The sequence below is a fragment of the Anser anser genome (genome assembly GCF_964211835.1).
Source record: "Anser anser genome assembly, chromosome: 4".
In the NCBI taxonomy this organism is placed as follows: Eukaryota; Metazoa; Chordata; class Aves; order Anseriformes; family Anatidae; genus Anser; species Anser anser.
In genome coordinates this window covers 70,561,762-70,633,850 of record NC_139724.1, presented here as the reverse complement: position 1 = coordinate 70,633,850, position 72,089 = coordinate 70,561,762, and the positions used below count along the sequence as shown (strand labels likewise).

Genomic DNA, 72,089 nt, shown 5'->3' with positions numbered 1-72,089 from the left:
CAAAACTGACGTGTATCAGACCTGGCTTCCACTGGATAGCCTCAGATTGTATTTCCAGTAAATATAAATCAGCGCAGTCCCACTTAAATGAATGGTTTTCCACACCAGCTGGAAAGCCTGCCAAGATACCAGAGATGGCTTCATCCACCATCGCACAGTGCTTCTGCCTCTGGCTACCTCCCGTGGGCTTCAAACACCACTGGGGAAGGCAGGAACCCGCCTGACAGCCAGATACCCAAAGCACCAAATTAACAGAGCCCTCTGGGTCTTGGGTAAGAGTTAACTTCCAGGTTTCTTTCCCTTCAGAGGAGCTGTCATCATCTGGGCCACTTGAGAGGGAGCCGCCGGTCTCCTGTCTCTGCATCTTCACCGCGGTCACACTGGTGACTTGCTCTGGGTCTTTCTGACACAGACCACAGCTGCTTGCTTTTTAAAAAACTCAGCTGAACTCAAACTCCTCTGTGTCACTGAAAAATAAGCAGGTGGGCTAAGAGCTTGAAGTGATTTAGCAGTTCAGTAGCAAACGCTACTAACCCTCCATTAAAAATAGGTGAGTCGTGTACGGCAAGGAAGACCAACTCCTACCGAAGCAGGTTTTTATTAGAGGCAGACTTAAAGCATAAGTCTTTAATAAGGTTGGATACATAGCTAGGACTAATACAGTTCTGTCTCAGTGGAGCTGCTTCCCAGATGCTGACAAATCAGACAACTTCTTCTTTGGCTCAGAGATCCTATCAAGTAGTAAAACTGCTTCCACATGTTCATTATGTAGTGCACTATTGCTTTTGTGGTTATTAATGCACATACTGTGCAGAGTGGAGACCCTGGCCTGCTTAAAAAGCGGGTCTCCTCTCACTGCTAAGTGTCTGTCTAAAGCAGCATGTCCTCTGATGTGGAGAGAAAGAAAAGACCCAATTTTCTACCCCATGAAATGAGTAATAACTCAGATTCTTAAATCACTTCCAAACATTTTGTAATCTTTAGATTTAAGGCATACAATATTCCAAGTTAGCCAGAAAGGGTCTGCGAAGGTTAAAGACAATAAATCAGAAGACAGGAAGAAGGATAAAATATGAAAAAGAAATGTAATATAGGGCTTGAAGTAATCAGTTGACAGCACTGAGCAGAGAGGATTTGGTGACAGTTTGATGGAGAGAAGCTTTAAGTAAAAATGTGCATCTAAACCCACTTTTTTTTTCCCCCATCAGGTGTTGAATTTTGCCTTAAAAAATTCATTGTAACTCACAAGCAAATGCACCTCTAACAGTGGCAATAACTCAGTCCCAGTTTATGGCTGGGGAACCATGTTCAGGGTTTGTGATAAAAAGATATATAGATGGCTGCTGAAATGAAAGCCGACCTCAATTATTTGTACCTCTGATTGCAGCTTCCAACACCAGCCTTGGCAAGTCCTGTAACCTCTGTTCCTCAGTTTCCTCTTATGTTATGCACCTGTGTCAATAATTATTTTTTAATCCAGACTGAAGTGAAATATGAGCATGAGAGGTGGCAAAAGCATGGTCTGAGCCCACGAAGACTTCAACAATGCGTTAAAGGTGATTTTTGGGAGCCGCAGAGAAACATCTTGTTACCATCATGCAAAGCAAAGGTGCAGCCTCCAGAATAATAACCTTGATGCAGACTGCACCAAAATCAATGCAAAATCAATTCTCCCACTATATTCAGCAGCATTTGGCCTGGATGGTAAAAATGTCATGTTTACAGCACCCTTTTAGTTCTCCATCCACAGCAGTGCCCCGGCCAGGAGTAGAGTTCATCCTTCATGCACCACAGGATGAGAGAGGGAAGGTCATACATGGCTAAGCACAGGAATTGTTTAGGAGGCCAGGAAAATGTTGCTGGTTGCCTTAGGTGACCATATTTGCAACTTCAGGTCAGCCCAGTCAATGAATAGCTTTGGCTGGGGAAAAGAAATTTGAAAAATTGTTGTTCAGATATTTTTTAAAACAAAACAGCTAATTTGAAAAATATAATTTAGATGACTACCTGTATTTTTTATTATTATTTTATTTTAAAAGTTAAATATAGTGTCAGGAAATTAACATTTGGTTTGGGGTTGGATTTTGAATCGTTTGTCTTTGCTCTGAGCGAATTTCAACCAAATTGTTTTTTTTTTCTTATTATTATTTTTTTTCCATTTAATTTCAATCTGAAAACAAAAACAACAAAGCCAGTTCTGTTTCAGAACAACTGTAACTTACATTTTATATTTTGAGTTTTTAGTTCTGTGACCACACTAGAAAAGCAATTATTCAGATGATCTTAATTATAGCTGTAACCGGAGTCATTTCAGCATCAATAATAAGCAAATAATGTCTTGGGCTGTCTTGACTGTCAGTGCAGTATGAAAATTATTCTGTGTATTTCAGATTTAGTTAATATTTCCTTTGTAAATTAATTTCTCCCACTTCTCTGCTGTTTTTCCAAGCATGATTATTGTGCACTATAAGAGCAGAACAATGGTGCAAGGCAGGACAGTGGGAGTTTTGGAGACACAGCACACATGGCCCACTCCAGGCAAAAAGCAGAACCCAAAGAAACACTCACTGAGCAGATTTATACACACATCCTTATTTAAAGCCTCTTAATATCTAACTAAAGCTTCTAATTTCCCAGGCATCAGCTGCTTCCTTCAGGGTTTATATTAACATATTAATGCACACACAAATCCTAGCAGGAAAAAAAATGCCACTGACTTCCAGACCTTATATCCGTAGTCATTGTCAGTCTCCTAGACTGTGTTTAAAGGTGTTCTGGGCACAGTAGTCTGCAGCGTTGGTACACGCATTGGGCATCTCCATTCAGAGCTGTTTCATGTGTCCATGACGCTCCACGTGAAAGCAGAACCCCAGCAAATCCTTTAGGAATCCTGTCCATGAAGGGTCGGAGACATATGACATAGGTGGAATGGGTTTTCAGCTCTATTTTTTCCAAGTACAATAGTCATGCATGGTTTTTTTGTTTGTTTTTGTTTTGTTTTGTTTTGTTTTGTTTTGTTTTAAAAAAAGAAAGATAAGCCTGCTGACACAGAGAATGTAAGAGACTCTTGGTAACCACTGTTATTCATCTTCCCAGCAGGTGGGTGAGATGGAGGTGGGACAGGATGCTAACATAGGTCTGTGGTGTCGTGTGAGCTCCACCTCACCTGAAACGTGTTCACACCTAAGCTAGTCCTTGGGGCTCCTTCTGTTGGCAAGTGGTGAAAGAGTTCTTCCAGAAGTGGCTCAGCCTCACCTGAGTTGGATCCTAAAATAGGTAGTGAGTTGCTCCAAGCTGTTTGGCCAATGGGGACATTTCTGTCTGGTAACCCCAAGTTCAGTAAACCCAAGGGTTGTATGCATCTGCCTGATGTGAGTGGTGGGAGCTGTAGCCTGGAAGACCAGCAGGATCCCCATGGTGGTGCAGATCACTGCCCACAGCCACAGGCCAGTTTCAAGATACAGCACAAGAAGTATGGTCATGGGTTGTGCCACTGAGGTTCCCCTTCACACCCAAGGGTGGGCAGAAGAAGCCTGTCTCCTTGGGAACTCCAAGCCTATTAACACACAGTGAAGACTTCAGAACTGGGGTATTTAAGCAAAAACACTGCATATTTTGGCACTGCATCCCAAACCCAAGCCAAATTTTTCATTTGTTTTTAAAATAAAATAGATGTGGCAGAATAAAATCTTTTACCTTTCAGGTATATTTAAGCATTTTAGTACCGTGATTGCTAATCAGTTAAGGTGTTATAGAATGAGATATTTATTTGACTGTGAAACTACTGCCATGTGAAATCACTGACAGCAAGATCTATGCAGTGTTAAGTTTAAGTGTATTTATGTATGTCTATGTATATATTGGACGTGACTGTTCTCATCCATAACTGCTGGAGAATAAGGCCTGGATGCACAACGATTTTTGGAAGAGACATGAACCTTCATGATTCAAGGCTGTCTCCAGTTACTGAGTTGAGAATGATTTTTTTTTTTTTTTTCAAAGGCAGGTCAGTCCACAGTTACTTTCTTCAGGAGCAGTCAGTGCTGGCTGTTGTTGGACCTAACGGCCAAACAACCTGGTTTAGCAGAATCAGGTCTGATTGAGCCTGGCAATGCTTCCATTGTATACAGTCATGTCTTTTGGAGCAGAGTAACCCTTTTAATAAACATTTTTTTCTAAACATGTCATTGTAGGGATTTCTTGTAGGCAGCAAAAACACAAAGCCTGCCTTTCAATTGATTTTTCATACTTCATTAAGAATATAATTGGAATCTTCCTATACTGAAAAAAGTTTTGTGAGAGATTACTAATGTTGTGCAGACCAAGGATAAAGGTAAATTTAATCACTGTTTTTTTGTTATTTTATTTTCCTGAGCAGGGTAATTTTCCATCATCCTAAGTGGCTCGAACAGCCACAGGCTTGAAATAGTGATGATGGAATTTCCTGGGAACAAGTTAGTGTGGAAGCACTGGGATATTACAGTAATAGCGTACTGAAGGAATGTGCCTGTTGCTATATCCCTCATCGTATTGATGTATATTTTGGCTAATGCCAAATGTCACTTGCAAAATGTGTATACCGTGCTGTGGCCCATGTTTTCCTGGCCTTTCTCAAGCCGAAGTGGGGAGCACTGCCCTGTGTCAGCCACTTCTGATCTTGGTCCTGCAGCGCTTTCCCATGCAGGCAGGACTCCGACTGATTTCCAGGCGGGCATGTACAAGCAAGGGCTGCTGGATCTGTCCCTACCGTGGTAAAAATAGACAGTTACTTGCTTGTTTTCATTAAAAGGAGGAGAGGGAGAGCATTATATAACAGGAGGGCTTTTTGGGGGAGCACTGGTTTATTTAAAACCTCCAGTGATAGCTGCTTTGCCTGACAGGAATTGGCTCCACAGCAGGGCACGAAAGCTGGGCTCTTGCCATTGCTGGAGAGCTGTGCTCTTTTCTTTATTAGCAGACAATAAGCCACATTCAAGACATGCTAAAGAGCTGGGAGACAAGCAGCCAAAGCAGAGAAATTCAAAGTGAGGGCTGGTGCTTGGGAGCCTGGTGTTTGCATATGCCTGCAAGGGAGAGGCAGACACAACTGGAGATGCGGCAGCTCTTTGCCAGTGCTCTTGCTCTCTGTGCTGGTGGGAATCAGGAGGCAGAGACGGTTTAATTGCTACCTGTGCTAATTGCTTGTCTTTAGTAGGCAAAAGGCTGGAGCAACTGTCCTCATGACCCACATCCAGGTCTCACCTAATGAAAGGGTATGTCCACAGCTCATGGCGAGACCTGAGCTGTGGACAGCTGGTTTCTCGTTTTTGGCAGAGGCCAGGAGATGTCTGCAGAGAATGAGAGCAGGGCTTCTCTAGTGTGTTCCCACTCCTAGATGTTCTCCTGGCCGCTGTGGGGTCTCCTGGTCTGTGTCTCTTCAGGAGAGGCCCAGCTCACCAGTGGCCTGGGGAACGCTCCTCACCTGAGGCCTTGTACCAGAGCCCCCGTGCTGCAGAAAGAAGCAGGTCTGCAGGGCAGGGTAGGATGCCAGGGCTCTGATGGCAGCACTCTGAGTGTCCTCAGAAGCCCTCAGACCAAAGCATTTCACATTGTGCGTGCGTTGAGCCAAAGCCCAGTTTTCCTATTGTTTTCAGTGGCATTTGGTTTGGGCCACAAGGCCCTGAATCAACACAGTGCCGAGCCTGGTAAGTCAAAGACTAAAGCACCTGATTAGCACAAGACATTTACTTAAATTATTCCCTGTAAGACCCCTGGGGTCTTACATGAAGTGTAGGGTCAGGGTTAGGACAAAACACTGTCACTTCCACAGGACTGCAGCAAATCTTGGAGTGCTTCACTGAGTAGCTGGTTGTGGGCTCTAAAGGTAGTCCCTCTTCCAAATTATTTGCAGAATATTCTCACTGGGAATATTTTCACTGGTCTGTGTTCATTCCTTGAAACATTTTTTGTTGGGATAGTGGGGTTCACAACATGCAAAGGCATGGGAGGTGGCGGGGTCCTGGTTGAAAGCCATTTGAAAAACCTTATTTCATAACGGACAGCAGAAAAAAAAAATACAGCAACCTTACAAAAATGTGTTTCAGCACTGAGACATTAGTTGTCAACATTGAGCCAAGGGGCATTTCTCACATGTAGTTTCAAAAAAAAAAAAAACCAAAAAAAAAAAAACCACACTGGCACAGCCTTTGCTGCAGTGGTTCCAGGGGAGTGATTAAACAGGAGCCACTCGGAGCCAGCTCTGGGGAAAGCATATGCCTGCGATCTCAGAGGGGGAAGGACTGAGTGCTGGTACGTGTGCATGTGTGCAGACATTGTTTTCTGATTTTCTTAGTAATATTTGTGCATTATTTTCCTGGGTGTCCATGGCACCTTTATTCAACAAACAGTTTGGAAGGCATATGCTGTTGAGCAAAGGAGAGAAAAACTCTCCTGATTTTGTTCTTTTATTGCAGTGAACATGCAATGTTATTATGTCTTTCCTAGGGCATTTTGTGACTATCCTTTACACCACCTGGCTGGTTTAATTCATGAATTTTCTATTGATATTATAGGTGGCCCAAATGTTAAGGAGGCAAATACTTGAAGTTTGCTCCCTTGTTGTGTGACTGGTCTCTGTCCCAGATCTTGGCACTGTGGATGAGCCACTGAGACATTCATTTTTGCTCCTTCCTCAGATGTTCTGGATGAATAATAACCATCTTTTTATCACTTTCTCATATTTTCCTCAAATTTTCTAATCCTTCATCCAGTCTGTGTCTGCCATGCGTGCTTACAATGGAACCCACCAGGCAGGGGCTGTGTGTGCTGCTCACTGGTATTGGAGATACACGGACTTGGTATTGGAGAAGCTGGTTTGTTTCTGTTTGCCCAGCTGTGAGGCACGCCCAGTACAGCATAACCCAAGGAAAGAGGAGCAATGCCTGTTCTTAGAGAGCACAAGAACATTTGGGCTTTGAGGCTGACTCCAGCGGGTCCATTTTGAGTGGAAAAACACTGGCTTGGACCTGAAGCATGTAAAAGCACATGAAAGTGTGTAAAGTATCTCTACAACTATCGAACCATCTTGGGGACTTATTTTCCATTCTGTTTTGTGCAGGGAATGGAAAAAGGGTTCCAACGCCAAAACTGAAGTATTTAGGCACTGAATGATCATCACCACAGCATGGCTAAAAAGAGGATGATGGCCTCTGAGGTTGTCTCTGCGTGGATAGGTACTGATAGAGAGACTCACCGCAAGTGAACTTTAAACTCTTCCAGTGCTCAGAAAGCAGCAAAACCAAGGACAGGATGAAACCTCTGCTGTTCACTTCCATGCAAACTGCTTAGTAGTTTGCATCCCAGTGAAGCTGCCCGGATCCATCCCATGTAAGAGACAGGACATCAAGCCCAGATCCAGCCACGCTCTTGGCTCCGGGGCACAGTTCAGATCTGTGTCCAAGCTGCATATTGTGGGGCTGCTCCGGGCTGAGCACACTGCACTTCTCGCCCCAGACAAAGCCCCATATCCATGCTGGCTGCATCATATTTATCCCTATAAGACTGTCCCAGGAAGATTGTTTCATCTTTGGAAAACTCTCTTTAGCAAACCGGCATTGTGCTGGGCTCATCTCTCCTTTCACACTCCTTCCCAAGGCAGTTACTTGTCTGCTGTAATTTACTCTTTAGTGCAGCACTTTCCTATTCTGTGAGACAACAATCATGAAGCATTTAAATTCCAATTGAGTAGGGCTGGAGTGCAGAGGGGCTGCGGCTTGCACAGCGAGGATAATGGGAACCTGAGACAGGGGACACCAGTTCAAGGCCCCCCAGGAAGGAAGGCTACAAGCTTCTCCCTCACATTCCCATCTCCCTAGAGATGTAAATCAAGAAAATGAAGGGAGGGGAAGAGGAGGAGGGGGTGTTTATAGAAAGAAAAGGGAAAATGGATTGAGTTGTGCTGAATTCTAAGACAAGGATCAGCTACACAAGAGAACTATTGAATAGCTGTGAAATCTGGAATTGAGCCATCAAAAAAGCTGCTGAGCTGCATGTGAATCAGGTTGATTGTTTTTGAGAAGCACCTGATTTTTTTTTTTTGCTCCCCCCTACCCCCCCAGGCTGCGTGCTTAGCCTTGGAATTTGAACATGACTGCCGATGTGCTGAACTGCTTTTCCTTGAGATAGAGACATTTTAGGGAGAAGGAGAGGAAAGAGGGCGGGGGGGGGAGCATCTCTCTGAATGGGAAGGCCAGGGTTTTGACAGGTTCCCCACTGCCCCCAGCCCTCGCAGCGAGGAATTCACGCTGCTGGCAGAAAGCAAGCAGGAAGAGTACAGAGCTGTCAGGCCCTGGGATGAGGAGGAGAGGGCTGCCCAAAGGACTGCGAGCTGCTCCGGAGCTGGGTTGCAAGTGCGTTATGACCACTCATCACCAGCTTTGTGCTGGTAGGAACTCGTACGTCTTACCTGGTCTCCCAGGAGTGCCTATTGCTGGTGCCTATTTCCTGCTCTGGCCTGCCTGTTGGACATCATAAAATGAATTGCAAAGCCCCAGTTTCATACTACACTCATTGTCACAGAGTCTGTTTCTCCCATGTGCATTGGTGGAGTTATTCCCTGCTGCGTTCACTAGTGAGGGAAGCGAAGCAGAGGGATGTTAAGATGCTGCTTTCCCAAAGAGCACTGTGATTTCAGAGTGCCTTAAAAAGGCACGCTGAAAGAAAATAAAAAATAATAATAATAATAAAAAAGGAAAGCTGTTTTTAAAAATCCAGCAGTTTGCCTAGGGTTATGGAATGAGCTGGTATTGCAAGAGTGAAACCTTGCCTTTCCTCATTTGGTATGGCTGAGAACCATCTCTGTTCTAATTTATTATTGTTGTATTGCATTATTGTGTAATTTTATTGCATTAAAAATCATGTGAATAGCACCATGGTGCTCTACAAACAGAGAGCAACACAGAGCCACTGCTCCAAGGAGCCTTGTTAAACTGCCTCCAGATTTGACTCAAGAGACCTATACTCTATTACCTTATGCAGAAAGCATCCACATTGTTTTATTGTTGTTTGTTTATTGAGCACGGAGGGTAAGCAATGTCAGGCAAACTTGTGCAGTCAGGACAGATCTGTCAAATTTCACGTCTTCTACATAGGATATGCTCATGTGGCCTCTTCCTCCTCTCCTGTTGCAGTGCTATAACTTCAGCTCTCCAATGACCTCTCTGATGAGAGCCAGGTCCCCCCAGCCCTTGGAGGGGTGCCCAGGCCCCGTGCACCATCTCTGCCCATAGACCATCCTCTCTGCTCTCACACCAGCCATAGGCTGGTACCGGAGCATCTCTGGGGCACCTGAGGTTGCCACCGCCACCCAAGAGCCTCCAGCTCCTTCCACGCCCCTCTGTGCAGCACCCCCATACCAGGGCAGCATTAAGACAACCTTTAAAGACTTTTTAGGGCAAAGCTTTTTTTTTTTTTTTCCTTTTTTTTTTTTTTTTTTCTGACACTAGATATACCTGAATGAGACACAGAGGCCACGGCTTGGGGCTGAAGACAGGGGAGGCTGGGTGGCAGGAGGGAGCCCAGCGCATCCTGCTCCCACAGCCCAGAGCTTGGCAGGCACCAGGCTCCGTTCTCAGGGGGTTATTTCTTTCCTTTCAATGGAGAGGATGAAATACATTCACCGCAGGGGGCTGGGGAAGGAAATGCCCCGCTGACCTCTCTTAGCTCCTGATCTAATTTTTTGCCCATGGTCTCCGAACAGACCCCGGCCTCCCTGCGTGGCTGTGCAGCACCGGTTGTATATTAGGTGCCACCCTGAGAAAAACTGGCAGCAATTTCTGAGTAGCCATGCCACTGGGATGAGAGAGCTCTGGATGTGCTCAGCTCTGCAGGGAGGTCAGGATTGGGGCGGGCAGAGGGATTGCTACCCACTGCAAACTGCAGCTATTCACGCGAGGCCCCTTGAAGTTAATGAAAAAGCTCCTGGGGATGTCAGCGGGCTTTGGGTTGGGCCCTCAGTGTGCAAAAGCAGCTCTGTGTCCTCTCTAACAAAGCAAGCCCCGTAAGCTGCAGCAGCGCGGAGCCACCCAGGCTGAGTGGCTCTGGGATAGGTGCAGGAAGCATCTTCCTACAGCAGTTGCTAAAGCACCTTGGAGTTTGGCAAACATTATATGTATATATTTCTTTTTTTTTTAGGGGGAAAAAATAATTAACCTTCACCTCAGGTCGCAGCTCGCATAACCGCAGATCAGATTCAACTAATAATTTGCTTGTTTAAGTGACTCATAATAAACACCGCGCGTTTACTTTTGCTTTGAGAGCAGCTGATCTTTGGAACAAACCGCCCACAGGCGTAAAATTGTGTCACCCGTTTGCTGCTTTAACCCTCTGAGTGCACGCGCCGTCTCCAGGCCCTGCTGAATGGCCGTTTGTGGGAAAGCTCGGTGTCTGGCAAATTCGTCATCAAAACTGAAATAATATCCAGGGAGGGAGAGACCTCTTCTTCACCCATTTCAGGCTGGGACGCTTTGCTCAGGTCAGTGGCCCCAACACATGGGCACAGAGAAGCGGGAGAAGGCAGAGATCGATGGTCCCATCTGAAATCGCTGACCAGCTAGCTCTGCCTTTTCTGTGGTGACATATTTTTCTTATTACATGTTCTTCTGAGAATCCTTTTACCCATTAATTATAGATGAGCGCGCTCCGTCGTCATTCCCTTACATGCTTGCCTGAGCCTCAGCAGCTCTAAGACGGGGTTTGGAGGGTGCTGAGACCCAGCACCGGCGACCTCAGGCTGAGTGCAGGATCCTGGTGGGACACCACGAGCCACTGGTCTGGTGCCAGTCTCAGAAGAACACATGTTCACATATTCACATGCCTGTAAATAAAAGAGCCAGGACCTGTTTCACAGAGCTAAACTCTTTTCCCTTCCAAAGCATGGAGAGCCCTGGCTCCGTGCTTTGCCCGAGGTGCACAGACGGTGCTCAGCAGAGGCCCCACTGCAGTGCTGTGACCCCCGGTGCAAAGGGAGGAAAAACACACGCGCAGACCTGGGTTTGCAACTGCAACACCAGCCGTGACACCCTGGCACACCCCTTCTGCAAAACTCGAGGCAGGCACACCTTGTACCACAGCCACAGCACGGCTCGGCAGGCGGAGATAACCGAGTCTGCCCCGACTGAAGGGTTTCCCCAGGGTCACACGGGAGAGCCCTGCCCTGTAATGTAATTCAAGCATCAAAACCCAGCTCATGGGGCATGCTCCCTTCCTGTGCATGTGTTTTCCCCTGTGCATTCAGCGCTCGGTGCAAGGAAGGTTTCTAAGTGCAGCAAGTTGGCTGCAGGAGGCTGAACAGCAGCCTTCTGCGCAGTCATTAGACTAACCAGGTTTTGGAAGAGAATTTTATTTCTGTCCATCCCCAGCTTATGCTTTCAGCCAAGCAAAAACCTGCTTGACCTAATTTCTCCACCTTGCTGATCAAAGGTCATGTTTTACCAGGATTATTTCTGTCTTCATTGTAGGCACAGCTGGTAAACAACGTGCAGATTTTACAGTATTTAACTTTCTGATAGATTTATGGAGGCTCCCTGCCTGATTTCCTTTGCTTCTTTCAGAGCTTTTGCACTCACTCTCCAGATGATGCCATGTACTGTGCACCTTAAGGCCAAAACCCAAGCTGAGCCAGAGAAAAGAGCCGCGTGTCAAAGATTTGCCACCTGCCCTCCCCCCCGATCACCTGCTTTCAGCAATGGTTGCATGAGACCTGCTCAGGGGCAGAGATGGGCATCGCCAGGATGCCAGCAACAATCAAAACAGAGGCACTGATCCCTTTCCCTGGACTAGAGGAGCATGTAGACTGGTTCACAAGCTGGCATGGAGCTGTTCCTTCACACAGTGATGACTGGGGGTAGCTCTCCTATGGGCCTTTTGGCCTCCATATTAGTAGATCCAAGAAAAAGAAAGGGGTGTGGTGGGCAAGCAGCCATATAAAGAGATCTGCAACCTTGGCAGCTGTAGTACAGTGCCTGGGAGAGGACAGGAAGGGATCTCTGTCCAATACCAAGACTTCTTGCATCGCCTTGATGTCAGGAATGGTGCAGGCTGGATTTCCCAAGGGGCAAAATCTCCCTCCATTTGGAGTTCAGGGACAATTGCCACCTGGTCCCATTTAAGCAGCTATAGCAGAGATGACAGCAGAGGGCAACAGCCCAGGCCTAGGTCTTCAGCCCTGCACATGTTAGGGTGACATTTGGTGGCAGAAGAAGCAGAGGGTGCCCACTGGGAGCACCAGGTGAGCTCCACTTCCAATCTCCCAGATGAGGATGCTTGTTCCCTTCTGTCCCTCACGCAGCCCCTTCCCCAAACTAAAATCCCAGCCTGTCTAGCTTCTGCTACACCTTTTTCAAAGCAGATTTCACAACACAGAGCACGGTTTGAAAACTTCTGCTTTTGCCAGTGTGTTTGTGCCAGCAAAGAGATTATTCAAATCCTCTCTTCTAAGAGTCAACCAGGGGGAAGCTGCGCTACGTGCAACTTAGAGCCTCCGTACCTCGGTATTGATCCACAAGCAAAGTCAGTGACTCACAAGGAAATATTATTTCACCAACAAACAATAGTCTAAATATATGGTATTCAGCATATTTTATCTTCTTCCCATCAGCCTCCACTGGGTAACATATCTTATTCAAACACTATGAAGTCATACTTCCCTGGTACAACCATTTTCAATTATTTATTAAACAATGGAACTTGGAATCGGCTGAGTCCTGCAGCACTCAGACATTTCTTCTTTTTTTCTAATTGAGTCAGCAAAATGTGGCATAGATGTCCAGAAGTAACAACACATTTTCTGGTACTGGCTACTGCTTTGCAGAGGTTTCCAACCAGGGTCTCAGAATAATGCCATTGCCCCTTTTCACATGTGTTAATGCTACCTTTGCTAAAAGCAGCAGACATGAGGCTTTGCTTGCCCTCTTGCCCTGGGAAAAGATGCAGGCTTGTGCTTTCTCATATTGTTTGAATCTGACCTGTTTTATTTCCCCTCCACTCAGCATTGGTGAGGCTGCACCTGGAATACTGGGTCCAGTTCTGCCCCCCTCCAAGTACAGGAGAGCCATGGACATACTGGAAAGAACCCAGCGGAGGGCCGCCAAGATGCTGAAGAGCCTGGAGCACCTCTGCTGTGAGGAGAGGCTGAGAGAGCTGGGGCTGCTCTGTATGGAGCCCAAGGACCCAGAGGTCCCTGCCAGCCCCAGCCATCCTGTATACTCATTCATAACGTGAGGTGGTCAAAAAGGCCATGGGAGGGCACTGCCAATATCAGCCTATCTACTTGAGGCTTGCAGGAACCTCAGACCAAGCACGAAGCAAAGCCAAAACCCACCTACGAGTCTCATAACTCCAACTTTCCTCAAAGCATCCCCACATGTAAGGTGGGTATACCCCCAATGCAGACACCCACCCGTGTCCCCATCCATCCACCAGAACTAAGGAACAGCTGCACCAACAGGGCAGATGCAAGATGTGTACAAGGACCAGCTGCCCAACTTCAGAGAGAGAGCACAAATGAAGCAGAGGGGGAAAAAAAAATGATGTTTTTGAAAATTTCCCCCTTTGAAAATTCTGGTCACCCATGAAGATAACAGGTTTGTTACTAGAAAATGCTGAAGTTTTCTGAAGCGTGTAGCAGCCAAAAAGCATTGCCAATTACTGCAAGATAGTTGCAAAGTGTCTTAAAGCTAAGATATTTATAAATGTGGGTTAAATAATCTACTGATTGTGATAGTATGAATAGAGATGGGGCCTATTGGCTTTGAGAGACTGCCCTGATTTTCACCAGGAAATAGTGTGAATGAAGCTAAGCTGTAATTTGTGGATAATTGAGTGATCAGTGACAAATGTTCCTGTGACACACAACAAGCTGTCACGGAAAAAGTATGCTGCTACAGCTATATGTCACATGTGGTTTTAAACTGATTATTCCAAATCATCCAGTGTCTCAGCTCGGTGTTTGTTAAAAAAAGATCTCCCAAATTTGACCTTTGTGAAGTTTTAAAACAAAACAAAACAAAACAAAACAAAACAAAACAAAACAAAACAAAACAAAAAAAACAGTGGGAGGTAATTCAGAGAAGGTTTTGCTGTGGACTCGAGTGGACTCTGGCCAGTATGCTGAGAGGAGTACTTACGTGGGTAAAATGCGATACTCACCCTCTTCACTTAAAGAAATGTCATGCAAACAAACAGTTTTGGGTCAAAAATCCCAAATGTGCTGGTTTCCCAAGTGTAAGATAATAACCTGGTGTGAGAGCTGGTGTCGCAGCTCCTATTTGCACAGATAGGCTGAGGGTAGCCTAGAATCACAAACCTGAGCCTCCCCAAATATGCTTTGTTTAGAACATTGTGCCACAGAAAATTAATTGCATTCCAGCTCCGGGGAGCATTAGCACTTTTCTGAATTCAGGGCCAGCCTGAGGAATAGCTGTGCCCTAGGCAAAGAATTCAGCCCCCTCCGGCCTTTGCCCCTTCCTCCACAAGACTGAAAAGGAAAAATTATAATAAATCACAGCCTTCAGAGACACCTACTAACTGGAATATAAATGTATAAATAGGAAGAAAATGCATTCATCTCAGCACTGTGCCTTTTCTTCCCTTCTCACTTTCATTTCTTCTTCCCTTTCTTTCCCCTTTGTCTCACACATTCTCCCCTCTCCATCCCCTCCCCCTTGCCTTCCTCTGTTTTCCCCCTTTGTTGTCTTTGCCTTTCCAGCCCCTTTCCAAGACTCTCCTTTCTCACCCTTTCTATTTCACCATTCCCTATTGGCTGTTAGATGTTTTTCCCTCTTTCTCAGCACTTTTTTTTTACTCTCTTCTCTTCCCAAAGAATGTCGTGAAGATAAGAAAAGAGCCCTCTGCAGAATAATCCGTATCTTCCATAGATTGCACCCTTATCACTCTTTGCTTTACAAATAGCAGTTCCCATTTATGATACCTTATAAGTTTTCTCAGGACTGGCATTTAAGTATAAAAGAATCCACAATCACTGGTTTCCTTTAGAAAGTTTGGCATATATGCAGTGCTTGCCAGTAGAGGATATATTGCTTAGATGCAAACCTGTTATCCTTGTACGAGACTTCTGTGGTTGTGGAAGGTTTGAGCACGCAGGTAGTTAAAAACTGATTCATACCAGAAAAGACACTTAGTCCTCAGCAATTTATATTTTGTTATCCTTACAAGTCTGACTTACTGTGAGTCATGTAGAGTGCAAGGAGTAAAAAAAAACTAATTCAAGATCCTACTAGCTTCTCTATTCGTAAGTTTTATCACATTAACCATCTAAATCTCTCTAACATGATATAACACCCCCAGTGGGGATGAATTATGCCAGTATAAAGTTGCTTATACAGCTATAGTTACTCTGTCAGGGGAAGGGAATGAAATATGTACATAAGGTCCCTTTATGTTGGGATACCTGATTCTGCCTGAGCAGCTGCTGCTATGAAATCTGGTCAGTGGAGCTCAAGCAGTACAAAAACTGTCTGTACTAACCTGATAACAAGGAAGAAAAACTATTTTGTGAATAAACAGTTTGGCAGCAGAGAAGCTGTGCAGGTTTTCTTGAATCCTGTGGTATGCTGTTGACATCTGAAGCATCATATCCTCACTATATCAGTGGTTATGACACCTTTCAATGGGAAGCATTCAGCTTACTTTCTTTCCCGTGAACTCCCTCTCCTCTCTGTCCCTTTCTCACCCGCTGACTCCAGCTTGCTCCACGTCTCCTCAGCACTTGCCATGTGGAGGCACTGGTGGAAATAAAGAGGTAATTTCTGCTTGCAGTTCATGACAGCATCACAGCTGGGGTGGGAGGCTACAATGCGCTGCTCTTGCTCCCCTTTGCATGTTCAGAGGGGGGCTCCAAGGAGGTGTCTGTGGAGGTCTGGGAAACCTGACCTTGGTGTTTCCCCTTGGTCCATAACCACGTACACAAAATATTGACACTGTTGATTTTCCTGCTCCAACGCTCCACCAAACTCCCCAAGATGATGTCTGGAATGAGGGGAAGGTATGATCCTGTAGCCATGGATCCCATAGCCACGTGTCCCATAACCATGACTCCCAAATGGCTCAGGGATCAGGCCAGCATGCACCGTGGCTCCTGACAGCTCCATGGACAGACTGGAGCACAGTGGTGGGCATTAGTGCATGTCCATGTCTCATCCCACCAGACAGTACAACAAGTGTGGGTGTCCCTGGTCATGGAAGCTGAGAAGCTGTTCCAGGCTCCACCATGGGGACTCTTCAAAGGTCGCAGGAGAAGAAATAAGGGCTTCAGACTCAGGTGTTGGTCAGGGCTACGCTGTTGCTGTCATGGTAATGTGTAGAATTATCAGGGCTGGCCTTGTGTGTGTAGGGCGAGGCACAGCGAGCATCTGAACACAGTGGCATGGAGCTCAACGCAACCTGGCTGACCCTGCCAAGATTTTGCAAAACCCTTCTGTCCACATTCACTTAACTCCTGCAAGGTCCCCAGGATGACCAGTTGCTCGTAAAGGTTTGCTGCCAGTCAAAACTGTGCTATTCCATGGTTCTCCAAAGCACTGAGCCTTTGGTGCCTGACTTGTTTTGGTTATGATCCTCCTCCAGCAGGTAACAATATAGGTAAGATGCTTTGACTTTATGTTAATGCCTTGGCAGAGCTGCATACCTAAGACTGCCTCTTTAGGGGAATAATGCAGTACGTGCCTGATAAACTGGGCCCTTGATGTTTGCAAAGGTGCATGAAGTTGTTTTTTGAAGAAGGAAAATGCTCTTTAATTCAGATTATGACAGACCGTATGTTCCTACTTCCTTTCCCTCTGCAGAACCCGCTCTCTGGCTCCAGATGAACTTTGATGGTGGTGGTACATTTCCAAAGTCCAACAGACAGATTGGTCATGCACTTAAAAAAAACCCACAGTACCAAATGACCTTGCAAACACAAATGGTAGATGATACAGATGTATCAGGGATAAAAATCTTGATCTTTTTGCCTTTATCTTCAGGAGTTGCCCTGTTCTTTTTGGACCCTGCTCCATTATAGTCAACGGGATGCTTTGCCATCATTTCCAGTGAGCAGAGTTGGGAGTGAGACTTCTCGCCAGAGCAAAAGTCCAAATACAGCACTGCTATTGAGAACAGGGAGCCTTGTTTAAAAATATTGAAAGCATTGTTTTTCCTCATCACTGCTCCTTAGATGGCAGTGATAGGCATTCTAATGTTCTGAGCAAAGGTGCATTTTTCTCACAAGAAGAATAAACTTAATTGATCCTTTCATTTTTAACTGTGCCCAGTGGCAATCAGTCACCTCTTTGCAAAAATATCTGCAATGAAAATAAGCTTTGCTGGATCAGATGAAAAGGCAGAGAAAGAGTCACAGAATTAACTGGCAGAGCAATCTGGTTGTTGCCCTAACATATGGGAATAATAAGTGCCAGCCAGATAGAGCCTGAACACTGAGCTTTCATTTTGTTATTCTAAGCACAAAAAATAAATATTTTTATGACTACATGTAAAGAGTAAAAGCAAATAGAGTTAATATGTAAAAATATACATTTTGCTTCATTACGTGTAATAATACATATTGATTTCATTATGATATTTTGTTAAAGATCAGTTTGCCTGGGAATAGTGGTCTATTCCTAAAATGCAGTCTGCCTTTTTCATCCCATCTTTCTAAGTTGTTGTGCTAGTACAGAATGAAAGAAAAAATTTAGCTAGGCTGTGTTATGAAGTTATACTCTGTTTGGGGAAAGAAAAAAAAATATTTTAAAAATGTGAACTAAAATTATTTTTATTTTTACAGTTGAAAGTGCCTGCATGAGTCTCAGTCATAGACTGCTGTAGGGGTAAAAGAAGATATATACAGAGAGAGAAATGACAGTAGCGCTCCAACTGGAAAATGTTTCAAGGGTTAATGCTCCAGGCAGCTTTGTGCTTGGGTCCCCCCAGTACCTCTACAAGGAGGTGAAGGGCACTGCTCCAAAGCAGGAGCTCAGACCCAGCAGAAACTAGGACCCAGGACAAGCAGAGGGCAGAACATTTTGCAACTCTGACTAGATACAAGGAGGAGTGAAGTTACCCTTCCCTGTGGCTGGCATTGCACAGGTTCTGCTGGTTTCTCAGAGCCTCTGCTCACCCAAACACTGAGGCTCCCACCTTTATCTTGTGTATCTCAATTGATGATTGAGGGCCACAGATACTTGAATTTTGGCAAGCAGCTCTCTATGGCCTCGCACATTGCTGTGTCATTGGGAGCCCCATTTTATATTACCTCCACCCACCTACCATCTGATTTAAATCAGTCCTTTAGGACAAGGATAAGGCAATTTACAGACACTGTGGAGGGTAATTGCTGCTTTCTTTTATTATTCATGAGCTAGTTTAGTCCAAGAGATTGATATTTATGTGGATCCTGGGGGAATTTGTACAATGAGACAGAAAACAGCAAAGCCCAAAGGCACACAACTGTCTTGCTGTGCCTCAAGGTGCAAAGTTTACAGCACCTTCTGTGGTTTTGTTGATGATGAAGCTGTACCCACCTCACTCTGAGTCACGTTTTGGGGAGCTACATTTCACACTTCAAAAAAATAAAAACCCATTGACCAATTCCATATTTCTTTGGCCCCATGCTCGTACAACAGCCCATCTGTTTGTTTGAACTAGTATAGGCAAACGGTCCCACCAGTGTCATATCCCTGTATTGATTTTGGTCTGGGTGATGACACAGAGGTTAAAGATCAGCATATATGTACATTATGCAGACTCCAAGGAATGCTGACATGTGGCACTTGCAACAACGAGAAAGTCAAACCGGAGAGCACATTCAAAATGTTAAACAGCAGATCTTGGCTTTGCAAACATTAGTGCTGGCTGCATATGAGAAACTTAAGCTTTTATATCCAGCTTGTCTATTCTATCAAGTATCACTTAGTCTGTGGGCTGATTTACCACACTGCTGTACAAGTGATTTAGCAGATATGGATTCTTTTAAAGAAATGTGCTTATTTGTTTAAAAGCCTGTTATCATGTTGTGGATTTGGACTGCAATGGATTTTTTTTTATCTCTCAAGTGGGTGAGTTTGGGATTATTTTTTTTTTTAATTTAATGAGTAGGTGTATGTATTGCAAAATATTTCTGAAAGTGGGCAAAAAAATCAGTTACCACAGATTTCAGTGTCCCAAACTGTGGATAAATGAAGTGATATGTCAGCATTTGTTTTCTTAAGGAAGCAAATCAATTGTGCCTCCTAAACGAGTAAAACAATATGTAGGTTTCCATTTGTTACAGCTCTATAACTAGTCAGAGAATTGCTCCACAAGCAATGCATGTCTCTGAAAAGAAAAAAAAAAGAAAGAAAGAAAGAAAGAAAGAAAGAACAAAAGAAAGAAAGAAAAAGAAAGAAAGAAAGAAAGAAAGAAAGAAAGAAAGAAAGAAAGAAAGAAAGAAAGAAAGAAAGAAAGATAAAAGGTTATATTCCCAAGGAGGATTGAAGTGGTTAGATGGAGAGCCAGAAGGGGAATGGGTTGACTCTGAAAGTGAAGGAATTAGGATTGACCCTAAGAACAGAAACCCAAGGCTGAAGCGCTGGGCCCACGAGTCTGGGAAGAGATTCAGTATTGAATTTACTGCAGCTTTAGTTATAAGATCTTTTTTTCCCAGAGATCTATCTCAATGCCTTGAATCTGCCAAACTGCTTTGAAAACCATGAATGGGCAGTCTAGTCTCCATGTTTTCATCTCAGCTAGAATTCCACTTCGATTGCACTGTTTTTTCTTCCAATTTGAGAGTAAACAAAGCATAACCAAGCATTATAAGAATTTCCAAAAGGGCTGGTTCATATATGAATTTAAGAATGGGCGAAGATGTGATATGGTTATTTTGGGAAGAGTATATTCTTACAGTCTCTGAATGTCTGATGGCCTCAAAGAGACTTTGTTTATCAGCTGGATCCCAGTGATGTACTTTGGCCTTCATTTTTTTTTTTTTTGGCAATACTTGGTGGAATTGGATTTGAATTCAACAGGTGAGGAGAGCTGCTCACAAAATGTATTGCTGAAATATACATTTTTACTACTGAAAATACAGTGGAAGCTTTCTGTTTACTCCCATTGCTAAGGACTGGTCCAATAATATGGCCTAGAAGACAATAGTGGCAATGCAGGCCTCCACTGGTTTCTACCTACCTTTCCTTCTGCCTTAAGATTTATTTTTTTTTTAAAGTTTTCCTCCCCTTGGAAGATCTGCTGATTTCTGCTTCTTCTTGGCTTCCTCCCACAGTTTCTTCCCAGTCTCTCTGCTGTGGCTAGGTCTCCTCTGAGCCACACACAGGTACTCCATGGTCTTCATCTACACCATGCTCTGGCTTATTTCATGATGTTTCTCGTTGTTCTCAAAGATATACCCTGAAGACATGTCATTGTGCAAGATGTAGGGTTTGTTCAAAAGCAGGCTAAAGACAAACAATAGAAAATATCATCTCAGAAAGATGAGGAACCTGGATTATTTTTAATCTCATGATCTTCAAACTGACTCCATCATTTCCAAATGTGTGCTTGAAATAATGGAAGAAAAGCGAGGCAGAACTTTGGCTCCTTTTCTTTACTCTGCTCTAGTTCTGTATCTTCTTTCATACCATCTTATCCTCTGTCTCCCCACAAGATACCTCTTTTGGAAACATTTAGCTCCATGGCCTCATGCCATGCTTTGTTTACTCTGTATTATACTTCTCTTGTGCAAACTTACTTTGGTGCAGGGGTTTGCTAGACTTTGGCAAAGCTCTGTTTCTACACATGACTTCCATGACAGTGAAGCTTTGCACATAAATAATCATGAAGAACTTTGCAAACTGTGAGATGGACAATGCTCTCGAGTGCATCTGATGCGAGGGCCCTGGTTCTTTGCCAGAGAATATTGAAGTTAATGGAGGTGTATCCATTAATAGCAGCCAAGAGATTGGCGTGTTGATCTAGTTAATATGTTTTCTCTCAGATTGCCGTGGATGGACCAGCTTAAGGCAATCTCGCTTTATCTGGGAATTTCTAAAGTTGCCTAATAAACCACAGTTCATTTATTGGCCTCTATGAGCCTTCTTTGAGGAGACTTTTAGGGCTTTATCCTTGAGTTTTACTAGTGCACATGTGCATTTCTGCCCAAGAAAGATGGTGTACATCCTCAACTGGAATCAATCAGTGAAGCCCAGCAAACACAGCAAAGTTTTTACACCAGCTGAGACATCGGCCCATGGTCATCAGAAGAGGGATGGACACAAAGGGCTTCATGGGGGCCAATGGCAAATCTCCTGTTGGCTTTCCCAGAGCCCAGTCTTAACCCAAGTGGGTGTGTGCCCTCTTTTTAGGGCCACATACACCCTGCAGCTCTTAGTAGGTTAATAAAAGCACTATCCTTAAGCTGCCATAAAACACATTTGTGGTCATGCATGCAGCTCTTGGGACAGGCTTTATCTGTTCTCATTGTTTGCTGTGTGTTTTAACACAGAGCCTCAGGACACAGCTTGGCTGCTGTACAGCATTTTGTATAAAGCCGACCCTTAAGCCAACCACAGCTAAGACGCTGTAATTTTCATAGAGACATCATGTACTTTTTATGCTCCTTAACTCAAGTGCAGTCACAAATCCCTCTTTGTATTGGCAGGTCCTGTGAAAATAAGCTTTAGGAGCTACTTGAAAAAAAAAGGTACCTCTGTGACATTTAGCTGTTGCCTGGTCTTGCCCGCCTGCTAAGTGCAGCCCTACATAGCCTTCCTTAAAAAAATAAAAATACATTTCAATACTTGCAATTCATATTATGTGGCATACTGTGGAGCCTGTAATTCCAATGAAAGACACATCAACCTGTTAAAAAACATCTCTGAAGTAATTCTCTGAGTGCAATCTGCCTAAATACCAGTAACTGGTCATACTTGCCCCTTGCACAACTCTTTAGCACATGATGTAACTAACCAATTTGGAAAAAAATAATAATTTAAAGCTGCTTATGTAGACTAACGATTAGGCTAAACACGCTATTCATCCTGCATTAAATTTGAGGAAAACTGATTGCTTTCATGAAGCCCCCAAACTTTGTGCTAGGAGGATCTAAGCCACATCAAAGCTGTTCTCTCTGCCCAGAGGAGTTTTTGAGCAGAAAGAAGCCCTGAAGGTGGGGCATCAGGGCAGGCAGGGAGGCAAAGGGCAGCTGTGTGGCACCAGGAGCTCTGAACAGCACAGCGAAGGTTTTTATATGCATAGTTGTTGGGCCAGCTAATGGAGCTCACCGAATAGATATATTGTCCTAGCTGGGTAATTTAGTGTGGGCTAATTAGATATAAGATTAATTAACCAGCTCACTGGCCCTTAATTACAAATTTGGTACCTTAATTTATTGTCATTTCTTGCAAATAATGCTCAAATAATGTTAATTTATGTTATAGCAGAATGCAAGCACAATGAACCTGGCTCCAGGTTGTACAAAGGCCTCTTCATACTGCTCCAAAGGTCTGAAAGCAAATGCAAACCTAATTTCTGCCCTCTAAGGCTGCTCTATAGCACCAGCACACAGAGATTCATCGTGAGTCAGCAGCAAGTGCTCTAAAGGCCATGACTTGCACAGCTGTCGAGAAATTGGGATCAAAGGAGCCAGCCTCATTGACTCCTGTTGGCCTGCCATTATAGGGAGAGCCCGAGGCCAGGCAGTTGGTGTTCGTGTACACAACCAACTTGAGCGAGTCGGGGCTGAGGGGCTTTTCTCCAGTCTTAATTATTGAGTGGATTGTGCCTGTGTTCCTCCTCCCTAGTTATTGCATGTTTTCTGCTGCCCTCTGCAAGCCTGGAGCAGAGCAACCGAAGCGTGAATCAGAAATGGGTCTGGGGCTCAGAAAAAAGGTTATGAAATGTCGGTAGGAGCAGGATGCCTCCGGGCAAGGGGACGGCTGGATGCACAGGAGGAGCAGCATCCTGGACCAGGGTGAAGAAAGGTGATCTGAAACACCTGACCTACAAGTCCCATGGGGTATTCTGATGGCAATTTGGGGTGAAACGCTGCTGGTTGCAGCTGCAGCGTCAGGCTTTAGGTAAAAGCTTTTGCTTTATGGGTGTGTTGGATTGATTCACCTCCTTTTTTCTACATTGAAAATTGGATCCTTAATGGAAGGAGGTATCAGTACAAAATCCCCTGTACTCTACTGAGAAGGCGGGCTTGCATGGAAATCTGTGATTCATCTGAGAATGTTTAATCTGCCTTAAGTCTTGATTTGGAAAGCACCTTTCTGTATGATTTTAAAAATCCTAAAGATGTTTCAAGATCCACTTTGTCCATTCAGTTACCACCTGAGAAAATAAAACGCAGCAAATGAATTTTACTAGAGAGTGCAGAAAATACACTGCTGACCAGTCCCCCAGCAGCTCCTTCAGCTCAGTGGGTTTTTCTGTCTCAGAAAGTGTAATGATAACAGCATCACTTCACACCAGGCCATACTACTCTTGCTGCCTGCCCTATTGCTTCTAATGAGATTTTCATACTTTTTCCAAAATATTTTTTGGAGACAAAGAAAAAAAAGCGTGCAAGCATCATACTGATGGATCTAGAAGCTTGAATACTTTGGCCCAGGTGTACTGAATGACTTAGCATTTTTCACTCTGCCAGACAGCAGCCATCTGAATCCTTGCCCATGATCCCGACTGCTGAAGGAATGACAAAAATGATAATTTTGACTCCGTGGTCTCTGAAATGCTCCCCCCCTCACCTTACTGATGAGCGTACCTGGACCAGCCCGTGCACATCTGTACATAGCTAATGAGAAGGAAGCAGCGTGGATCCTCAGTCCCCTGCACACACTGCACATTGGTTGACGCTGCTTTGGAAATTAGTTTGGGTTTGAATTTATGATGCAGACTAATGCCTGGGTATCAGATCTAGTGAAAACAATGCTGGATACGGATATGATCTGGCCCTGGCATTCCTCATTTGGATTAATATTTATGGGACCTGTACCCCAGACTTATGTTTGGGGGTATAGGAAAACAATTGTCTTTTCCAGAAGCACAGTAGAGCCATGTACATGTTGCAGCAGTAAAGATATTGCCTCAGCATGTTCGTAGTGCTAGGTGGTAGGTTTGTGCAGCTGGAGCAGAGCTTGGAGGATATAATGCAAGCTTCAGCCTGGGGAAAGAGCCTTCTTCTCATTTTCCAGCCATGCTCACAGGATAAGCTGTTAACTCCACCAGGGCCAGCTTCATAAGGGATACCAGTGAAAAATCTGTCTCTAAAATTATCTTGACCTTCTGCCACACACACACGTGTGCATGCACATACACACATTTTAAAGGCAAATAAAATGAATATTCTCAATAACCATCCCCTTGTGAAATATAAACAATGCCTGATAGATTTGCAGCTTACACGAGTAACTGACAGCTTGCTAGCTGCTGGCATGATTACTTACAGTCTGGCAAGCACCAGGGAGCTGTGATGCCTATGATGTGCAATCCCCGAAACGTGGTATTTTTCATTGCTTGCTGAAGACCACATTGTTAGATCTGCTCAGTTCTCATCTAAGCAGCAAAATAACTATCCAGGGTTGAGAGCCAGCAAGCTGGAGACTGATCCCTGCAGAAACTCTGGCCTGAATTGTCATAATAAGGTGTGTGGATCTCGTCTAAAAGGTTTCCCTAAGCTAAGGGTGCTGAGCACTTGGAAAGCCGCGCCTGAATTTGCACTTGAGCAACCTGGGCTTTTTGTATATGAACAGTTAAGCTGACCCTGCCTACGGCCCATTTTGGGGGATTTGGATGCCTCGATAGGATTCTTTCTGAGTGAGAAGCTAAATCGCAAATAGATTGAGGACTGACTGGGCACAGCAAATAAAATTCCTTATTTGCTCACATAAAGGCTGCATTCAAAAAGGCCGGCACCGTCATTACACACACCTATTCTACTCCAGCTAACAAGCTGGAGCTCAGCTTCCAGCCAGATAGCAAACTGGGAACCAATTTTAAACTCAATTTTAAAGCATGTCCTGCCTACTCCAAGGAAAAGCCTGGGGGGGGGGGGGGGGGGGGGGTGAAGGCACCCATTTGCAGCAGACATATGGGGAATGGTCCTCTTCAGAGAGCTTTTTCCAAAATAAAGGTGATTTTCATTATTATTCAGGTGCCCACCTCCAGCAGAGACACGGCTGCACCAAACCTTCACTCAGATAGCAAACACCTCTGTGGGACCATACAACATGAATTTTATAGTGATACAGGAAAGCACAAGAGAGTGGGACTTCTTCACCTGACTAGTTTTGTGACTGCCAGACCAAAGGCCAAACACGTGTTGAAAACCAGGGTTTGGCTACCCATGTCCACGTAGACCAGGCCTGCTGCTGGCAGACTCCAGTCAGCCAGGCAAGAGGGCCGCTGCCTGAGGACCCGTGCCCTTATGAAGCTGACGGGATGTGCTCTTCTATCTGCTGGGCACAAAAGCGACGGCCAGGCGGTCTTCCAGCTAGCTGTCACCACCACCTCTGGGAATAGCTGGCTTCATTGTTTAGGAGGGAAAAAAGCACCAAGCACTCTCTTGATAAAAAGAAAACCACAATGTTTATGTCATGGAGTGGGGCAGGCCGCCTGCCCACACCCGGCCTAGAAAAGGTTACAAGCCTCCCTCCGAACCAGGCCCGGCAGCTGAGTTTGTAACAAAGTGAAGCTGTTAAGAAAACCCACAGGAGCAGGAAAAAAGGAGGCGATAGGGTTTGGGGAGAGGGAACAGGCATTTTCCCTGTCTCCTGGTGGAAGGTGGGAAAAAGGGCTTGTCCTTAGTATGTAGCTTTGCACTGAAGATGGGAATGAAATGCAAGATCCAGGACAGCAACTGGCTTTTTGACTCAATGTGATTGACCTGGAGGTGTCTGTGCTTAAGGTCTGCCTGCTAGAGAGGAAAACCTTCTTGAGGCTGAGCTGGGCAGAGGCTGCAGGTAGCAGGGCCTACCCTGGAGGTACTGCTGTGGCAGGCAGTGCATGAGCTACTCTAAAACCACCTCTAAAGAAAGCAGCTCTCAGAGGACACCAGCAGTGAAGCACTTCTAGAAGCATCGCTTGCAAAGTCCCTACTGCCCCACGACTGTGTCACCTTACTCATTAGCAAAAGGATTTTTTTGTCTGCACCTCCATTTTGGGATGCTTATTTGCTACCACATGATGGCTTTTAGCAACAGAGAGCGTATTCAGGTTGCAAAACTCTTTCAAGTGGGCTGAGTCATCTGAACTGTTTCTGTGTGCCTCCATCATCTCCGCTCACCGAATGTCTAGTACCACGAAACAAGTATACAAGAGGTACCACATCATGCCAGCCTGATCATCGCTCCTTTCCAACAGCTTGCATTTCACTCTAGCTTTGGAGAAAGGAGCAAGAAACACTTCAAGTGGACAATTTAGGAATAGCTAATCAGTGGAAGGATTTTCTTTCCTGTGCTGTTGGCTGGCACTTGGCATGCATCCTGATGCATGAGTGTTTTGACTCTACTAAGGCAGAGACTCCAGCTTGCCACGGGGTTATTGTTACCAACTGTCAGGGCAGGCTCTTACCCAAGGTGTCAGCTCGAATTTGGGTATTAGCACAAGCTGTTTAAGGCTGGATGGGGGAATGCCACGCTTTGGTAAGGACTCAGTGGCATGGTTGTACGCCAAGCCTTGGTGATGCAATTCTCTCCTAGCCCTCAGTCCTTTTGTAATCATAAGTGATTTCTGTATTGGAAACTTTCAAAACAGTTGCCTAGTTCAGACGACATTACAAAACTTGAATGACTATTGAAATCATGGGATCCTAGAAATTGAGGGAAGAACGAAACGCTGTGAAATCTCCCTGTATCTCCAACAAACACGACCTGTTCTAGAGAGGGAGATGTCATAAGCAAAACCTTCTAATGTTTAAGTATATATAAAGTTTTCCTATTAACCACCCTAAATGCCTTGGGAAAAATGACTGTATTCCATTACAGTTCTTGGATGTTCAGATGAAATTATGTTTCTCTTACTAACCAGGGCAAACAGAAGCAAGTTTGTGCTCATTTAGGAAAATGCAGGGGGTAGCAGGTGTGATTCCCTTCAGAGCCCGTCTGCAGGGATTGCATTGCCCTCTGTTCCCCACGCAGACATGTTTGTGGGCCACATCATCCTTTCCAGCTTTACACACTGCAGTGGTTTTGTATTCTTTCCTTTCTGTGTTTTCAGAAATTGGGCACTGCCATTTCTAAGCATCATCGTTTATATAACCAAAGTGCATAAACTTGGTCAGTGGCCTTTTTAGTATTCTTTCCTCTTTGTGGAGGGGGATAATTAGCAAAGCTTTTAACCCTTGAGCACACAATTCTTGATCCCTTCAACAGAACTGTGTTTCTGGTAGAGCAGAGATGAGTCTTTAATCGATTGCCATTGCAGTCTGAACACTTGATGGGGTCTCACTTCTAGCTCTAATCTGACTTATAAATTTTGGCCTGAATAAAAAGCAAAGCAAAGCAAAACAAAAACAAACAAACAAACAAACAAACAAACAAAAAAGCTGAAAAGTACTAATCCTCATTTAGTGCTGAGGGTAAAATATGATGTGATTTCAGCTCAAACTGATGTTGGTTGCATATAATTATCTGCATCCTGTCACATCCTCCACACATCACAGGTACCATTTTGAGGGGGAATGCTCCCACATCAAGGCATTCAGCCTCTTTTCAACCTTCAAATTTGACTGCACTTTCCAATATCTTTGCCTACACTTTTCCAAGAGGTCCGTTACTGTGGGACCCTCCTCCCCTAGGGACACCTACCTGGGAGGTGGAACCCAGAAATATCCACAGGTCTACCATGTCTTGTCTTTACAGTTAAGCTACTGAAGGTGGAGACCATTCCAGACCCTGCTGATATTTTGTTCTTGCCCTTCCCCTTTCATCTGTGTCAGCCTCATGCTTCCAATGTGAATCCTTTGAAAGTAAGAACTGTTCCTGTATTATAGGTCTTGAATTGTGCCTTTCAGAGTTGGCTCCTGGTTTGTGGATAAAATTATGGTAATTCAAATAATGTGTTACTACAAGTTTTGAGCCCTTATATGCCTTCTAAAGGGGAAACAGCAAAGTAGAGTGCATTTTATCATATAGCTGTGACATCCCAGCATGGCTTTGTCTAGAAAACTGTCAATTTGCAACTATTGAGAGCACTCTTCTAGCCTGTAATTCATAACAGCTCAAGCAGCATGTGCTGGAGAACTTCATCTTGTCATTATTGTGTGTTTGTGTCTTGTAACCTTAATCTTGCTCTCTCCAATTGCAATTGTCCTCCTCAACAAAAGAAACGATGTGCACACCCCTGCCTGCCTTCCAGGACTACTGAGCCGCGGCTGAGAAGCCACCCACTAGACTGTTCCCTTCTAAGAGCAACTTAGCACAGCGGTGCCTGTGCCCTCCCCAGCGCTTCCACAACAGCATAAGGTTGTGTTAAACACAATGCACGAATCACACTGGCTCCTATGCTGCTGGAGAATTTTAGTAGGTCCTCTATGAGTTCATCTTCATTTGTGGTTTCTTAAATTTGCCATGACCCTAAAAGCCAGAGGGCAATTTGACACTTTGGCACTAGTGCAAAATGCCAATGAGATCTGTGTACACCAGAGCCCAGGATCTTTTGTGAGTAATGGCTGTCAAGCTCTGGCAATTGTTTTCAGTGCAGACATATTGTCCTTTGGTGTTTTTAAGTGTAGTGGTCAAAGCTGTTTTGGCATCACATGCTGCTGGGGCTGCCAGACACAAGCACAGAGATATTGCTGACACAAGCCAGGCAAACAGTGTGATCGCATTCAGCCTGGGAGAAATCGTGTTCCAGTAAGGGCCTTTGCAAAAGTAGAGATGCTTTTATTGCCTTGGTACTCAAAATACACCTGGTTGATAGAGAGGAGAGAGTCAGAGCTCCTGTTTCTACCTCTAACAGTCCCTCACTGGTGAGAAACCAAGAGCAGCCAGTTCAATAAAAAGCTGCAGTAGATGTCAGGACAATGGAGTATTGACATTTACACCTTAAATCAATGACAGTCCTCAGCACCTCCCCAGCTACCTCTCTTGCTGTTTACCATGTGTGTGCATCTTTATCAAAAACATGAAGAGGGTCCATGTCAATGAGGGTTGAAGACAAACAACCCCTGGTGATTTTTGATCACTAGATTGGCCCCTGTAAGCTTTACACGCGTTGATGCAGCTAGATGTCAACGCCTGTTGCCTTTATGGATGGAGCTGTGTAGGAGCCATGCTTCACACCATGAGAGCAAATTCACACCCAATTTGCATGCTTACCCATTACAGCCATGTTATCTAAGTGTCTTTTTCTCATAACAAATGTGCAAGTAACTGCACGCTGAGGAGGCCGGTTGTACGGGCAGCTTGGTTGAGCTTTGAGCTATGCTTATCTGATTCTTTTGTTTCTTTTTCATAAAAAAGACATAAAAAGTGAAACATGAGCTGATGTGACTGGTTTTATATACTGTGAAGCGGGAACCTTGAGCAGTTTAATATTTTACTACCATCAATCAGTCCTTTCTCCCCAGCTGAGAATGCACTTGGATTCAGCTCATTGAAAATGCTGTTTGTGTCAAAACTAAGAAAAAAAAAAAAGTATTAATAATCAACAAACAGAAAATATTTTGGCCTGTCTCCTGAGACCTAGTAGCTAATACCTACATTTGGTCCTTACATGCATTCACCTTTGTTACCAGTACAAGTTATGCTGCGTAGGATACTTTGTACAGAAGACATGATAAGTATTTTTTAAATGTAGTGGACCCTCCAGTCATGCAAAAACATCAGGCAGATCAGTTATCAGTTGTGGAAAGCTTTAAAATATTCTTAAAGAAAAGCAAGGTTTATTGATTGGCTTTTCTTATTTTATGTGTGCCTGTACAGTCCAAAGACTGAAAAAAAGGAGGAGAAACAAAAAGTCAGATAAGAACTGTGTCTCTACAAAATCTAGTTATATTCTGTAATGACATTTTTTACCTCACCCAAGAGAAATACCTCATGTTTCAAAAAAAAAAAAAATTAAATTTAAATTAAATTACGTACTGGACTTCAAACAGGAAAAAGTTGCTTTATACAATGGGACTGGGTGGCAAAAAGAAGCTGAATAATTTCCAAGTGTGACCAGTAACAAACAGAATACACCATGTGGCATACATCAACCACATGGGGGTTTGTTGTACTATGAAGTTTTTATTGCTGTGGCTTCGGGTTGTTTGCATGACACATGAAATGACAGAAACACAGGAGCCCCATAGGCTCTGACCAGCAAGAGCCATTCGAACTTCATAGCAGCGCTCAGAGCTGCAGACCAAGAACAAAAACGAACGTGTGGGAAGAAGAACGTTTCTCAATGCAAAACAACAACAACAACAAAAAAGCCAGCAAAATTTGGAAAGGTTTCAGAAGACTTACAATGGAATAAGTTTATTCTATGTAACTTCTTAACTTTCCCATCGAGTTATTATTATTTACTTCGAGTGAGTTATATGCTTAGAAAGGCCATTCCTGCCCTCCAGAGATTGTTGCCAACATAGATGTGATGAGATAAATAGGGTGGAAAAGCCTCATTTTACGGAGTTTTGAGACAGCGGGAGAGATTGAAGCCTTGATCAGAGAACTGATTTATGTGTTTAAATATACTTCTAGAAATAGGCTTTAAAGACTTGGCTGCTCTTGCACAAGAAATCTGTGGTAACTCTGAACTCCCCCTGGGAGTCTCCCTCCACCTCTGCAGTAAGACTTGCTCCATTTTTTTTCCTCTGGATGGAAGCAAGTGGAAGTCTCCTGGTCACATCTTGCAGCAGCTTCAAGGCATTGCCTTCTTGAAACCTATGACGCCTGCTCTCTAAGCTCTCCTGGGGAGCATATAGTCATATTTTTTTCTAATTAGGGTATTGCTGAAGAGGGTGAAGCCAAGAGAGAAATTCTGCTCCTTCTTGCTAACATCTCCTGCCTCCTCTTGTCCGCAGCCTGGTTCCTGTCCGTGTACTCTCAGATCATCTGAAGCGGCATTGATTAATTAATAACTTCTGTTTATCTCTAAGGTCAATTGGACAGTAGAGGCAAAGCTTCTCCTTTGTTACTCTTCCTAGTTCCTGAGAGAGCATCTCTCTTGCCCTTTTCAGAGAACATCTTTTTTTAATTAACTTTTTTATTGAGCTGTTCAGAAAAATCAGAATTACAGAGCTTCAAAGATACAATTAGCATAATGTAACAGTAACATCATTAATGAGGACTGGCATGCATTCACCCAACAAGGCATGATTACACAGAGCACAATAGCAGCTTCTTCCTGCAATAGCAAGAAGCCCCAACCCGGGCAGCCATTGCCTTTGTATTGCATAAACTGAGAATTGCCTCCCCAAGCCAGCCTCTGCTCCACACAGGGATCCTGAAAACTTCTAATAGAGACCTAGAGATTGTCAGTCAAAGGGAACTGTAAAGGATGCCATGTGCTCCCTTACAGACCTGCCTTGATGAAGTAGATGAATGTGGCAATGGCGACCACAGAGTTTTGGGCAGACGAGCTCTGACATCATTGTTGGCTGAAGTCCTCTCAATAATTTTTTCCAGCATTGTTTAATTTTTTATTTATTTATTTATTTTTAAGATAACAAATGTTCTAAAACCAGATAAGCATCGTGTGTATAATACCTAGTGCATGTTCTCATATTTTTTCAGGATTTCCTTGTGAGAGGTCCCCCTTCTGACACAGAAATTTCTTCATGTAGTAACAAAGCTGTGGATTTTCAGCCATTAGTTCCTAATTAACTATTGGCATACCTAATAACATAACTAATGGCTATTGTCAATTTATGACTTTTGTGCTCTCTCAGCACCAAGGTATCTTCAGGCTGTCTGAGGTGTTGGTCTGCAAAGGTGCTGTGTTGGCAAATCATTCATCTCAGCTGCAGAAAATCCACCCTTGCAGGTCATCTCATGAGATCTGTCTTCTTGAATATTGGGAAAAACAAACCATACTCATGGTCCTTCCCTGGCCTGAGTTAATATTTTTTGAGATGGGATTTCGCCACATAATTTTAGTTGTCACCAACCTGTGTTTAAAATGGGATAACTGGATGTATTTGGAACTCAGGCATAAATTCCTGGAGGATCAGACTCAGGATTGCAGTCCTCAGCCCAGCAGGGCCATGAACTGCTCCTGGGAGAGAGTAGGTACCACAAGGACTGATAGAGAAAAGAGCATCAAAGTTTGCTTGGCATCTCCCTGTTTTTCCTTACGACAAATACAAGACTATTGTTCAACCTGCTGGAATTGTCGAGCTGCTAATTTCTGATGCCTTTCAAAGCATTTGGCTGCGTGACTTGCACTGGTTCATCTTTTGAGGTTCACTCGGTGTTGCACCCACAATAACTAATCCAGAGATTGTGCAAGGGCACATTGTGAAAGCTGCTTTGAAGCAGCATACGTGCTAGCCGTGTTAAAATGAAAAAGTGCAGGGGTTGGAAGTTGCAAACAGAGCTGTGTATACAAAATTCATTTTCTGGCTACTCCCTTGAACTGAGAACAGCTAATCTTAACAAAACAAAAGCAGACAGGCAAGAGACACGGTCCAGAAAGGCACAGTCAACCTGACTTATCAAACAACCGTGTTTACCTTTTGACACTGTTTTATTCCATTAACAATTACTGATCTAAGACAGTTCTGTTAGGGTATTGGAAATCTTTACAGCTCCAGGGGAAAAAGTGTATTCTCTTAACAGTTTTGTTAGCTCAACAATTTACTCTTTATTTATATTGGCTTTGATGTGAGAGAAGAAAGTGAAAAAGAATGTAGAAAGTGGGCAGTTTCATAATACAAGTATATTTATCAAGTGAAAGAGGCTTAGGAGACAAGGGAAAAACTGTAATGTGAAACACTGCAAAAACACAATTAGGAACATAAGTATGAAGTTATGTGCATTCTAACCTGATTTCAACCTTTGCTTGCCTGGTATGAAGGTAAAGTTTTTTTAATGGCATTTCCAAAAAAATAAATACCTGCTTTTATGAAACAAAAACTCAACCAGGAAACTGCACCAGCTATTGGCATCACTCTGCTAGAAGGAAGTCTTGAGGTGCAGAAGACGTGATGGCTCAACACATTTTAGGCTGCTGGAAAGTGCCTGCAATCAGCAAAGTCTCCTGAAGGGTCTTGGGATTAAACTTGTCAGAGGAAGGAGAAGGGGAAGGGCAAGTAACTAGATATTTCTAGGATACTTCTCTGGTCCAATCAGCACTGTATGGATTCAGCACAATCATCGGTACCGTACAGAAAGGCTTGTGAGATTCAAGGAAAGCTGATGCTCTTCCTTTCAGTCTCATCTCAGAGCCATGATGGTCAGAGTATATATCACAATCACATCAGTCTTAAATGTATTTCTTCTCGCAGCCTGGCTGGCCGCACTTTAAGAAGAAGGATGGCACATACCTAAAAGGCTTCGCCCCACAAGGAAGCTGAGGGAAATCCTCATTGTGTGCATGTGTGTACTGAGCTGCAGAAGGCACAGCGCAAGCTTTGCATACTTGGGAAAGAAATCATGGGATGCACCTATAATGATAAACGGTTTTATTGCTTGTAATGCTCCTCAGTTGTGTAAACGGCGAGTGGAGGATGTGAGAAACCCTCAGTGGTTTCCTGCACAGAGTTCAATTTCTTTCTGGATACCAGATGTAGTAATGAGGAAAGGATGAGAAGGTCTTGCTTGTGTCATTTCTTGGATTTACCTGATTCCTAGGATTCCCTTGAATGACCCTTTCATCCCTCTGGCCCCAGTCAATGTTTACAAACTGTTTCCTGTATCTGAGGACTTGGGGCATCCCACCTGGAACTGTGGTGGCAGTGGTGGCTTGTGCACAGCCCTGTCTCCAGACACTCCTGCTTTCTGGCTGAGCATGGATATTATCCATACCTATAAAATGATTGAAGTGAGGACCACATTTCCCATATGTAACCTCAGCTGAGCCGTCTGGAGACATTCATCAGGCAGGAATCTGTGTGCACAGATTGGGTAAGTGTACATCCAGCCACCTGATTTGAATATCCCAAGGTATCTTTCCTGCTTGCACATGGGAAAACACATGTTTTCACAGTTTCAGACGCCAGTTTGAAAAAAAAAATATATATATATATCTTTTTTTTGGTATCCAGCAGAAGATCTTTTCATTTAAAGTGTTCCTGAGAAAGAGTGCACCGGAACATCTCCCAGCTGACCCTGTCTAAGGGAGAGCAGAATCCAAGCTGCTCTTTTCCCCCTCTTCTTTTTTTGTTTTTCTCAGGGAGCAGGATATCAGATGTCCTACGTGGCAGACGAATTCTGTTTCGCCTCTTAGTTTCTTATCCAGTTGTTTTCAATGGGGGAGTTTGTTTTCCCTGTATGATTGGAATAATTACTCTGACAAGGCAAAGGACCGGGACAGATGTTCTCCCTAACTGATAATAAAAGCAGTGTCCTTCAGCTTTGTGCTGGCTGTGAAATCCACTACCATTCCATGATGTCCCATGATGGGATGCAGGCAGTGAATACTTTAGAAAGAGGAGTGTTGTGGCTGATCTTCCTTTTTACTTCCGGAAAGGACAGGACAAAGTCTGCTAGGTTAAATAAAACTGCGTGTTCACCCTCTCCAAACAGGAGAAAAACTTTTTATAAAGTTCCTAATTGTTGCAGGTTACCTGCCATTTGCAAGACAGAACTACGATAGTTTTGATATTTCCCCATGAAATGGTGATGCCAGCTGTCAACAGTTCAGGGAACAGTTAATTATATTTTTGCACAGCTGTTCATAAGAGTGTGAAAAGCTGCTGTTCTCCTAAATAATAATAATAATAATAATAAATATTGGCATAAGTTCTTTGGAGACAATAGTTAATAAGTGTCCGAAATACTTATAACTGGAAAGACAATTCTTCATCTTCCTTTTGTGAAGTAAAAATGCATTTCCTCTGGTGTAAAGGGAATCAACTTACTGTTCTGAGGTCGAGTTGGGAATGAATGGTTTTGTTTGAAATTCAAAGGAATTAGTAGTCTCCAATCCTAGAAATGCCACTTCCTATCCAAGGCCACATCTTGTCAGGCCATATGAGAGAAGGTGCAGAGGAGCTACATTTGTGTGGATGGCCCTTCACTGGCCTCACATGCATCAGGTCCTGTATACATGTACATATCCTGATACATATAACATATATAGGTTGTCTACGTCCTCCTAAACCCAGATTGTGCCTTCCTGATGGACTACAAATGCCTCAGCTTCATGCTGTAACACATCCATAGCTACACCAGCAATCTGAGATTTGGGTTTCTGGCAATGCTTAAAGGTCTAGCCCCGTTCTGGTAAATCCTGAAAGATTTGCACAGCTCCTGATAATTTATGACGTAGGTAGACAAGCCAGACAGAGGGTGTAGGGAACTTGTTTGACTTGTTTATCTGAAGGTTTTGAATTGTCAAAATGAACTTATATTGTCAGGAAGGGCTCTGTTTCAACAAATTCTAGCCCATAAAAAAAAATCATAATATTTTATTTGGATATTTTCTAAACCAAAACTTTGGCTCTCTAATTTTTAAATGGGAAAATTATTTTGACTTAATATAAATGTACGTTCAGTATTTTTTTCTGTTTTTCAACAGAGTGGTTGAAACCAAAACGATTTGGAAATTATAACATATTTGTATTGGCCCAAAGAGATTTCTTGTTCTGTTGGAAGACTCATATTCTCTTTCTTTTTTGTATTTGGGTTGTAGGGCAAATGTTTATTTCATATGTTCATGGGCTAAGACATCATTTCAAGCTACTTCCCACACATAGAAAAAAAGAAGACATGCATGTTCCCTTCAAGTTATTCCCACTTCAGGTCAATTCCCCTGAAAGGTATGTGCTTATTTAAGCATTACAACTTCTCCAGAATACTGACTTCAGGAGATTTTCAGAAGTTCTTAAATTCAGAAAGATATAGTTAACGGTGATTTAGTTTTGAGATAGTCATTAAAAGGCTTTTCAGTATTTTTGCAGATCTTTAAAACAGTAAAACATTAATTGAAAAGAGCAACAGCACCTGGATAGACAAAAGGAGGCCTGTCATGGAAGGGCTGGGCAGGGAGATGGTCAAAAAATGAATTAGCAGTTTTGCAAAATAAAATCTATCCCATCCTACAGGATCCCAACAGGATACACTGAAATGAAAAAGTCATAAAAGTACCTTGTAATTCTCACAATTTTAAATAGTTCACTACAGTAGAAGTAATTTGGACCATTTTTTCTGTCTTCCTTCTCCCTTTTGGAAGTCTGAAGTTTTTCCAAAGTGTAGAAACTTCAGAAAATGCGGATAATTTGCAGAAAATAGAAAGGGACATTGTTTATTGCCATGCATTTCTGTGTAGAAATGGGGCATCTGAAAAATCCCAATTAAAATACATCTTTGACAAAAAATGAAAAATAAAAATTAAAAAAAAAAAAAAAGGAAATTGACTTCCAAGGAATTTACATGATTTCAGGGAAGACAGACCAGCTGAGTCATTTGGGGAAAAAAAATGCTTAGGTTTAGAGGCAGTCTTCTGTCCCAGAGAGAGCACACAAACTGCTCCACCACTCAATTTCCAGCTCTCTCCCTAAATGTGAATATATATATATATATATTATTTTTTTTTCTAATGAGAAAATGCTGCTTTCACTTTTATTGAAACATCATCTTTCTGCAAGAGAGTCTTTTCCAATAAAAGGCTTCTGGGTCTGTTAGCTTGTGTTTGTTTGGCTGAATATGTTACAGAGTGCTCCTGTCCTTGATTTAAAGAGCTCGAGGGCATTGGTAGTGTGATCTGACAGCTCTCTACATTTTATACTCAACTCCCCCCAAACCCTGTCTGCAATACATCATTTACTGCCAGCATCTGCCTCTTCAATAATAATGATAATAAAAAAGAATGACCACAATCATTCATTTTGGAACTTTGGAGAAGGCTTATGAAGATCCTGCATCCAGGCTCTCTCTCTCATATTAGAAAATCCCTGGTTATGAGAAAACTGAAGGAATTTAGAAAACTTTGTGTCAAATTTTTCCCAGGTTTCAAAGTATGAAATCTGGCTCTGTTCAAGTTCTGGACGTGTTGTCATTCTCCACGTACCCATCGATATTCATCACACCCTTCCCTAACCAGGCAATGAGTTATTCACCCTCACCCTGCAGGTACTCAGAGCATCTGGGCCAGTCAGTCCCATCTTAAAGCTGGAAACACACTGGCTGTCGGCAGCAAAAGCAAAGCACTGAAATGGATAGGGCAAAACTGATATCTTGTTTTCTTCCCTGGAAATAAGACCTTTGCATTCTGAGGGCTTCAGGGCAGTTTTAGTGCTAACTGAATGAGAAGAGAAACTTTTCCTGTAGCTTGATGGCTCCTACAAGATCTACTCTTTGCTGCTAGGACCAAAGCTCCTGCTGAGGCTTGCTGAACAGTTGGTGACAGCAAATGGCTATGAGGGAGGATGGCAGGAGCATTGGAAAATGCAGCCCGGAGACATGAGTAAGCGTGCTTGGCAAGATTCAGGGTGCTGCTCCATACTTTGAGAGAGGAGTCTGACACTACCAACAGCAATTCCTTGAGCATCTCCTCACCAAACACCCATGTAAGTCACAAGATGTACAAACACATTGACTAAAATCTGTTCCCTCAACAGCCTGTTTGAAAAGCTACAAGGAAAAAAACCAAACCTCTTAGCATCTCTTTTGCAGATAACTCTGGAATAGGGATGAGTTATCCAGCTAATAAGACATGCCCAGTTCTCCTCCCTGCTTGAACATTTTCGGAATATAAAGCAGCAGGGATGGTGAGAAATTGAGCAAGCAACATGAAAGTGGAAAATAAGACAGATAATTTAACTTCATCAGTGCAATTGTATGGAACTGAAAAGTCATTTCAGCAGCCTCAGGACATGTTAACAGCCCTAGAGAGTCCAGACATAAAAGCAAGATATTTTCCAAACTTCAAATGGATCCAAAGTTTCCAAGCAAGAGGGAATTGTTTTAGCACGTAGTTTTCTAATTAAATGTTGGAAAAACGTAGTGGTAGAGTAGCTTCTGCTCTAATTTACACTGAATCAACTGAACTCTAAAGTACAAAAATTGCTCTGAGTGGATATGGCCTTACCAAAGGACAGAATTTAGCCCGTCGTCTTTAAAGTTCACACACCTACACAGTTCGAATGGGAAACGGTGGCTGAAATTTCTCAGAACTGGAGTCAATTAGCGTTAATTTAGTTCAGTCTCTCTTGCAATAAATGGATGTAAATAAGGCATTCCCGGTGGAGACAGATTTACAGCATGCAAAACAGCTATAAAAGTAAGAACAACAGGAAAATGTAGCTGGTCTCTGATAAGAAGGTGTGAGCTAATTATGAGCTTCCAGCTAGCACATGAAAGTAACACATTTAACCCCAACAGATAGTAAATGTCTAATTTGGCAATTTATGGTGATTGACAGGTGTGACTTGCTGTGAGCAGAAGAAAAGAGAAGTGAAGTAGCTGCTCTTTGCATTGCTCCATCTTCTGTTACATAGGACAAGACTCGGACAAGGCTCTGACACAACTCAGCTATGCAAACTTATGTAATTTAATTCCATTTCTTATCAAAAGTTGTTTAGTATCTCTTTCATCCCCATCACAAAGTTTCTCTACTACTTGTGAGACAGTTGCCTGATCCCCTTAATCTCCCTCGTTTTCCAAGGTAAAGTTTTGCTGAGCCTCCTTATGTTTGATGTAGACACAGTTCAGGTGGGATGGAATGGAAAGTAAGAAAGAAATTATACAGCCACTGCAAATCACATGGGCTGGGGAGCTCTTCTATTTCTCCAGGAAATCTTGGGGTTCTGCTTTCTTTTGTCTTCCAATGATAAAGAGAATGTCTTTAGTGGTATTTGGATTTCACTCCTGAGGAGCACCAACGCATTCTGTAGAATATGAGAGCAGACAAAGTCCATGTTCCTCCATAGCCTCTCTTTGAGATATTCATAAGGAAAGAGAAGTGGGAGGGAGAAAAGCCTACACTGGTGTTTTCTCTTCTATATTCTCCCAGTTTCTGTTATGCTGTTCTGCATGGTATGATGTTTTCTTGCTTCTTACAAGCCCATAAGCTTTTCCATAATCTTTTCTATAGTTGTCTCTTACTCACACTTGAGTGCACTAGCTGTTCCCTCAAATTGCAATCCTCTCTTTGTCCATACCATTTAAGATTTCCAGAGAATGACCTCTGAGTCCATCCATGCTTGGCAAATAATCAGTGATGGCAGATTAATTGCATCCGTACAGAGAATGGGGCAAACCTACTCAGCTGTGGCCCTCTAAATGAACCTCTGGCTGAACTTCTTTGTGGTAGAGAGTCTAGAGGAAGCAAGACAGGTCCTACAAAGATTTCAGTCTTCCTATAAACGGTATGAGTGCACGCAGCACTGATCTGGATTGATCTCTGGTCTTGCCTCAAGGTCCAAGCATGGTGGGAACATCTTTTGTGGTCTTTGAGTCAGACACATAACAGGATTAATGCCTGGGGGTTTGCAAGAAGCTATGAGTAGGCACGATGCACAAGTTAAGTGTGACACCGGCTGAGCTTCAGACGGGACCTGCAGATAATCTGCAAAGCCATCTGCCATTGCCTCTTCCTCCATCTGGCTGTACCCACAGTAGGGCGAGCTGGCTTCCCAGCTACACTTCCTACAGAGATGTAAGGAAGGAGGATCCCTTCCGAGGTGTGGTGGGGGCTGGAGGTGAGGCACCAGATGCCCTGAAGACCAGAGCAGATGAGCTCCAGCAGCAGATGCTGACCATCCATCCCTGCATGCTTGACAATTCCTTGCAAGCAGCTTGAGGTCCCCTCTGACAGGAGCCAAGAATTGGCTGATACAGGGGCACAGGGTCCCTGCAGCAGAAGGAAATGGGCACATTTGGGTTGTGTTGGCTGGGATCTGAACTGGGCAATAGCACAACACCTATCTCTGTACCAAGGGCTGTGGAGAAGGCCCAGGAGACATCAGGACGGACAGTGCACAGCAGGTGGGAGGATGTCTAACTCTTCAAACTGATCGTAATAGGTCTGAGTTTAAGGGGAACATCACCATTTATCCATGGGTAGAGTTCTTTTGGTTCAGTTTTGGGGGTTTGCTGCTGCAACAGGAGGTCATACAAATGCCCCTGACCAAACAGCACCTGTGGACAGGCAAGTGCTCCCGAAGGAGTTTGCATTGTCTCCATTGGCAGCTGGCAAACTGCAGGCACACAGGTTTTGAAGAGCTTCCCAAAATCATCTCCAGCTCCTCCTAACCACAGGCGCATGGGAACCTCAGGGCATGCACAGCATTTAAAGCTGCATCCTACCACCTCTCGTCACCTCCCAGCCATGTGTGGGACTGGACTAATTTTGCAAACAGCAGGGGTGGATCATGATGGCCTGTGGGACTGGCTGGAGCCCAACAGGCAGTGCAACTGCACGTTTGGCTCTACGGCTCTGTTACCCCTCAGCGAAGGAGCCTTCTGAGCCCGTAAAAGCAGCCACTGTTCCTGGTGTACATTGCAGCAGGTCCCCCCTGTGCTGCCACTGGAGGTCTCAGCAGAGACTGAGGAGTTTATTAAAAAAGGTGAGTAATTATGCGGAGCAGCTCACATATCCACCACAACATATGTGCGCAGCCCGTGACCTTTCTCGATGTTTCTGCAGCACAGACTTCTGCAAGCTTGCCACGAATGTAACAGGTAACCAGAGACCTGCACCAGGGAGCACTTGCTGATTACACCGCGAGCTGCTAAACAGCTCTCTGACAATGAGCATTTAAAGATCAGTTTCCTTTCCCTCTTCACTTTTTTTTTTTTTTTGGCCTAATTTATTAGCGTGAGGTCATTTTGATTATTAACACGAGCCCTTTGCTTTCTGCGGGCAAGTGCTTCCACCCTCACGCTTCACGTTTACACACTGCCTCTCTGAACACTTTATTACTTGATTTTCCTGTTTGATTTCCCAGGGCACTTCAGTTCCTGTTCTGAGATAGAGCATGTTCACAGAGTGAGTTAAAGACTCGCAGATCTCCAAATCTTCAGGGATAGATTCTTTTCCTCCTTCTCAGTAGCTGACAGATGGTTATTCTTCAACAAATAAAATCCAAATAGTACGAGTCTGCCCTGCTGCAGAAGCAAGTTCTTAATAAGCTCCTTGCTGTGATGAAAGGAAATAGAGGAAAAAGCAACAACCCTGAAGTGGGGGGATTTAGAGTTAAAAATAGACTCCATGTGTCCATTTGCTGGAATTGCACAGCAGAACTTCCCTTCTGAAGGGGACTTCAATGGCACAGAGGCCTGGTATTGACTGTGAGGAGCTGAGCTATATCCACAGCAAAACCTCATGAGCGGCGGCTGTTTTCTGAGCCAGTGGTAACGATGTGCCAAGTCTGCCTCATGCAGGACCCCACATGTGGATGTACACTGAGGGAAAAAATGAGCCTGCACCCATCCATGCTGATGCACTGGGGTGAGACCTGCTAGGGCTGTTGGAATGGGAACCCAATGGGTCTGCCAGGGGCATCAAGGCTGAGATGAGTTTATCAGGCAGAAGCTGGCTCAGAGAAGGCATGAAGGGCTCTCCAGTTGCCTGACTGCAAGCTCGTACTGTCCTCTGGACACTTTCACTGAAGTCCTGACCGGCTCTGAAACAGCTTTATAAAACTTAAAAAACCTGCTATGTCTTCATCTTAAAAATCCTGTTCTGGAAACCTGCTGGTTCACTCCTGCACAACTTTATGGGGCAGCTCTGTTTTTTCTTGGGCCAACTTCTGCTCTGGTTAGCATTAGCATGGGTCAATTCCCACACCGAGGTTTGGGCTGATTCCACACCATCAGCAGGGTTATCATGGTTGTGCACAGACAGCTTGACCCAGCCCTTTTAGCTCTCCAACGTAAAAAGGAAAGGTTTAGTATACTGAAGATCTGGTGAGTGGTAGTGTGGTGGACATGCAAAAGGCATGTCAGCTTTACCACCTGCTTGGTCAGCATTACCACAGTGCCATGGACTAGCTAATCCCTCTCCTCACCAGGCAATTCTTTTCCCTTACGGAATTGCTGACCCAAATCAAGTTTTCCAGATGCCTAAAATATTTGTAGATTTTCTCCTTCTCACTCCTAAGGAAATAAATAAATAGATAGATAAATAGATAAATAGATAAATAAATAAGGTTGTGGGAAATATGAATGCCTGCCTTGTTGTGAAGGGGTGACTTCTCAGGCTGGCTGGAAAAAAGTGACCACTAGTAAGGGGTACCACCCAGGGGAGAGAGCCCTGGCACTCTGGTGTTTGAGAGCTGCTGAAAGGCATCTTCATTAGTTCATCATTAGCTGCAGACTGTGAGTGCACTAACCTCAGACAGCAATCCTCAGACAGCCCATGGGTTTCAGTCACCATATCAACTGATAAAGAACAGTCTGAAGCCAGCCTGCTATTAATTTTTGATTACTTTTTCATAATTCAAAATCAATAATTCAGATCACTTAGAAAAAGCAGTTGTTCTTTGGATATGAAAAATAGAAGTGAACAAAATAATATTCTAACCTCAGGTTTTTTCCCTCATTGTATCTCCTCAGATGCTCTAAAATACACTCTTTATTTCACACTGTGCTTCATTTGAAGTTCTTCAGATTTTCCTAGAACCACCAAGTAGGAGTTGATACTTCCCTGACTTGTAGTCATTGCTTCAGAGAAAAAGAATTGGGCATATATGTGTTTTCTTTTGGGTGCTTTACAAATCTGCATTATCAAATGTCTAGACATAGTGCCAAATGTCTGTATCCCTCTCCTCTCCCTATTCAAGGCCTCTGAATGGACTCAAATCCCCAGTCCACAAAAACTTAGCCTTTGGCCCTCATGTTTCCCTGGGATTACTCAAACTTCAAGAACCACAGCACTCTCAGCTATGCTTGACTCGGAGTAGAGGACACATTCATGTTTCCTGAATCTGGACTTCATCTTTCCTGCTCATCCATTTTCCTTCTGGTCTTACAACATCCTCCTGGCCCCGAGGAGTCATGCCTTACAGGGGCATCAGTCAACAAGGACAAGGATCAAGAACTGAAAGCTCTTGATCTCCAAACTCTTGGTAAAAGGAAGCCAAGCATTGTCGTGGCAATCTTTTGAGGGAGGCACAGGAAGACGCATCAATTTCGCAGTCAGCATGTAAAACAATCCAGTATCCATGCTCAGGCCACAACTTCTGTTGCAAGATCAGACATCTTCTACCTCTGAAGAAAGCTTTTTAAACTTTTTTTCAGGCCAGCCATAAGGCAATCAGAGCAGTGCAATTCAGATGACACCAGCAACAACGTGTGCTTCAGAGAGGTCCAGCCAGCCAGGCAAGGCCCAAATGCCAGCTGCTGGCTGCCATGGCACTTGTCACCACCACAGATATCCTTTCCCTACCAGCTCATGCCTCTGTGAGCCTCTACACAGGGACTGCCAACCAAGGTAGACATGGAGGAGAGCTGGAGACACCGCAGGGTGCTCTGGACCAAGATCTGTCTGCCCTTGTAAGCAGTGCTGAGCTAAAACCATGGCTGTGTGCTCCTCTTGGGCAGAACATCACTGCAATTGTCTGCAGACCAAGGGATTTTAGAGCAAAAGGATGGTCAGTACCGATGGGTCCTCATAAAGCTTTTTGGTCAGCATGTGGTGACATGGGACCACTATTTCTCCCAGTGGACTTAAAGAAAGTGTCTGTATGTTTGGCAGGGAGAGACAGAGGATTTGCATTAGTTGCTTGCTTTCCTCACTTCTTTTTCAGCCACTTGTCTTTTCTCTATTTAAAATGGGAGACCTCAGCATAGCTGTAGGATGACAGAGCAGTTCTACATCTCACTTGATTGCCCATTTCTCAACTCAAAATCTGCAAAGGAAGGTTCATTGAACATCAGAGCTGAAGGATATAGAAAGCTCTGTACGTTCTGGGAGAAGTTATTCTCTAAAGCTACAAATCTACCTGTTCTTAGTTAACTAAGCCCACTGCCTGGATTATGGCCTTAAGGGGAACTGTTTCTTCCCCCAGATGTGCATGTTTCTGTCTGTATCTCAGCTCAGCTCAGCCCCCAGCATCAGTACCTCCTGTTTTGTGCCTGGGTGTGTGACCTGCTCTTGAAAGCCCCTGCCTTTTGTTTGAATCTTGGTAGGCTTTTGGCTGCAGTAGCATCCTTCAACAAGCAATTGCATGAGCTGGCTATGTACTGTGTAATAACAGACAGTTTCTATGTTTTCTCTGTGTTGCCTTCTGGTTACATAGGTGTTGGCTTTATCCAGTTAGTCTGACAAATCACCAAGTAATGTACCCTTTTTTCCCTTCTTTCCATTATTGCTTATGAAGGCCTGTGAGGCTTCTCTTAAAAACACCAGAACCTATGAAATAGGATTCAATGTCTCCAGTAATTTTCACTGCTTGTTTCTCCTCCTACATGCTTAGGTTTGTTTCCAGTCCAGCAAAGGGCTGAGGAGCGTGACTGCATCCTGCTGCTCCCCAAGGATCGCTGCCTTATGTTTCCCAGCAGAGCCTTTTATCTGCCGCCGTTCTGCCCAATTGCCTGGGCTGTGTGACACCTCCCTGAAGGTGCTCCAGCCTCAGCAAACCCAGACAAGGGGCTTAATATCAGCCCTGGGAGAAGCAAAGGGCCCCGGAGCTGCTCCTGTTTGAAAGTCCTGAAGCAGCAGTTCAAACAGGCTCTTGCTCTGCTCTATCTGAAAGTTAAAAACTGCAGCAAGGAAGTCTCGCTCTTCGAGGCACTCAGGTTGCTCCTCTCCCCACCAGTCTCCGAGCACCTCTTAAATCACCTTTAATATGATGTATCTTCACAACTCCTCTGCAAGATAAGGGCGATACCATCATCCTTGTTTTACAGACGGAGAGCCAGGGCACAGACATAGTACTGTTGCCTAATCATTTTTCTTTTATTAGTGAGCTTACCTCCGGCGGTGCCTGGTTACATCTTAGTCAGCTGGGTTTGCTCAGCCCTTTCAGTAGCTGCTCTTCGAGGCCATCAGATTGATGGAGAAGCATCAATCCAAGAAGTTTGGCCAGTTGAGTTGTTCCAATTCTTGCTGTACAAAAGTGTAAAAGTGCAACTATAGAGAACATACAGAAACCATACACGTCTAAAAGCATACGATTAAAAACAAATATTGCTCAACTTCATGAGCAACTGTCACTGCAGCCATGTGCTCAGCGCACCAGGACACCTTTCTGCCTTAGAAATAACCACTGAAAATACAGCTTTGACTGAAGCAAAAATATTTTTTCCATCTCTCCTTGTGCAGTTACCACGCTGGCTGCTGCTTTCCAGAAGAAGATGCCCCCCGCTACGTGGGTAGTGCTCACTGTCTTGTGGCCCTCTGCAGACACAACCTGTACAAGGCAGTCTTCAAAGATGTTGTGAAGGTCCATGTTGTATTTGCACTGCATGTGCTAAAACCTACAGTGATATTGAGTGCTACGAGGTGGTAGCTGGGCAGTCCCCACATGATAGCCTACCAAATCTTTTCCCGTTTCTCATTTTCCTTTCTTCCCTTTCTCTTCCTTCTTATCGGCTGGTATATGACACCTGCTGGGGAATGTTGGCCTGAAGCCAGGAGGAACAGAGAGCAGCTGAAAGTTTCTTGGCTGATCTCTTTATGGGGAGCTCTCAGCAAGTTTTACACAGACAATGAACAAAGTGCCATTTCTTGCTTTAAAAAGGGTGAAGAAGAGGGGGGTGGGAAAGCAGGACTCCGTGGTGCAGATTCCCTGACAATCCCAACTTTATGGAAGGGCAACACAGATCAATCTTGAGCTCTCTTAATATGGGACCGAAAGCCAAAAATCAGTCATCAAATGGCACGGCAGGTGCTAAGAGCCACCCAGACTGTGTCTCCTGTAGTATAAACAAGTAAACTGTTTGATTTCAAGCTCCGGCTATTTTACTCAGATACCCCTTGTTTACTAAGTGCTGAATGGCACTCAGCATTTACAGATGTAAAGCCCCTGACTGGGAAGGTCATTAAAATTGGCGGGAAGATTGGGTAAAATCTGAGAAAATCCACAGGGGATCCCAGCTAATTAATTATGGTTTTGTAATGCACCTAGGAGAACAATGTCCAGAGCTCTGAGCTGTTTGAAGGGGCTGTTTAAAAGCAAATTAAGGCAGAATATCTACTGTAAATGTACAATCGAGCTGTATGCTAAAGACACAGGCAAACTTGTTTACCCTGCTCCTGAGCCCTCTTGAGCATGTTAGGTTTGAACATTGGAACACAAATGTCACTGGGTTAGGAAAGCCTGTGAGAAACAGAGCAGGCAGGGGAGGAGAGAAAACATCCACTGGAGAAAGAAAAAAAAATGTTTTAAAAAAAAAATTAAAAACTGCAGCAAAAAGATAAAAGTAAATAGAGGTAAAGAAAGGGAAAAACAAAATATTCTAGATAGAGCTGAGTTCACTGACCACCTGCTACAAAATTTCTACATGTTTCTGCAACAATTATTTGCATGGGCTATTAAAAATTATCAATTATGTTTGAAGAGAAGCTGCTGGCACCTTCTGCTGGGCAGGCTAGGGCTCCTGTTTGGCATGAGACTGGTGATGCTGGGACAAACGTCAGTGGTGTGCGCCCCATGGACAGCCGCCACGATGCCAGCTCTGCATCTGCACCATCTTCCTGGAGTCCAGCGAGGGCTTAGCAATGACCCACCTCAGATTTGGGGTAAATAGTTGGGCTCTGGTGAGTGACAACCCATCACATGGTTTCCAGCTACCATTACACCCATCCCATATTCAAAGTATTGCTGACCCATCCTGGTGGAGGAAGCGTCTGCCTCCCACCTGCTCCCCTCTGTCTGCAGGGGCATATTTTTTTCACAAAGAAAAAATTTTGTCTTGAGTCAAAAACCTGCTCTTTGGAGCGGGCTCGTGGGGCTCTGTTGCTCCCTATGGCTGAGGGTTTGATTCCCATAATGAATGTGACTTTTTCATCTGAGAGCGTAACCAGATACCTCTGGCGGCTTCGCATATTTCAGGAGGGGGAAATATATTGCTCTTTCTGCTGATAACCTCATTTTAGTTTGGCACAATGTGCTAAAAACTCCCCGAAAGACAGGTGAAGCTGGCTCTTTGGAAAGTGCACATGTGCATGTCGCTGTAGTACCTGCCCTTTTCAGACTGCTCTGCAGATGGTCTTGAGGACTTCACGGATGGTTGGCGGCAGTATGTGCACATTCCTGTATGGGGCTTGGATGACATGAAGTGAAGAACCATTATGTAACTTGGAAGATTGTATTATACAATAACTTAAACACACCAAAAAAAAAAAAAAAAGAGGTGCATCCCGGCCAAGTGCTTCAGTGTGAAAAATGAGATTCGTAACATTCGCAAGGCTTATCCCATCTGCCAAATCTTCCTGAGCATTACAGCACGCAATGGAGTTGTGCTAACCCCGTGCGTTATTATGACTCAGCTAAGTGGGAGAGGTAGGGCAGGGCAAGGCAAACTTTACTATCAGCATCTGCTTAGAAATTGAGCTATATTTACAACACTGGGGCTGATAAAATGTCTGTTGTGTTTGCCTAACACCAAACATTGCAATACACGGGTTACCAGAAAGGGACTGGATTGGCAGCTACATTGTTTAATTAAGATCAAATTACCAGAGGGCTAGATCTAGTTCTCAAGATGTAACACTGAGATTATTAGCGAGAAATGAGTTTTGCTGTAAAAATAGTACCTGCCACCAGGTACAACGTGTAGCAGCTGGCAAGAGAAACCCAATGTTGGCAACGTCGAGCTTTGCCAGCTGCCCCCCTTCACCAGCCTGGCATGGCTCCTGTGCTCGCCCAAGGGACTTTGGGGTTACAGAGCAGAGAGTGGGGCTAGATGCTGTCCCAAATACCCTCCCCAGTAAAAGGGCAAGTTGCTCCTGTGTTGGACATGCCCTCCCAGAGAGGGGCTAGCAAAGCTGAGTGCTGGGGAGGTGACCATGGGGGTCCCTCCAGGTTTCCTGAGGGAGACCATCTCTTCAGTAACAGCAGCAGATGCCAGTTGCCAGCACAGGAACATGCAGAACCAAGAGCCTTGGAGCTTTGCATCATTTGTATTTGTTTATTTTTCTCTGAAGGTGTGAGCCCACGTTGTTAAAATCCCTTCCCCTCTTGGACACAGTGAAAGGTTAAGTGGCCTTCCTCTGAGACAGTAGGACTTCTGGCATCTCCCACCTGCTTGGCAGCCCACATCCCTCCGATTTATTTACTTCTGCAATGTGTTTCTCTGTGTTGAATGTGAGTAAATTTGGGCAATGGATGTAGGAGTTATGAGGGAGGTTTATACAGAGGCAGAGACATGACTATAGGCTTGTTTAAGCTTAATTTTCTCAAGGAACCAGACTGAGATCCACCCACTAATGAAATATGCCCTGCTTCTGCTTATCTGGTGAGACACTGGAGAGTCTCAGCTTCCTGGTGCTCCAGTTTCCCTCATGCAAAGTCTCCCTGTGACCTGGCGTCACCTCTTTTCCCCTACTGAGGTCACGGTGCACAAAAGCCAGAGCATTTCAAAAGCAACAACCAAACCTAGGGACCCAAACTCTGCCCAGCGTTGCCCACCAGTAAGTGGCCCTGCAGCTCCAGCCAAAGCCAAAGCACGTTGCGTCATGGCAGCATTTCTTAATGAACTGTTGGTTAGCTGGAGACTCGAGTTTCTTCCTTGTAGCTCAGTGCTCAGGAGAGGGGAAAGAAAGAGAAGTGTGTTGGTCTAGCGCTGAAACAACTAATTTATGTACTTACACTGTGACTTAAGAAAGTTCTGCTCTAAGTGAGTTTATTAAGTGGAGTCAGGATGTCTGACAGCTAGCAGAGCCTCTGCAAATAAGACAAGGCTGTTAGTAGTAAAAAGTCGGAATCCAGTTAAAAAATAGCTCCTCTGGTTACAAGACTGCTTGAAATATTGTACTCTGGAAATGTTTGTGTTTTAAGCTGTTTTAGTGTACAGTATAAGTCATTGATTTTTTTTTTTTTTGATTTTGTTGCTAAACCTACGAGGGGAAATGTTTTCCTCTGCTTGCTGGACAGCAGCCACGAATTAGTAATGACCAGCCATGTTTCAAAAGTGCGTGTGTATTTTAATCTGCATTGAAAGCCATGTTTATCTTCTTTCTGGAAGCTGGAGGAAGTTTCAACGTCTATGCTGCTAGCAAAGTGCAAGCTGCTGCTGGAGGCAGGAGGGCAAGCATCTGCGTGGGCACCGAGCATCCCAGCACGAGGGAATCAGCTCCACCTGCACAGCTGATGGCCACCTCTCTTCTGCTTCAGGCTTCACGACCTCGGCCCAGACACTTTGATCAGCCTCATCCTCCTGAGATAGCTTCCTCACCTCGGCGTCACCCAGCTGTAGTCCTCATTTCTTCAATTGGATGCAGAGCACCAGCAAGCTCCCATGCAGGGAGTGAGGAGGTCTCAGCAGCTGGGGGAAATTGCTGACACTTTTGCTCTTCCTGACCAGCATCTTCGACGTATGTTATTTAAGAATAAAGGTGCTTATTTCAGAGCAATTGCCCAGCTTTGTAAATTTATTGCAGCTGAGTCTGCAGCAGTTACATTGGTTCCTTTATGGAGGTAATTTCCTTTGTCCAGGAGAAACTGAGATAAAAGGAGGATCATGTAGAGGCTAAAGTGTTAATTTGGGATTTGGGACACCTTGGTTTAATTCCTTCCCCAGACCTCCTTGGACAAACCACAGTCTCTTACTCTTACCCAAAACAAATGTGGAAATTTCATCAAGTTTGCCTTTTGGGGCAGCGAGCAAAACACTGAAGAAAAGGCTAAGGTAATAGTTCTACATAAGTACCTCCAAGTGCGGTCCAGATGGATGTGCATGAAGAGATTAACTTCCTGGTTGCCACCTTCTTTACGTGAATACAGCTTGAGAGGAGCCCTGCCAAGGCAAAAGGGGTGAAAAAGGGAACCAGGCTCCTGTGATTTACAGTGATAAGGTCCCACAAGTCTCTTGATTCTCATTAGGCTACTGGAAGCAGCACACCATTTTTCCAAATTCCTCTCTGTTCAATTACACCAGTCACTTTTGCTGGTGACCAGACAAGCAGAAATATGCAACTCAGCCCTTCTACTGTTATTCCTTCTCCTCCAACTCCACCATCAATGCTTTGGGATTGCTAAGGAGGGCAGTTATGACAGTGGCATCCTCACAGCTGCTCTGGAAGTTTCATATGTACAAAATGTACTATTAATAATACATAATTATTTAAGCCCCCTCCCCCAATTTGTCACAACCTTCAAAAAAGATTGGGCTTTAGAAGTGTAATGAAATAATCACTTTTTTGGCTACATCAGCTTCACAGTATTTCTCTATTTGGGCGGAACAGGATAATCTCTGAAAACCACACCCAAGTAATTCCAGTATTTCTGCTAATGCGTGTACACTTTGCTTCTGTAACCTGAACTAGCATGTTCCCAGCTAGCTCAGGTATTTCTGCATGGTACTTCATGGAATAAACACATTCCAGTTGCCCCTAGGCCAAGGCCCTGTCTGATGACAGTCATTTATGCCTACTGAAAGCATTTCTCTTTCCTTGTACGTCAGCTTTGCTGAGGTCTTGTTTGAGACAATGTTCTGAACAGCGGATGGATAGAGCAAAGGATATAGGAGAAGAGAGGTAAAAGAGGTCCCCATGATCCCGTGGAAATGTATGGGAAGGATTAGGAAGTTTGAAGGAGTCCTTGAAACTGAGTAAACATGAGGGTGGTCCAGAGAGACCTTGAATAGTAAAACGGTAAAATGAGGAGATGCAAGAAAATTTAAGAAGTTCAAATTTTAGTGATCTTAGCAAAAGAAGCATATTAAAGCAAAACAAAATGAGTTCCATAACACCTTGCCATCCCCTGCTAGTGTGAGAATGAATTTGAATTGATTTCTTCCACTGAAAGTTCAATATTGCAGAGACCATGCTCATTTCCTAGCATGAAAACTAATGACCACCAGAGATGTAGGAGGACTATATAGAGAGTCATACATCAGTATCATGCTTAAAAAATATGCTGGACTTGGTAAGCTACCAACCATGACTTCTTCTGCACGTGCAATGTTCCTTGAAGTGGCTCAACTGATTTCATCCCCTCTCTGCCATCTCTTAGGTAAGCCTTTCTGAGCTCTGCATGGGAACCAGAAGAGGAAGGGTGAGTTCAGTACTTGCTTTGGTCTGGGGACACCTACATTGCACAGATTTTCAGTGCTAGGTAAGACCAAACTAGTTTTGTCCTCTTCAGTCTACACGCACCGTCTGGATGACCATAGCACTCATAAACCAGAGGGAAAGCCCTGGTAAGGACAGAGATTTTTTAAGCTGCCTGTGGCCTTCAGCAGCTCTGTGGTCAAAGGAGATGAAGCAAATCCCCATCCTTCTTGAGAATGAGGTAGACTGAAACTTCACAGTAGCACCCGATGGACATATTGATTCAGGTTGACCCTTCAGTTAGGATTAGTGGATAAATACTGGAGACTGCTATTTCACAGGGGTGTGCATATAGACATTGTCTTCTCTAGAGCCAGGCTGTGGTCTGTATTCTGTATTTCTCCTTTTGCATCCTTCAGACTTGTAAGTGTCTTTTTGACCTGGGTGAGCGAGCATAGCTTAAGATGGTTTCCAGCCCACTCCATGCCATTGGGTCAATCTGAGCAAGCAAACATGGCCCTTGGGGGTCTTTGCGGATGGCCTGGCACCAGTTATGATCACTGGGAACTTGCTGTGGAGATGTGTTGTGGTCTGACTTAGGAGAGAAATGAGAGTAATGGCCTTCGGTTGGTATTAAGTGGACGGTGGCTTGCATCCTAAAAACCACCACAAATATGTTATTACATTCTGGTGAAAAGGACAAGTTTTTACTTGTGCAGAAGCTGGAATTTTATTGAACTGAAAACAAACATATGTCTCAGAGCATGACAGTGGTTCACAGTGCCCGCAAGTTGTCATTGTATGTAGCTCTGTAAGCTGCGTAATCTGGATATTTTTTGTGCCCTTCATTTTCCATTTTTAAGTGCTTACCATTCTGTGGACTAAAGACGAGGCAGAGCATATACATTGAGCAATATGCTCTTCCCTTTCAGAGCTTTTGGCTTTCTATTTGGATTGATTAGTCTGGATGTCTTTCAGACACGGGGGGAAAAAAATAGATGTACTTGCCTATACTGCCAAAAGGCACAGTTCATCTGTGATAAACCTCAGAAGACAAAACAAAACAAAAACAATGGACTTGTAGCATGGCTGTATTCGATTCTGATTTTCAGTATTCTGTGTTAGCCTTTCAAAAACTAACATTGATTCAGAGTATCTATCGCAGTGCCAAGAGCTAACCCACAAGGTGGGGGAGGGAGAAGGGAGAGGTGGAAGCATTTTGCAAATGGAAGACTGTGTGCATTATTCAGGCTTTAACATTGCTTGCATTCATGGAGCAATGCCCTTCAGTTTGGGAAAGCATCACAAGCACACCTCCTGTTTGGCAGGATGAATGAAAGGCATCTTACAGAATCTGTATGTGAGACCATTAGCCTGACGTCCGAGACACTGCAAAAGCTCTGCTGATAAACCACACCTCTTGAAGGAGACTGGTATCCTTACATCACGGACACAGGCAAAGCCCTCAAACCTGGGCAAATAAGGCCTTGTCTATAGGCCAGTACTTTCCGCTGTTGCTACCCAAGGGACGCAAATGCAGGGAATATCTTGCAAAAAAAAGAATGATTGTCTCATCATTCAAAAGGTAATTTCATGAGTTTGGGTGTGGGGTTTGGAATTAGTGCACTGGCAGAAACAAAGTCCCAGTCATTATATTGCAGTTCTCAGCACTAACTCTTTGTTTCTACAACAGAGGGCTATACTCTAGACCCCAGTTTCCTAGAAGAGTATATACTAAGGCGTGGAGGAGAAAGGCAACTCAGTCAAGGCTGTGGAGCACAGCAAGGAGGAGAGTCAGACTAAAACCACATCTCTACATTGATAGCCTTACCCATGGACAGCACAGCCTCTACAGAGGACCTTTTATGCATCTACAGATGGAACAAAGTTAGCCAACAAGGTGTTAAAGATTCCTCTGACTGCTTTTAACCTTGTTGAACCCAATTGCAGTGTTCTGAAGGAAAAAAAAAAAAGGAAAAAAGAAAAAAAAATAAAAAGAAGGTCTTAAACATCCTGAAACCCTGAATAATAAATAAAATAATAATAAAACACAGCCTGTAAGAATCTGTTCAGTTGCCTTAATACTGATGGATATTGGCTCACTGGTATAGAAGAAGACATTTTCAACCAAAATGTTTTAACTTCTTGCTTCAACTCTTCTAAACATTACTATTCACAGCCTTCTATTTTATTGCTTTGTGAGTTTATTTATGTGTCTTAAAGTCTCTTCCTGAAGCATTTTGGATCAGTAGCCCTTCGAAACAGAGACTTGCCAAGTCCATCTTCGAATAAACCTCATCACTTTTAGAGCAGTTGTGTGGGTGTATTTGGAAGCAGTCCAAAGCAAATCCCAGCTGAATTGCATAAGTCTGGTGTAAAACAAAAATATATGGGGTGGGAAAAGTTTGTGGCATTTGAGTAAAGGATGGAAGGGGGAAGAGTGAGTGAGAGAAAGCATATTAAGCATAAATATGTTGCTATCATAAGTCAAGCAAGAGAGTAAACTGAATGCTGTCGTATGAATCCAAAAAAGAAAAATGTTTCTGTAGTAGTAAAATAGGCCTGAAAATTCTAGCTTCCCCACTCTTACTAGATTATAAGATGTTGTGGGCTGGAAGAAATATCAGGAAGTCTCTAGTCCCACCTCCTGCTCAAAGCAGGGTCAGCTATGAGGTACTTCATCCTGCTTTCCTCTTCATACATCTTTATGACTAATGTATTTGAACAACGCTTTCTTGACAAACCCCTTCCCCATGGTTGCAAGACCAAGGAGAATGAGAATGAAAAGGAACACATCAATGATTAAAAAGACTTAGGGACCTTATTTCTCAAAGACAAGATGGAGTAAAATATAAAATCATTCTTTTAGCTGAAACAGTTCAAAAATCAGTGCCAGCCGTATCCAGTTGGGATACCATCATTTTGATCCCAATGGAGTGTTCTCATGGGACACCTGTTGGAGGAGAACACTTGTCCAAGTGGTCTAATAGTTCTGCTTCGCTCAAAATGGCTTTGCCTCCCACCACAACAAGCTGGAAACAGGAGAACAAATGACACTTGACACTTTCTTTACTTACCCATCCTGATAAGAGAGATCACGGATTGGAACCAAAATACCAGGGAAGTTCATGTCTCCCCCCTGCCTGGCTGCCTTGCATGTTCCTGCGGCTTAAATACATATCAACACAATCCGAGAAACCCAAGATAGGGAGGAAAGCATGTAAGTTCCAGCTGGGCTGAGGGACGCTAACAGATGTACTGTACAAATTATTTCTTAGCACCCTTGCTGTGATTGCTAATTCTGTCCAAGATTTCCAGGCCTCTATGAAGGGATAATTATTCACATAACCATGAGGATTCTGGGCTGAATACACCAGGACTGTAGTGCCTCTGTGTCCCAAACACATGCCTGTTTGATGATCTAAGCAGTGGCTGGGTTAGTCAAACTACAGCTTTGAAAGTATTCACACACCCCCTCGTGTTCCCAAAGATTTTTTTGAAAGTGCTTGGATGGTATTTTTAAATCTTTAAAAAGATGTGATATTCAGAAGGAAATACACTTTCTGAAAATTGGGCTAGTAGGGCAAGAAGATCTTCTAGACTGGACACCCAGGCAGTAGACTATGTCAAACCTCTGATCACTTAGGAAAAACTATAAGGTCTATGAAGTGTTTGAGTTGTGTTTGAAAGTAGCCTCCAAAGACAGAAGATTAATGCTTGAGGCATTAACACACTATGTACAAGTACATTCTTCAGTTAGGATGGGAGTGGCAGAGCTCTAAAAACCAGGAACATTTTGGAAAAAATTACATTATAAAAATGACTATTTTTGGAAAGACTGCCTTCTATTAGAAAAAGCCAGAATTTTAGAGTTATTTTGTAGCTTCAGTTACTATCACAGTTTACATGATTTTTGAAAAATCCGTGAAAGATAGTTAATTCCTATCAGTTTCAGTGTAAATTAGATACCCAAGAAAAACCTATTTGCACCTATTAGGTGCCTAAATATCTTTAACAGCCTAGCATTTGAAAATATAGGCAGGAAAGTATGTGAACTGAATTTAAGGTATCCAGCTGTTACTCTACTACCATAACAAATATACCTGTCTGCATTCTGTGGAAGGTTGAAGCTCAAAAAACAAACAAACAAAATAAAACACCACCACCACCACCAAAACAACAACAAAACACCAAATACAGAGGTAATAAAATGTCAACAGTGCTTGGAAAGCATTATAACTTAAATTTGCAAAATTAGGTAACCATTATGGAAAACTTCTTGCTGCAGGGTTTTTGCTAGGAAACAAGTAGAGCTTTCCACCCCGGAAAACACAAACTGTTCTTCAACAGATTATCAAAAAGTCAACAGGAGATAATGATATTGATGCAATTTCATGTCATTCAATTAGTTATTGTTCCTGCCTTAAATAGAACAATTATTTCCATGTTATGCTTGTTGTTAGCTAATAACTGTGGCGACAGATGTCTAGAAATAAGGCAGTGCTCAGGTGGTTTCCAGGCAGAACTTTTCGGATAGCTGTCAGCAGAGTGTTTCTCAATTCACATTATTCTGCACTGTATTGTTCCAGTGGTCTGGGGGATTTTCCTTAGCTTTGTTGCTGCAAATAATTAGTGTTTCTCTGATGTTTGCTTGAGGACAATAACAGGAAGCACCTCGTTTCCTTCAGAGTAGTAGCTCTAATTACCTAGAAGAGTATGATTCCCGTTTCACGTTGATTAAAGTCTCTACACTCATCTATGCCGTCCAGGTTGGCCACTTGAACATGGGCATGGCTCCTTCACACACAGTCAGACATGATGGCACTTTCAGTGTCCAACTATTGACACGTCACACCCAGCATTGAGTGTCCCACTCAATGTCCCACTGCCTTCACTGGAAGGACCAAATGGAGACTGAATCCATCATCATACAAGGACCCTGTGGCGAAGTCATTTAACTTCTCTGTGCCCCACCTCAACAGCTAGTAAAACAGAGTAGGTAGCACTCCTCTACCAGTGTCCAGGTTCAACACTTTTCTACTGTGTGCAGTATCAGTTAAAATGTTATGATTTTTTTTTCCTGTGCTCCTCATAGAACTTACGGGAATTGAACACCATTACAACTTTCAGCAGGATACTTCTCTCCTTCATCAGTGCGCACACATATACATTTTCATGTAAAAAGACCAAGAAATTAACAGCTCATGAGTCAAAACTTCCAAGCCACAGCATTCAAACTGGGACAGATCATCAGTGCTTAATGCTTTTCATAATGTTTCTTAGATTATCCAAAGGAGAACTGTGCTACCTTTTAATAAAAGCTGTTAAGTCATTCTCTCAAGTCTGACCACATTCTTCTTTTGTAAAAGGAAATGGAAGAAGCATGAAAATTTGAGTGTGAAAAGACCAAAAAATTTACATTTCTAGGCTTTTACTTCACCTTCCTCTTTTGATGTTAAAATCCCTTCTGAAAGCTGAAAGGACTGGTTTGTCTTCAGCCTCTGGTACAGTTTTGCTTAAATTAGAGGTGATTTATTTGTGGATTTTTGATGTGGCTTATTTCCTATGACCTGGACTGAGTCCTCAAAATTCATTTTCTGTAGATATTTGATTCAAATTCAAAGGTCTTTCTGCTAAAAACAGATAAATTATAGAGATAGAAGAGGGTAAAGTTTTACATAATGCTCCTCACATCATTATCCTTCTTCCCTACTCTCCATCCCTTTAGAAAATGGCATTTACTTCTCATTCTCTTGCCAAAACTGTTCCTCATTCCTGTCACACATTCCTTAATTCTATATAAATACCAAAAAAAAAATTGCAGACCTTGCATGGGCAAACGTCCCATTGAAACCAATGGAAATGTTACCTGAGGAAGGTTCTAAGAGCTTGGCCATCCACTAGTAACTCAAAGGAAAGGAAAAAAGTCACTGTGAAACCAAAACACTCTGTGTTCTTACTTTAAAAAAAAAGAGGGGCAGGAGGTGGAGGAAGGTTGAGGTAGGGTTTTGGGGGGTTATATTTAGAAAAAAAAACTAAGTTTGGTGTTGCTGCCAATATGAGCACATGGAGTTTCAATTTGTGGTTTGTCTTTATGCAGTACATTTTGAAACTGGAATTTAAAACAAAATATACATCTCTGTGTCTGAGTGTATATATAACAATTTGTCATTTCTTGGTGGGAATTTGAAACTATTTTTAGTGCTGAGAAATAGTCTTCTCTCCCCTTCCTTCCCCTCCCCCATCATCCCCCTTCCAAATTACTCTTTAATCAACCTTACAAGATTGTTAGAACTTTCCAAATTCTTGAAGTAAGGAAAATAGTGACAGGAAATTAATAATTACTGAGGAATGGGGCTATATTTTCATTTCCTGGCCCCTTTGGAGTTAAATGTTGAGTTAGAGCCATTTGTTCAGCAGTTGAACAGAACATTACCTGCAGATTCATTTTAACAAATTCCACTCAAGAACAATGTTCTCCATAATATATATATATATCACTAGGAGGATCAGGAAATCCTCCTAAAGCCGGAGCACTTGTGCTTTATACCAGTGCTTGAATAAGAAAATCCCTCCTATGGGAGAGGTCTGGCAGTGGAGTTGGTGTGTCATTCTTCAAAACCAAAAGCAGAGACACCTACACAGGGTCCTTTAATCATCCATAAGACGTACCATACACCAAACGCAGGCATGGGGGAGCTGTCAGGTGTCCAACCTGGATTACCTAACAATGGCATCATGACTCTCAAGCTGACCACAGTCTTTCCCTGGCTCCCCTTCGCACCTCAGCTTGCAGCAGTGCTTGTCTTTGAGCTCAGACCAGGATGAAGGTGACCACAGCCTGCCAGGCCACTGCCTCTCCCCTTCACGCCCTTCCATGCCATAACCACCAAAGTGCCTGAGCTGTCACCTTTCTGCCCCAGCTGTGAAGCTGGGGACCTTTCCTGAGTTTGATCATGATGTATTCTGCTGCACACAGGTGTCTCGAAACATACAAAAAGGCAATACTGAGGCTGGGCAATGGTCTTAGAAATCAGTTATAGAACCCAATTATTATTTTTTTTTCCATACCTTGGAAGATTAACTGTAGCTTATCCACTTCTACATTAGTCAAGACAAGGTTTTAGGTAGATATAATTAATATTTTGAATTAGACTTGCAGCTAGAAATACTAAACTAGCTTTTAAATCAAAACACTTTTACTTCTTTGCTGATTTTGTTTCATGTCTGTCACATGTTTGTGTGCTCAATAGTGTGTTTAATTTTTTTGCAATTCTGGCTGGTCTAAAAAGAGAGATGTCCATCTACAGGTCTTGTTTACATCCATTTGCAACTACTATAGAAGTAAGTTTTAGCACATGTTTTTAAGATGGACAATCTGGAACTGTACACAGTATTCGAGATATATTTGTGCCACATATTTATAAAGTAGTTTACTTTTTCTTGTTCTCCATTCCGCTCCAAATAGCTCTTAAATTCATGCAAATAAGATTTTTTTGGACTGCTACTGAACACTGAGCTGTTTTTTATAGAACTGCCTGTTATCATTCTAAGATCTTTTTCCTGAAGGGTAATATCTAAGAGCACATCTGAAGAGCATATCATTATGTATGTTAATTGACTGTTTTTTCCTTAGGTGCATTGCCTCTGATTTATCAGTGCTGAATTCCATCCTGCATTTTTTTTTATCAGTATTGTGGAGTTGACATTGCCTCTGTAAATCTTCGTAATGGAGCTCTCATTTTTACCCTGAGTGGTCCTGTGTCGTATGGTGAGCCAACTTCATACTTTCACTAGACACTGGGGACATTTATATGTATATTGCATGGCTCAAGCACAAGCAGAGGTTATTTTGAAAGTCCACTGCTATCATTATTTGGTACTTGTTTAGTATCTTTTAGCCAGGTATGTGTTCATATTGAGGTCTTACCTATCTCATAGCAGGTTCTTTAACAGGCTTTGGTGAAGGACTTATGGTGAAATTGAAGGAATTTAAGAATTTTAAGAAATCCAGTTAGACTTTGTCAGTCATTTCTCCCTTGTCTGTGTGCTCACTGACTCCCTCAAAACATACTAGTGGATTTGTCTTCCTGTCACAATAGCTGGATGGGTTATTGCCCCTCACACCAAAATGTTATTTATTCATTTGTCATGATATTATTATTTATTATAATTTCAGTCAACTTGCTAGGCACGTGTTCCCAACTTTGCATGTTTTTCTTTGGAGAAGTTTATTAATTATTGGCATCACCTTTGCAACTTTCCATTTCTTTTATAAAAAGGCAGATTTTAATGAAAGATACACACAACAGCCAGGAGATCCATTATTTCAAAACTGCCTTTCTTTAGAACCCTTCAATGAAAGCCATGTGATGCTGCCAATTTGTTTCTCCTAATATTTCTTAATTTGTTCTATTTTGACACTCAAAGTTGAGATAGCCAAAGTATGTGTTAAGGCTTCATGGTGGACAAAAATGGAAAACAAAAAGTCATTTTTCTTTTTATGCTGTTAACTTTTCTCACTGCTCCATTCACACTTTCACTGTTTACTGGTCTGCATAATCTCTGCAAGACATTTTTTTTTGTTGTTAGAAAATTAATTATTAGTGATATTTGTGCCTTTAAAAAATAGATTCTAAAGCCATTTTTAGATTGGTCTTTTTGCATCTACATATGTAATCTGTCTCTCTTCTGTTTTCCTCATATGGAAATAGTTTCAACTTTTTTAGGAATATGCCTTCTTCCTTCTAACAGCCTTCCCTCTGCTGTTGCTTAGCTATCCTATATTTTTTTGTTTCTTTGGTCTCTATATACTTCATTTTGATAGGTGACATGCATTTGATCTGAACAATCAGTAAGAAGGAATCTTCACAATTCTTTCATCTTCAAATAATCTCTCTGCTTGCTAGTGTTTCATGCCTCAAATAAACTGGAACAAGCATGTCCTTCACCAGTTGTCTCTTAGCCAATGCAGCTTTTGTAATTCTTTTCTTGACTTGTCAGTCTACCTTTACATTTTTGTTGCTTTTATTTGAGTTCCTTCAAGTACTCAGCTACCTGTGAGAACTTGTATTCCTGATGAATCTTATGTTGACATTTAGCTCTGCTTCTGACAAATCCTCTGAAATCCAGGTAAGGTCTCAGCAGGTTTGAATAGATGTCTACTCAGAGACGTCAATCACCACGATGGCTGAGGTCCACGTACTTCTGTTTGTGGCTCCAGACGATGCCACGCCACTATAAAAATAAATCTAAGAGAACACCTGAATTTATTCTATCTCCAAATACCATGTAAAGAGTTGTTCAGGCAAAAGCAATGCAGCCCAAAGTTGGCACTGAAACAAGAGACAGCAGTATTTGGTGCCAAAACAATTCATTTAATTTCTTTCTTTCTCTGTTTTTTCCTGAATCCCTTTGTCTGTATCTCTCCACTCAATAAATAACGTATCATATCTTAGAAAGTAGAACAATTTCAACAGGAAGGATTGAGGGGAGAGGCTGATGGCCACCTGATACGTAGATGACCTAGGTTTAACACCCAGATCTGAATCAGGCAGATCAAGGGCCTGGATCTCTGCCATTGCAAGCAAGGTCTTTGACCACTCTTGTGCTATTGGTACTGCTGGGGCATGGCAGGGGGACGGGGGCTGGTCTCTTTCGGTCAGAAATTCCATCTCTGACCTGGTGAAAAGTGCAGCTGGAAATTACATTGGAAAGTTTTGTATCCGATGAACTGGCATTTTCAAATGGAAAAAAAAAAAGTTTTATCAGAAGTATCCTGCCTAGCAACCTTGCTAGCAAATGACTTGGGAAGGTGGATATATTTCTCAAGAGTTGAAAGAAATTACATATAAGGCTTTTCAGCCCAATGTATTCTTTATGTCAGTGAACCTTGCAGCTTTAAAATAGGACGGGTCAGAGATGACTACTGGCAACTTAATGGATAGTAAATCCCTGAAATGTGATGAAATTCACCCTGCAATGTTCACAAACATAGGTCAACAGGAGGCTAAATGGATTCATAGGGTTTGGCAAATGAGATGGAAAGTCTGAAGATTACTGACAGGCTAACATCATAATATCAAGAAATGACTCTTCTGAGTATCCATGGAAAGTGTACAAACTCCTGGAAAATAAACTTTAATGTGAAGGAGACATCTGTCCAGAGTCTGGATTTATGTTTCAGCTGAGCTTTACTAAGTGTTTTAGGAGCACAAACTCTGATGTGCAAGTTTAGGATCCTTCAATAGGTGTTAGCTGTGTTGGGTGTAGACTTTCACACCTTTTGTGTTGGATGAAGCATAGGAGCCATGAGATGTAAAATGATGGCCATCAGAAATAACAAGTTTCAAAAAGAAATGGAAATACAGATGTGAACATCTGGTTTTCATACTCACGATTAAAATTACATGTTTACCACACTTTAGCACAGATGTTGATCAACATATACGTTAGTTAAAACAAGCTGTTTGGTGACTTTGCAGCATAGAATCATAGAATCATAAAATCATAGAATATCCCAAGTTGGAAGAGACCCATAAAGATCATCAAGTCCAACTCCTGGCATGGCACAGGTCTATCCAAAATTTTAGACCATGTGACTAAGTGCACAGTCCAATCTCTTCTTAAATTCAGACAGGCTTGGTGCAGTGGCTACTTCACTGGGGAGCCTGTTCCGGTGTGCGACCACCCTCTTGGTGAAGAACCTCTTCCTGATGTCCAGCCTAAACTTCCCCTGCATCTCATGCAACTGCTAGAAATGTACTATATGTTTTATTACTTTAGAAAACCTTTCTCAACCAAAGGTCTGTACCAAGAGAAGGGTAATATTTGTGTAGTGATTAAGATGTGCCCATTAGTCCTTCCTCAGAAAAAAGGTGAAGACAGAAGATATTTAAGGGGTCTCCATTTTTCAGAACCTGTTCTGAAATTTTAAAAGAACTTGTTGAGCACTCAAGAGTGCCAAAAGAGTCATTCAGATTTTTAAAATCCTCAGTGAGGAGCATTGCCTCACGGTTTGGATCATGTAACATAGACGGATTATCCCCATGCCATGGAAATAGAATTCCATGGCTTAATGAATTAAAACATTTCTCCTCAATGATAGCTGTTTACCCCCAGAGCTGCTTTTGAAAATCTTTACTTTATTACAAACCTGTTTGGCAGAAAGAGTACAATGTCATTATATTCCTACCTGAGAAAGCGTGAAAGAGTCAAATCAGCAGTAGCTTCCAGGGGAAAAAAATAATAAAATAAAATAAAATAAAATAAAATAAAATAAAATAAAATAAAATAAAAAGATAAAATAAAATAAAATAAAATAAAATAAAATAAAATAAAATAAAATAAAATAAAATAAATAAAATAAAATAAAATAAAAAAATAAAATAAAATAAAATAAAATAAAATAAAATAAAATAAAATAATAAAATAAAAGTAAAGTAAAATAAAATAAAATAAAATAAAATAAAATAAAATAAAATAAAATAAAATAAAATAAAATAAAATACCGTGCACTGAAATACCCATACGTATTTGCAAACATCACTGGGAGCAAAGCCAGAACCTGCATGTTTCAGGGTCCAGCCTGGAGATGGATGGATTCTCCTCAAAAGAGCTGGAGTTATGGGACAAATTCAAGATCCTACAAGATCTTATGCTAGGTCTTTTTCTCAGGATTCTCTTGTTCAAATACTGTAACAACTCCAATCATTAGATATTATTTGCTCTCTTTAGTGAATCTCCACCTTAGCTGTTGGCTTGGGGAGGTAGGGAACCTGAACTCAAGGGAAGATCAGGATAAAATAATAAAAGTGTTGCTGAACAGGGTATGAAATTGTGCTCCTTCACGCCCTCACATTGTCAGATATTATTTCATACCCTTCCTAATAGCTTTTGGCTTTGTACTTCTCAGATCAGTCCTCAGTATATTGAGTTCCCAGACCCATAGCTCTTAACTGAGCAGTAATGCATGCATGCATTTCTTAAGAATATTGAAAAAAAAATTGTTGGCATATGCTTGATACTTTTCTGCAAATGGCACTTTGACATAAAAGCTACCCAGTATTCAACTTCTAAACACCTGATCTGGCAAGATGAGTTTTCTCAGAAGTGATGTGACAGCAGTGATTTACAGGCTGAGGTAGTGGGAGTGGAAGAGGATCTTCCCATCCAGTACAATCTAGAGATTGCTTGATGCTGCATCAGTTTTGGTTTCACAACATTGCTTCCATCATAAATATGTTTTTATATCCTTGTTGGATCACTTCACTTTAGCGCTCATTTAAAATGAATATAGCCTCGTAGTGTTTGAAAAATCACAGTGACAAAGTAAAAACTATAAAATTAAGCATAACTAAAGTGTTTGTTAAAACAAAACTGAAGCCAAGCTGGCACACTTGTACTTTATTCAGCCCTAGTGCTGGAGTAATTCCTTCCAGGAGAAAACCAAAAAAAACATCTGAACCTCAAGAGGGAAAAAATTCAGTACAGACTAAAGGTATTTCAGACAGTATCAGAAGAAAAACCCCACATGAAGGGAATTGTTTTAAGCAACAATGGCTTTGAGGTTATTTCCATGGAGTTTCAGGGCTGCCATTTTCTATGATGAAATATTATTCTTCTTCAATATGCCAATTTATTCAATCTTATATTCCTGAAATCAAGCCTTTTCATAGGAGTCTGCTTTCCCAACACCTCTGAGAACCAGAACTCCTTTCATGCTAGAACCAAAATCCAGATTTTCAGGTGACAGAATACCTGTTTGCAAATGAAGGCATATGTTTATAATGCTGTTGTTTTCCTCGTTAGGGAGGAAACTTATTTTTAATACCAGAAGACCAAACTGTACAAAGTGCATTTGTGCAAGAATTCAGCAGGACCACATGAGCTCTCGAACAGGAAGGACCTAAAGAAAGGAATTAGCAGGATCGGATGTGGTGCTTTCTGACAGAAAGCCAAACCTAGGAGGTCAAAATAAGAAGCAAGTGCAAAAACAGATTTATGCTTAAGCTGAAATGCGCACAATTCCCATTTCTATCACTGCACCCTGTATTAAGCAACTGTTGTGTGATAGTTTATAAATCCAACAGCCCTGGGCTGAAACAGCCACCCATTTCACCATAAATTAGGCTGTGTGCGGCAATACTGCAGTGGCAGCATTTCTGGTGGTATTAACCCCCTTCCTCCCCACAGTGACAGGGACCTGTGTGAACTTGCCCAGTGATGTATGTCCCAAGCCCTGCTTTGGGGCACCATAGCAGGCAGACACCCCAGCTAAGTCTCACTGGGGATTTCTCTCTCTCTCGACCCAATTTACTACCTTGTGTTTAAGAACAAGGTGATACTCTTCAGTCTGGAAGGGAATTGTTCCCATTGCATGAAATGGACTGTCAGAAATGCATAGGATCCCATTTCCTGTGTGTATGAGGCTTTGCTCATGCAGACCACATAACCACAGCGATAAGTACCTGCTTCCTGCAGCGAGTGAGCAAATGTCTTGCAAGAACAGTGTAAGAACCCACATGTAAAAAATCAGCCTGAAAGTGCTGACCTGTGCTGAAAATAACCCCTACAGATTGCCAGAGGAGATTTGTCATTTTGTCACAGCATCTCGTGGCCTTAAATATTCAGCTGGCAGGCAAGCTTCTCTTTCCAATCTGTCCCTTATTGCATGGGCAGGGATGATGCCTTGGAGGGGAGCCCCTTCTGAGTGTCTTTCTAGCCCTGGCATCTCCAGAAGTAACTATTCTACAAATTGAAGATATTTAACAATGATTTTGGTGAGGGATGATCCAGAAAAGTTTCCAGCTCAGTGCCTAAGAACTACTTTTTCAGGGCCAACAATTTTCTACATTTTTTTTCATCATCATGTTTTAGACGTACAGAGAGCTGTAAGCACCAAAACATCACTTCTTATTCATTTCTGTCCCTCACTGGTGCTAGAAGGCACCATAGAGAGGGACCATGGTTAAATAATTTTCCATTGAAGACAGCGGGGCAGCTCCCTGAACCAAGCGTTGCTCCACATGAGGACAGGGAGCTCAGGAGCTGTACCTGTGTTATTTCAGGGGACACCGGGCTTCTCTCTATCCACAATGGACCTTTCATCTCTTTCTCTTTCACACCTTCTGTGGGAAGAAGCAGAGTCACTGGCAACTTCACATGGGACAGCTTTACGAGGTAAGGAGATGCCACTAGGACTTGCAAGACGTGTGGAGGTGCTGGGAGTAATTAACTCCATCTTCACTCATGCTGACTCTCTGGGCTGCAAGCACAGAGGCAGCATGTTGTATGTACCCTGGGTCTTCCAATCCATGGACAGTGAGCAAGACACAGGGCCTGCAAAACCTCCACCCCAATCCCTCATCCCAAAAGTTTACCATTCATCTCCCATGTGCCGGGATGGAAAACAGAGGACGCATGTTGCTGCTGCTATGTGGCGCACGGAGGCATAGGTACAGTGCTTCTGGAGCAATTGCTGAGGTGGCGTGGCTCTGGCAAGATGTCAAAATGCACAGCTGGCTAGTATAGACCCCTCTTTTCTTCAGAGCCACCTCAGAAGCAGCTATTGATTCTTAAGGCAGTAATATTCATCTGGCATCTCATTCATTCCAAGTTAATTGCTTAAATGGGTGGAAAAGGAAATTCGTGAAACGAAATGTGCTGCTGCATCAGGCATAAAGGAAACTTCGTCCCTATTAAGCTGGAAATGCTTCCCAAAGACAACACATAGGCTTTACTGTGCCGAGGCACTTAAGTTCAATTCTTCAGTGGGGCCACTGTTTAAAGAAAGCATTACTAACTTGGTCACAGCAAGCTTCTGTACTTCAGCTTCCCAGTCCCTGAGTTTACTCTTCAGGATGGTTTTCCCCTACAGCTTAAAAATATGACCTTGGAAAGAATCACTAAATAAGTAAATACTTGAGTCTAACAGGGTTTTCTTCCTAGATCCAAACCCTGGCATGGATAAAGTCTTGCAACTGCATCCTATCTGCTAAGGATACTTCTGCTGGTAATAATTGGCATATTCTTTAGAGAAATAACACAATTTCATAAGGGAAGGAGAAAACATTCCAAATAAGCTGCTGGTCAAACACACTTTTTTAACGCATGTCAGCAGCTTGGGAAGGAGAAGGAGAAAGGAGCAGTTTCATTTTAAACATTTCTCTGAAGAAAAGTTCCAGTTTACATTACCATGAATTTCTCTTTCAGAGTGCTTCTCATTTTCAGGATGCAATTTTCTGCTTCCTTCTCACAGCAGACTTTTTTCACAATCTATATAGCAGAATTGGATGTTTCACCTCTCTAAATAAAGCTACTTTAGTGCCTGTGTTAGTTCCTTGCGTTTGTCATTACAACCGTACAGGATGTCCTGTGTGCGGAGATAACACTATTAATTTAGTTATTGATAGCAGTTGACAGCTGTTTGAAGGAGCTCTTTTAATGTTTTTATTCATTATCAGTTTTTAATGCCGTTTTCATTTGTGACTCCCACTATATTGGATCACTGTTAGGTAGGCCTACAGATGCTTCTTTGTCCTGAGGATAGGGCCCAAGGAAGGGCTGTGCAGTGTTTAAGGGCCTGGCCCAGGAGGATGCCATCTGAAGGTCTGCTACCATTAGCTTGTGAAAATCATCCATGAGCAATTTTCTCCAGAAAAAGTATTCAAAGGAGATTTCAGTCCTCTCGAGTATTTTTGCCTCCTTAGCTCCTTTCCTTCCTTTGCTCCTTAGATTCCTTTAGTTTCCTTGGTACTGCTGTGTGACAAGCCATGCACTCCTTACACCCTACCTGAGAACAGCCTCAAGGAGCCAACACAACCAATGACTGCCAAAATAGAGACCTATTCCCATGGTCCTCGAGGCTCTCCAGCTCGGTGGCAGCATGAATTGTCATCTTCTGAAGGTTCCAGATCCAGAGATCCAAGGTCTTAGTTCAGGGACTGGGTCTGCTGTGAGACAGCGCTGTATAACTGGAGAGCATCCCCTCCAAGTGCCAGTGCCTGTTCAGTTTCAGTTTCCAGCCTTGGAGTTTCAGCTCCAAGGAGCCTGAAAAAGACTTTAACTGTTTTTTTTGGGCAGTGTTTATTTTATTTTAGTTTAGTTTAGTTTAGTTATGTTATGTTATGTTATGTTATTTTATTTAATTTTTTATTTTATTTTTTTTAATTTTTATTTTATTTAAGAGAATTCAGTGTTGTTGGGTTTGGTCTTTTGTCTAAAGGGTGAAGTACCAACTGCTGTGCTGTCAAAGCCTGAAGTTGATTTACTTGTAATGATAGTAAGGCTGGTCCACAAAGGATATGTTTGGTCAGTCCAAAAGTTTAATTTATGAACCAGTTAGAGATTATAAGTGAGTGAGAAAAAGAGGAGGAGGAATTAAAAGAGATAAGGGAAACTGTCAGAATATGAAAAAGAACAGGATGAATGTGGAAGAACGAGGCTGAGAAAAACATCAGGAAGTTCTTGACAGTGGCAGAACCAGCTTGGTGCAGCTTGGTGCACGTCTGTAGCTGTCAGTTCACTGGCCTGTGCTGGGACCTTGACAAAACAGGCAAGAAGTCCTTAAGCCCAGTGTTCTCAGGTATCCAGGCATAAAGAAGCATTTTACCTGCTTTCTCTGTACTGAAACACTTCACTTTACTACTATGGATGGAGATACTTGCAATGATGTGGATGATGCCAGTGATATTCAGTGCCCAAGCGATGGGAATGCTGCAGCCTCACTGGTTGAGAGGCTTCACTGAGATTGAGAAAAAGGAAGTTAAACCTGGATCTTTGCACTTCAAGCCCCTCTTTCTTCTGTCAGGAATGAACACAGGCAACAAACCGTTCCTTCCCTCTGCACATCAGCAACTTCCTTATCCTCTGGAGGAACTCTCCCGTCCAGATCAGTGAGCTTCCAACTTCAGTGCTGCTCCTGGGATTTTCTCCCCTGAACACTGATTCTTTACTTCTGCATTAAAATAAGGCTCCATAAGGCTCCTTATGAGACAAACAAGTAGTCTGGCAGAAAATAAAAGATTGAATGTCTCTTTCCCCCCTATAAAAACCCACTTGATTGCCTCAATTCACTTGCTCAGTCCCATTCGCCTACCACCTCCACTCATCCTTTTGGCTTGGTTTTTATTTGTTAGTACATTGTATGGGTTAGAAATTGCTTCTCTTGCACTTTTAAAGGCACTATTATTATATATTGGAGATTTCAATAAAATAGACCCAGAAACATCGAGGAAGCACATCTGAAGAACAATGAATTTCATCTGGGGGAGGTGGAAATGAGTCATGAGAGAGAGGAAACTAAGAAAAAAGCCCCTAAGGAGAAATTGTTTAAAAGCCCCTAAGAATAAATTGTTTAGAGCTGCACCTCTGAACATAAGAAACACTTTCTCTTTCAAGCAGAGGCCCTGCTGTCAGATGAAGTGTCATACAATTTGCATAACATTCACATTACCTACAGATGTAGAAATTCCAGGCGGCTGTGATCGGTCCAGGTCTGTCATTTCTGCTCTAAGGTAAATTGGATGAGCGAAAAATGAGCCTTACCTGTGACACAGTTCAATACCATAACGGCAGGAGACTCTGCCCAGAAATGTAAGCTTGAACTCAGCCTTTCACAATCCCGGGAAATTTTTAAGTGAAGCTCATAAGAGGGAAAGGTCGACAGATATTTACTCAGGAGTTTGTTTGTGATTTGGCTGAGGAAAGTCTTCCAGAAATCTGTGATCGGTGCTCTACAGCCCCTTGTACATCAATGCGTTGAGTGTTGTAAACGGTTATCAAGTAACCTCCGTTCGGGAGGAAGGGCGTACAAGTTCAACAAAACATTTGTGTCCGAAGGAGCCTGCGGTGAAGGAGCACTCTAAAGAGCTATTAAGCTAGCTAAAAAGAACACCTTGTGAGAACACTTTAGCTTTCATGAGTTTTCTTCCCCTGGGGAGATGTGTAAGGAGGGAGCTGAAAGATACAGCAACACACTCCTGTTTGCCTGTTTGTTTGCCTTGGTGTCAGTTATCTGGTACTTGATAAATGCAGGAATTGTATTCACTGAGCTGCTGGGATGATGAAATTTTACTTTCTTCATCTGCTGTGGTTCTGGCAAGAGCTAAAGAATAACTGAAATGGAGTTATTAGGAAAATGGATGGCTGAACCCTGGAATTTTGGAGCTGTGCTCGGCTTTAACTGACCTTCCTCGATGAGGAGAGTCCTCACTGCCGTCAGAGCTTAGCCTTAGGTCAAGTCAAGTACCAAAATCCTGAATAAATGTGTGAACTCTTCCAAAGTCTTGCTGTTGTCATATTGAGGCTTTCTTGCAAGTTTTCCAGTCCATCTGCCTTTCAGACAGATTAGAAATGGCTTTCGAACAACCCATTTCTGAAATTTGGGACAAAATGAGAGCCTCAAAAATCACTTTTGTCCATGTTTCATTCCAGAAATAAAGGAAGAGTACTGCATGGCTCTTGGTTATTCTGCTATTTTTTCCTCTGTGAGAGAAATAGTCGTGAGTATATCTGGATAAACTTGCTTTGCTTCATTTCCAGCCTAAATGAACATTTTGGTCTCAGAAGTTCAGATTCCATGTTCAACAGCAGAATGAGAAAAGAGCCCAACAATACATTAACAGATTCCAGAAATGCTCTACAATGTCAATAAAGCAGTCACTGAGCCATTTCAAAAAATGTGAAGTATTTGCAAGATACAATGAAGTGAAATAGATTGTTCCTTCTATGGTTCATAACAGAAGCCCTGTGATTTGTAGAAGGGATTTCAATTATTATCTGATCAGACAATATCAATGATGATTGATTTGTATTCCAGTTAAATTATAGCAATTTATTGGAAAGTTTTTTTCACCTGTACACTAAATATCTCAATTTATAGTATGCCATTTCTACTGAAAGCAAATTTCAGCCTAAGACAAAATGCTCTTTTGCTAACTGGTTTCCTGGTGTTTCACAGAAATATTCCACAAATGCACATGGTTCTGCAAACCCAAAGTAAAAGCCATTTTCTTAGAAAATGTAAGGAAGTAGTCTAATAAGAGGGATAAAATTAATGGTAATTCAATAGTGCTTTTGAGACCTGATGCCTGTGAAAGTGGTTTTCCTACATGTTAAATGAGGAATTAAGATGTTTGAAGTCACTTCCAGGACAGTCAGCAGCCAACTGATGGGACTCTGAGTTTTGTACAAAAGTTCCTCCAGGGATACTTGAACATCGTTTAGGCATTTATTTCTTCTTATGGAGTTAAACTATGTAACACCAAGAATTGTATCTGCAAAATTGTCTAATGGCTAAATGGAATAATTTCTGTGCAACTACTAAGAAAAGAATCTGTGAATATTGTATTTTGATTTCTCATTACCTTACTTCTGTTCTCAGGGTACCAAAAGATCTGAGATACGGGCTGTGTTTTCGGATTTACAGAATAAGATTAGCTATCACTAACTCTGGATATCACTATTTATTCAGCTTGTCAAGATGGATTTTTTTATTGCCTAGAAGGAAGTGTCTGTACTTTCCATTTTCCTGAGAAAAAATGGGAGTAAGACATATATCTGGAAGCAGCCAACTGTCATGACATGTGAGGTCACAGACCTCTGACCACACCAGAGATTTCAAAGAGAAATTAAACACCTTAAACTTTGTGGTGCACTTGGTCACACTGTCCTACCGTGGTCATTTTACACTGGCTCAGGTAACTGAATCCAGTTCTCCAGAATCTGATTACAACCCCTGTGGTGGCAGCTTCCTCTATTGCTAAGTTTTATCTTCACTGAACATGAGTGAAGGCTGAACACTTGACCAGGGTTAGCAATCAGTGTCTAAGAGGACATTAGCTATACAGTCCAAAATGCAGGATCTCTTGTTGCATTGGTTCATCCATGCATCTAATTTGGTTTTCATTTCCACTCACCTCAGCTTGAGACCTCTTGCTAGGTCACTGGTAGAAAGGCACAGACACCTCGTGCAAGTTCATGGTGTGACTGTGGGGAAGTAAACTCCTAAACGGTCAGGTCTCCAAAGAAGGATCTGGTAAAAGAAAACAAGATCATTCTGAAAAGTAGCACTGTTTATTATGTCCCTGGAGATCATGATCACTCTAGAATAGCTGCAGACCTCACAGTGCCTGGAGAATGTAGGAAATATTGTGTTTTATCACAAAACATTGTTTTAATACACTTAAAAAAATACTCAGCTGAAATTCTTGTACTTTCAAAGGTAAAATGTGAACGTCCCCCTGGAGAACAGTCTACCAGATGATTGCGGAAGTGGAGAAAATTAAATTCAGATGAATATATAATAAAAACAACTACTTGCATGTAGCTACATTATTATAATTCATGTGGGCATCGCTAACTTCTTGCTGAATTCTTACAGATGACAAAACTAATTTGTGGCAGTGGCATTAATGTTGAAATGTCACACATGAGCACAATGTTTTTTTATTCTCCAAACTTTTATTCGCTTGAGCAGTTTTCTGAAAGGACTTTATCTACTTCTCCCCTCTCTGCTTATCACCAGCCACATTGTAGGTTTGTGTAAGTTTTTTTCAGCTCTTATTTGTTATTTTTTTTTTTTTTATGGTGGTGGTGGTTGGTTGGTTGGTTGGTTGGTTGGTTGGTTGGTTGGTTTTTTGTTTGTTTGTTTGTTTGTTTTTAAGGGAAAAGGACTCTTCCATTATGAATCACCTTTCACCTCTGTGTCTGTTACTGCACCAAAAGCTCTGGGATGAGGACTGATGGCACAAGTGTACACTGGCACCTTGATACCTAACAGCCTTCATAGCTGCCATTCAGGTAGGGCGCATCCTCCTTGCACATGAAAG

At 42.8% G+C, this 72,089-nt stretch overlaps 1 long non-coding RNA gene across 1 annotated transcript; it reads right to left on the bottom strand.

The window, feature by feature from the left end:
• Positions 1 to 40,886: 40,886 nt before the first annotated feature.
• Positions 40,887 to 54,450, bottom strand: LOC310899254. The gene is made up of 4 exons (XR_014584110.1): positions 54,336 to 54,450; positions 51,147 to 51,237; positions 45,017 to 45,150; positions 40,887 to 44,912 (listed from the first exon to the last, which is right to left on the bottom strand). It is a non-coding gene; the product is annotated as an uncharacterized lncRNA (long non-coding RNA).
• Between the last annotated feature and the right edge of the window lie 17,639 nt (positions 54,451 to 72,089).